Source organism: Salvelinus namaycush, chromosome 12, assembly GCF_016432855.1.
Source record: "Salvelinus namaycush isolate Seneca chromosome 12, SaNama_1.0, whole genome shotgun sequence".
In the NCBI taxonomy this organism is placed as follows: Eukaryota; Metazoa; Chordata; class Actinopteri; order Salmoniformes; family Salmonidae; genus Salvelinus; species Salvelinus namaycush.
The window spans coordinates 17,629,000-17,701,088 of NC_052318.1; the positions used below are offsets into that span (position 1 = coordinate 17,629,000).

Below are 72,089 nucleotides of genomic sequence, written 5' to 3' on the forward strand. Positions count from 1 at the left end.
GAGCCGTCAGAGCTGCCCGTCTGTCCCGAGCCGTCAGAGCTGCCCGTCTGTCCCGAGCCGTCAGAGCTGCCCGTCTGTCCCGAGCCGTCAGAGCTGCCCGTCTGTCCCGAGCCGCTAGAGCCGTCCGCCAGACAGGATCAGCCAGAGCCGTCCGCCAGACAGGATCAGCCAGAGCCGTCCGCCAGACAGGATCAGCCAGAGCCGTCCGCCAGACAGGATCAGCCAGAGCCGTCCGCCAGACAGGATCAGCCAGAGCCGTCCGCCAGACAGGATCAGCCAGAGCCGTTCGCCAGACAGGATCAGCCAGAGCCGTCCGCCAGACAGGATCAGCCAGAGCCGTTCGCCAGACAGGATCAGCCAGAGCCGTCCGCCAGTCATGAGCTGCCCCTCAGTCATGAGCTGCCCCTCAGTCTGGAGCTGCCCCTCAGTCTGGAGCTGCCCCTCAGTCCGGAGCTGCCCCTCCGTCCAGTGGCGCCCTATGGGATGGAAATCAGTCCGGGACTCGCCGTTCCAGAGGCGCCACCAAAGCGGGTAGTGACTATGGTGGAGGGGGGTCCACGTCCCGCACCCGAGCCGCCACCATAGGAAGGCCCACCCGGACCCTCCCCTTCTGTGTCAGGTTTTGCGGCCGGAGTCCGCACCTTTGGGGGGGGGGGGGGTACTGTCACACCCTGGCCTTTGTTATATTGATTTTCTTTATTAGTTTAGTTAGGTCAGGGTGTGACATGGGGGATGTTTGTGTGTTTTGTCTAGTTTAGGGTGTGTGTATTGTTTAGGGGGTTTTGTAGTATGTATGGGGTTGTGTTCAGTGTAGGTGTTTAGGAAAGTCTATGGTTGCCTGATTTGGTTCTCAATCAGAGACAGCTGTTTATTGTTGTCTCTGATTGGGAGCCATATTTAAGGCAGCCATAGGCTTTAGGTGTTTGTGGGTAATTGTCTATGTTGAACGTTAGTAGCTTGTGTGTGCACTTTCGTTTATAGCTTCACGGTCGTTTATTGTTTTTGTTAGTGTGTCAAAGTGTTTCGTTTCGTGTTTCATCTTCATTATTAAAAAGATGTAATCATATCACGCTGCGTATTGGTCAGATCCATGCACCTCCTCAGACGAGGAGGAGAACGACCGTGACACATACAGTGCATTTGGAAAGTATTTAGACCCCTTGACATTTTCCACGTTTTGGAACATTACAGCCTTATTCTAAAATTGAATTTAAAAAATGTTCCTCAACAATCTACACACAATACCTCATAATGACTAAGCGAAAACAGGTAAAAAAAAAAAAAAACGGACTGTCGCTGCACAGCTATTTTCAGGTCTCTTCAGAGATGGTCAATCAAGTTCAGGCTCGGCCTCTAGCTGGGCCACTCAAGGACATTCAGAGACTTGTCCCAAAGCCACTCCTGCGTTGTCTTGGCTGTGTGCTTAGGGTCATTGTTCTGTTGGAAGGTGAACCTTCGCCCCAGTCTGAGGTCCTGAGTGCTCTGGAGCAGGTTTTCATTAAGGATCCCTCTGTACTTTCTCCATTCATCTTTCCCTCGATCCTGATTAGTCTCCCAGTCCCTGCCACTGAAAACCTCCCCACAGCATGATGCTGCCACCACCATGCTCACCTTAGGGATGGTGCCAGGTTTCCTCCAGACGTGATGCTTGGCATTCAGGCCAAAGAGTTCAATCTTGGTTTCATCAGACCAGAGAATCTTGTTTCTCATGGTTTAATCAATTTTAGAAAACTTTTTCCGTTGCAAGAGGAACTGCAATTTTGATAAATAGACACAACTCCTTTTTTTATTCAGCAACACCATATCTGATCCCTCAGGCAGGTTTGTTTGTTGGTGCAGGGGCATATGTATTCGGAGTCTTGGACCGTATTGAATATGTATGCTCCTAACTTCGATGTCCATACAGTATGTTTATTCATAATATCTTCCTTCAGGTTGCTCAAGCACCACCAGGATGGCTATTGGCTGTTTAGATACAGTTCTTGATAGGTTCTCTGATAACCCCTCTCCTCTTACCAAAGCCGCCAAGCTCACCCTGTCATTCATGAAGGATCTCAATTTACTAGACGTCTGGAAACAGATGCACTCACAGGATAGGGACTATTCTTTTTATTCACACCCACACAACACACACACATAGATAACTTTTTGTTATCAACCCAACTGTTTCATAGAGTGTTAGATACCGATTATCTCCCCAGATTGCTTAGTGACCATTCTCCTCTGGTATTATCCCTACCAAGGTAAATGGAGCGTACAGACGGAGACTAAATTCTACTCTCCTGAAGCAACCTGCATTTGTACTTTTACTACTTACTTTGACAAACAAACACTCTGCTCCTGACAGTTTCATTACATTTACATTTAAGTCATTTAGCAGACGCTCTTATCCAGAGCGACTTACAAACTGGAAAGTTCATACATATTCATCCTGGTCCCCCCGTGGGAATTGAACCGTGGTCCCCCCGTGGGAATTGAACCCACAACCCTGGCGTTGCAAGCGCCATGCTCTACCAACTGAGCCACACGGGACCGACATCTCATTCATTGAGATGCATTGAAAGCCTATCTGAATCATTAGGCTTTTCAATCATGAAATCATTTCCTATATTAAAAAGTTGAAGAGAAAACACAGTGCTGAACTGAATGTCCTTGAATCTGAAATCTTTGAGCTAGAGAACTTACCAGAGGTAAGTCTTTCTATCAAGCTGAGAGGGCCATTACTAGATAAAAACAGTGTTACTACAAACTTGGAGAGAAAGCACACAAAGTATTGGCATGGCAACTGAAAGCAGAGGAAAATAAGAGGACACTTAATGCTATGGAAACTCTTACTTATGAGATATCTTTCAACCCTACTGAAATGAATGATACTTTTAAGAAATACTATGAGCACCTCTATACTTCCCAATCAAGCGATGATCTATCGGGGATTGACTATTTTCTCTCCTCTCTCAACCTCCCATGCCTGTCAGAGGAGGACAGAGAACGCCTGAGTGAACAGTTCTCAGTCCCTGAATTGTTGGAGGCCTTTAAATCTTTACCTTTTAATACATCTCCTGGGGAGGATGCCTTCCCCCCCAGAGTTCTATAAAGAATTTAAAGGACCTCTTGGTACCCTACCTTATGGAAGTACTTTAAAAAAGCTGGGGAGGACAACTGCTTTACAGAGTCTCTCTCAAAAGCTGTGATTACAGTAATTCACAAGAAAGGGGAAAACCTGCTAAAGTGCGTCTCCTATAGACCACTCTCTCTCCTTAATACAGACTGTAAACTGGTCACCACGATGCTATCTTAAAGACTGGAGTCATTGCTCCCTCTGCTGGCCAACCCAGATCAGACTGGCTTCATAATTAATAGATTGTCCTCCAATAATCTTAAAAGGTTCTTTGATATAATTCACCTTGTTAACAAAAATAAATTACCTAGTATCACAGTCTCCCTTGATACTGAAAAGGCCTTTGATAGGGTCGATTGGCCATATCTCTTTCAAGTTTTGGAAAAGTTTGATTAAGGCACCGTATTTGTAAACTTGACAAAATCACTCTACAAATGTCCTAAAGCTAGGATTGCTACCAATGGGATTACTTACTCCTCTTTCCCTCTCTATAGGGGGAATAGACCGCATTGCCATATTAGCCCCCACCTCTTAGCCCTCGTCATCAAACCGTTGGCTGAGGCCATTAGAACGTGCCCTGACATACATGGCTTTCAGGTGGGCCCCCATACTCCTAAATTATCACTTTTTGCCGATGACCTTATCTTATTTCTAATAAACCCAGAACATTCCCTCTCTCACTTACAGAACCTATTACAGCATTATAGTTATTTCTCTTGATATAAGGTCAATTTTGATAAAAGCGGGATCTTATCATTGTCTGTCTTTGACCATCATACCATCAAGTATAAGTTTCCTTTTAGATGGTTGCCTATGGGCTTCACAGATTTGGGCATAATGGTGGATGGTAACCTGAAGAACCTTTATAAAGTCAATCTGTCCGGTTTGTTGCAAAAGGTAGAGGGTGACCTGTGTAAATGGATGGATTTGCCTGTCACTCTACTGGGTAGAGTTAATGTTATTAAAATGAATGTCCTTCCCAGATTTCTATATTGTTTCAATGTCTCCCTATCCCTGTTCCCGCAGCATTCTTTTCCTCTCTCGACAAGCTGACCAGACGGTTTATCTGGCACGGCAAAACTCCTAGGGTTAGTGTGGACAAACTGGTCAAGGGGGCCTAAACCTCCCCAATTTGAGAATGTATTACTGGGCTGCGCAGTCTAGATTTCTGGTTCAGAGGTTTGACAATGGTCCTTCCCCCTCATGGTTGAACATTGAATGGTTTGAGGTACATGAGGAAACTGGGGCAGATTTGTTATACAAATGGGACATCTATAAAATCTATAAGAACTATCACAGACAACCATTTAACTATACATTCAGTCCTGACATGGTGCAAACTGCATGAGCTGTTCAGATGAGAGGGATTTATTTTCCGTAAAACCCCTCTATGGAACAATAGATTGATTCCTATGTTTTTCCAGAATAGTAACTTTAGACCATGGTCTGATAAGGGTATCACTCTTCTGGAACAATTGATTTGAGGAGGGAATGCTGATGTCCGTTGAACAGCTGAAAGAGAAATACCACTTGTCTAACAAGGACTTCCTTAGTTACCTTCAACTACGACATTTTATTAGGGTGAATCTGAAGGGCCAATAGAACCTTCCTAAGATGTCACCTATTGAACAACTCTGTCATGTAGACCAACCACTAATCAAGACCATTTCCCATGTTTATGATGCTCTTATGTCAGGATTACCACTGCCTGAGTTAGATGGGGAATAGATTTTGGTATTAATCTTGATGAGGAACTATGGAGTGACCCACAGTATATATTTTTTTACCTTTATTTAACTAGGCAGGTCAGTTAAGAACAAATTCTTATTTATAATGACAGGCTAGGAACTGCTCCTTGTTCAGGACCAGAACAACAGATTCTTACCTTGTCAGCTCGGGGATTTGAGCTAGCAACCTTTCAGTTACTGGCCCAAAACTCTAACCACTAGGCTACCTGCCATATGCAAGGATGGTGTTACTTCCACATGGCAGAAGCTACTCTTCCTGGGGTCCAGCAAAATTAAGGCAGTTTATACCAATTTAAAAACATTACAATATATTCACAGATTTCACAACACACTGTGTGCCCTTAGGCCCATACTCCACCACTACCACATATCTACAGTACAAAATCCATGTGTACGTGTGTGTATAGTGCGTATGTTATCGTGTGTGTGCGTGTGTGTATGCATGTGTCTGTGCCTATGTTTGTGTTGCTTCACAGTCCCCGCTGTTCCATAAGGTGTTTTTTTATCTGTTTTTTAAATAAAATTTTATTTTCAATGACAGCCTAGGAACAGTGGGTTAACTGCCTTGTTCAGGGGCAGAACAACAGATTTGCTGTTTACCAAATAGTGATTCCTACAGCCTTTCGACAAAATGTGTTATCCCTTGCTCATGATCACCAGTGGTCTGGTCATCTAGGAATCACAAAGACTTATGATCGGATCCTTCGACATTTCTTTTGGCCAGGTTTAAAACAAGATGTGGCTCAGTTCTGTCGGACATGCCACACGTGTCAGATAACAGGAAAACCAAATCAGGTTATTCCTCCCGCTCCTCTTTGTCCAATAGCTGTCATAGGTGAACCATTCGAACATGTGGTGGTTGATTGTGTTGGACCGTTACCGAAGACAAAATCGGGTAACCAGTTTCTGTTAACCATTATATGTATGGCAACAAGATACCCCGAGGCCATTCCTCTGCGAAGGATTACAGCCCCGGTAGTGAGTAAAGCCTTAATTAAATTCTTCACGACATTCGGGTTACCTAAGGTGGTACAAAGTGATCAAGGTACCAATTTCCTATCCAAGCTCTTCAAGCAGGTGTTAAAATCCTTATCAATTACGCACTGTGTGTCAAGCGCCTATCACCCAGAGTCTCAGGGAGCGCTTGAACGTTGGCATCAGATATTGAAGTCTATGCTACGTAAATATTGTTTGGAATCTGAGAAAGATTGGGATGAGGGAGTTCCTCTAGTTTTGTTTGCTGCTCGTGAAACTGTGCAGGAGTCCCTAGGTTTCAGCCCGGCTGAACTAGTGTTTGGTCATACAGTGAGAGGACCAATGAAAGTTCTTAAAGAACAGTTTTTGTCCCAAGAGTTGTGTACAGGAGATGAGAATGTGTTGAGCGCCTACACCAAGCCTGTGCTCTTGCAAAGGAAGCTCTGTCTTCCTCACAGATGAGTATGAAAAGACACTATGATAAAGAGGCTGTTTCTCGTCCACTACAGCCGGGTGACCAAGTACTGGTGTTATTGCCTGTTCCAGGATCTTCACTATCAGCTCGTTTCTCTGGTCCTTGTTTAATTGAAAAGAAATTAAGTGAAACTGATTGTGCTTCAAACTCCTGATATATTTGTTGGAGAATGACCTGGCTACGCCAAGTTCCAGCCCTTGGAGTTCTCCTTGCATTCTGGTTCCTAAACCTGATGGTACGTCCAGGTTATGTACGGATTATCGAAAGGTAAATTCTGTCACAATGCCAGATTCGTTCCCGTTACCCAAGACTGGACGACTGTATCGACACTGTTGGTGCTGCTAAGTATGTAACTAAGTTGGACCTCTTAAAAGGTTACTGGCAGGTTCCGTTAACCTCACGTGCTTCTGAGATTTCTGCCTTTGTGACCCCAGACAACTTCCTACAGTACTCAGTCATGGCTTTTGGGATGTGAAATGCACCAGCCACTTTCCAACGACTGGTTAACTCTGTATTAGCTGGAGTTCCCAATTGTAGTGCATATCTTGATGATCTAGTGATTTATTCGTCTGAGTGGTCAAATCATGTTGACTCTCTAAGGGTAGTATGTGAACGGTTGGCAGCTGCTTCTCTAACCCTGAACTTGGCAAAGTGCGAGTTTGGGAAGGCTACTGTTACCTATCTCGACAAGGAGGTCGGCCATGGACAGGTGTGCCCTGTTGATGCCAAGGTCTTGGCTATAACTGCATTTCCCTCTCTGCGTAGTTGCTCCATTAACCGATTTGCTCAGTCCGACTAGAGCGTATGAGTGGTCCCATGATTGTAAGATAGCTTTTGAATCTGCTAAAGCACTCTTATGTAAAACCCCTGTACTTGCTGCTCCGGATTTTGAACAACCGTTTAAACTGGAGGTAGATGCTAGTGCCAGAGGTGCTGGTGCTGTTCTACTGCAGCAGGACAAGAGTGGAGTGGATCATCCCGTTTGTTATTTTTCACGTAAATGTAATAAATGTCAAACAAACTATGCCACAATAGAACAAGAAGCTCTTGCTTTGTTGTTGGCTCTGCAATACTTTGAGGTATATATTGGTTTCAGTGCCCTGCCAGTGATTGTATATACTGACAACAACCCCTTAGTGTTTCTCCACCGGATGTACAACCAGAACCAGCGCCTTATGCGTTGGGCGCTCATTGTACAGAATTATAATTTGGAGATCCGCCACAAAAAGGGTTCTGATAATGTGTTAGCAGATGCTTTGTCTCATGTTTAAAAGAAAAATGATGATTTTTATATTTTGTAAATACTGTGGTCGCAATCCCTAGGGTTGCTCTTTTAAGGGTGGGAGTGTTACGGATATAGGTATCCTGTGTGTGTCTGTGTGTATCCTGTGTATTTATTTTCTCTCCTTCTCCCCTCACAGGTGAAAATCATCATTCCCCAATCAGTCGCTAATCAGAAGACACCTCCGGTTTCCATTACCCTATCACAACCCCTTTCCCTTGCTTTAAAAACCCTGTCAGTTGTTCTCTCTGGAGCTCAATCTCTCTGTCAATGCCATCTGTCTGTACATCTCTTGTTTGGTTTTTGCAACTACATGTCACTTTGTCCCCACCTGTGAGTATTGTTTTTGTTATGGTGTTTGAGTGTTTGTTTGATGGTGGGAAAAGGGGGTAACCAGACAGATCGCCCATGGGCATACACTACCGTAGGTAAACTTTGTCTAAATACACTAGTTAGAACTGGGTGGACCACCCTCTGTATTTTTGGTTAGTTAGTTAGTTAACTGTTGTTTAAGTAGGCTAGTCTAGCTTAGGGGTGTTTTGGGATATGTTTCTTTCCTTGGGTCCAGTTCAGCCCCCCCCCCCCCCCCCCCCCCCCCCCCACTGTTACAGTGTGTTTGCTAATAAACCAAGAGTGTTTGACGGTAATTTAGTTTTCTGTGGTTATTTTGTTCTCATTCTTACTTTTTCACTACTATAATTTGCATGAGTTATGTTATGGGTTTCGTTACCATCCCCCCTAGACTGTCGGGCCAAAGGGATTCGTAACAATAGTCATCCACATACATAGACACTCTGGCTTTACTCAAAGCCAGTGGCATGTCATTAGTAAAGATGGACAGGTTGTTTTACAAGTAACTCTTTATCCATAATATAGCAGGGGGTGTAAAGCCATAACACAACTTTTTCCAGCAGCAGACTATGATCGATAATGTCAAAAGCCACACTGAAGTCTAACAAAACAGCCCTCACAATCTTATCATACATTTCTCTCAGCCAATCATCAGTCATTTGTGTAAATGCTGTGCTTGTTGATGTCCTTCCCTATAAGCATGCTGAAAGTTTGTTGTCAAACTGTTTACTGTAAAATAGCGTCGTATCTGGTCAAACACAATTTTTTTCCAAAAGTTTGCTAAGGGTTGGTAATAACAGGCTGATTGGTTGGCTATTTGAGCCAGTAAAGGGGACTTTTGCTTCCCTCCAAGCCTGGGGGCACACATTCTAGTAGGCTTAAATTGAAAATATGGCAAATAAGAGTGGCAATATCATTTGCAATTATCCTCAGTAATTTTCCATCCAAGTTGTCAGACCCCGTTGGCTTGTCATTGTTGATAGACAACAATCATTTTTTTCTTTCACACTCACTTTATGGAATTCAAAATTACAATGCTTGTCTTTCATAATTTGGTCAAATATACTTGGATGTGTAGTGTCAGCGTTTGTTGCTGGCATGCCTAAATTTGCTAATCTTGCCAATGAAAAAATCATTAAAGTAGTTGGAAATATCAGTTGGTTTTGTGATGAATGAGCCATCTGATGTGGCTCAGATGAAGGAACATTCCTACATTCCACTTGGCAGTGTTCAAAACCGTTTCTACACCGTTTCTGGCGAGGAGTATGCAATACCATATCCTCAACTCTTGGGGCTGCATTCCCTGTAGACCCGGAGGTCTGTCTACTGGGTAACTTCACTAATTCCAATCTTAGGCAAAGACACACTATAAAGTTAACAGAAATGTTGCTAGCTAGTGATTTTAAAGAAATGTATGGCCTTGAAATGGAAATCAGATAGCCACATGGCAATTGAAGTTAATAGTTGTATCCCACTGGAGAAAATGACTTACTGCTTGAGGAATAAGTGAGAGACATTTTACAGAATTTGGCAACCCTTTATTGATTATATGGGGAATCTCCCCTTACATTGATTGCATCTCTGTATAATCCTCATGTAATGTTTCTCACTTAATGTATAATATGTAGCCTACTGCAGGTGATCATATTATCCAATGTCTCATTTTTTTTTTTTTGGCCGCCATACACCACACCATACAATACTCAGTCAATAAACACATCTGTTGGATTCTGTTAATGGTTTGGGTTGGTGGGAAGAGAGCTCATGAGTGCAGGTGGGAGGCATTTAAAGGGATAGCCCTGCCTTTTTCTAGGTGGTTCTGATTTGGTTGATGATGGTGTGTGGTTACCAATAAGGGACAAGCTGGTCCATGGTGGGGAGGAAGTGTGGAATTTGAACAAGCTGTTATAATTATAAATGATTACACTTGGCCATGGCCTAGCTAGCTTGCTAGCAGTAGCCTTGGTAGCAGATTTAATGGAGAAATCAAGATTACAATGTGCATAAGTAATTGTCAGCTACAGAGAAATTTATAACAAACACTGAACAAAGCGGACTATTTTAAAGGTCACCATATCCTCCTCCCTGAGTGTAACATGCTTGCTGCCTTTGAAAACTGTATGAAGGTCCATTGCATTAGCCTCGCGAGCCAGCCTGATCTTGTGTGCTAACATGAATGGTTTGTGGTAGTGAACCATTTATGTAAGTTCGCAAGATCATGCTGGCTCGCGAGGCTACACTGTACAGGCTTACAGTATACAGGTATGGCAAAATGACACAATGGACCTAAATGTCCTGTTTCTCGTCTTTCGTTTTATCACCCAGAGACGGATAACCAATGATAATAATTCTACCTGAAAACACCAGAAATGAAGACAACTGAGACTTAGCTGCTTTTGAATGGCTTCTTTGTTTGAGGAAGATAGTTCACAACCCCTTTTGTTGTAGCGCTGTGAATGTCTCCCCCTAGTGGTAGAGGTAAATATACAGTGCATTCGGAAAGTATTCAGATGTCACCTATGGACGCTACTAGCCCACACACAGCTAATTAGCTAGCTCTTCCACATTGGCTACACAAAGACTTTAATTCAAGAGAAGTAGACCAGTCTACAACACATGAAAATATATAAATATTTCTAGTAGCCTATATGGCTGTGTGCAGGGTTGGGGAGTAACAGATTACATGTAATCCCTTACATGTAAGGGATTACAAAAACGTTAACTGTAATCCATTACATTACCAGCTAAAGTATTGTATTCAGATTACAGATACTTTTGAAAAACTAGATGATTACTTTGAGGATTACATTTAAATTCAGAAAGGATGTTTGCAAAAGAAATCTTTGACACTTCTCCGTTTTCTCAATGACATTCAAATGATCACTATGACACACCAAATGTGTTTGATGGATCACTGGAAAATAGCAGGAATAGGCTTTTGTAGGTTACAGTCCAAACTATGTCTTCCAATGGTGCGACTGCTGTCAGCATCCAAAGATTATCCAACTTGAATAAACGCTTGAGGTCAGGATGACAGCAGTGGTGTAGTCTATGGCGATACGAATATAACTTATTATTGATACAGTGGGGCAAAAAAGTATTTAGTCAGCCACCAATTGTGCAAGTTCTCCCACTTAAAAAGATGAGGCCTGTAATTTTCATAGTAGGTACATTTCAACAATGACAGACAAAATGAGGAAAAAAAATCCAGAAAATCACATTGTAGGATTTTTTATGAATTTATTTGCAAATTATGGTGGAAAATAAGTATTTGGTCACCTATAAAAAAGCAAGATTTCTGGCTCTCACAGACCTGTAACTTCTTCTTTAAGAGGCTCCTCTGTCCTCCACTCGTTACCTGTATTAATGGCACCTGTTTGAACTTGTTATCAGTATAAAAGACACCTGTCCACAACCTCAAACAGTCACACTCCAAACTCCACTATGGCCAAGACCAAAGAGCTGTCAAAGGACACCAGAAACAAAATTGTAGACCTGCACCAGGCTGGGAAGACTGAATCTGCAATAGGTAAGCAGCTTGGTTTGAAGAAATCAACTGTGGGAGCAATTATTAGGAAATGGAATACATACAAGACCACTGATAATCTCTCTCGATCTGAGGCTCCACGCAAGATCTCACCCCGTGGGGTCAAAATGATCACAAGAACGGTGAGCAAAAATCCCAGAACCACAGGGGGGACCTAGTGAATGACCTGCAGAGAGCTGGGACCAAAGTAACAAAGCCTACCATCAGTAACACACTACGCCGCCAGGGACTCAAATCCTGCAGTGCCAGACGTGTCCCCCTGCTTAAGCCAGTACATGTCCAGGCCCGTCTGAAGTTTGCTAGAGAGCATTTGGATGATCCAGAAGAAGATTGGGAGAATGTCATATGGTCAGATGAAACTAAAATATAACTTTTTAGTAAAAACTCAACTCGTTGTGTTTGGAGGACAAAGAATGCTGAGTTGCATCCAAAGAACACCATACCTACTGTGAAGCATGGGGGTGGAAACATCATGCTTTGGGGCTGTTTTTCTGCAAAGGGACCAGGACGACTGATCCGTGTAAAGGAAAGAATGAATGGGGCCATGTGTCGTGAGATTTTGAGTGAAAACCTCCTTCCATCAGCAAGGACATTGAAGATGAAACGTGGCTGGGTCTTTCAGCATGACAATGATCCCAAACACACCGCCCGGGCAACGAAGGAGTGGCTTCGTAAGAAGCATTTCAAGGTCCTGGAGTGGCCTAGCCAGTCTCCAGATCTCAACCCCATAGAAAATCTTTGGAGGGAGTTGAAAGTCCGTGTTGCCCAGCAACAGCCCCAAAACATCACTGCTCTAGAGGAGATCTGCATGGAGGAATGGGCCAAAATACCAGCAACAGTGTGTGAAAACCTTGTGAAGACTTACAGAAAACGTTTGACCTCTGTCATTGCCAACAAAGGGTATATAACAAAGTATTGAGATAAACTTTTGTTATTGACCAAATACTTATTTTCCACCATAATTTCCAAATAAATTCATTAAAAATCCTACAATGTGATTTTCTGGATTTTTTTTTCTCTGTCATAGTTGAACTTTGTCTGTCATAGTTGAAGTGTACCTATGATGAAAATTACAGGCCTCATCTTTTTAAGTGGGAGAACTTGCACAATTGGTGGCTGACTAAATACTTTTTTGCCCCACTGTATCTACATAGCGCATTGATGTGAATCACACTGCTGCTCTCTCATTTAGTTATTTGCACCTTACGGATACTGGTTGTTGTGGATGGCTGCTCACAAATCTAAATGTGTATTTGAACCCAATAATGGTTGAATTCAAAAAGTTTAAGCTGCCTATCAATCATTGTTTTTGAAACCTGTGAACATACAGTGAAGAATGCGCTCTTGCAATAGCTGCATAGTGCGGATCCAAGACTATGGAATAAAAGTGGAGCTTTAATTGCTCAATCTAATTCATGCTGCTAAAAGAAATCCATAGGCCAATGGACACGTGCTCAAACTTGCACACTTTTGATAGACTTAAAAGGTGCAATCTCCAGTTGCTACATCCGTTTTTGGACTTATAAATGATATATATACTGTATATTGATTCTAGTTCAACTGTCACACTCCATGAGAACCCAAAATATAAACTTGTTTTACTCCAATGTTTGTAAACATTGTAAATGTAAACAAATACAGCCTCATGACATGGTTAAAACAATAATTTTTATATCATGGATGGTCAGTCCTTGCATCCATTGCTCTGTCTATTAATCTGAGAGTGGTTACATTTCTTCAGGCCCATCCCACAGCTTTTTACCAAAACAGAGGCAGGGTGTCCATTGTGTTATTGTTTCATCTGTGGATTTGACCTTTAAACGGCTGCATATTGTCAAGATATCAAAGTGTCACCAACAAAAAAGGTCAATAATAGGCCTATAGCAAATGCAGCATATGGCATTCATTTTTCACTTGTAAATAGGACTTTTCAGTAGTGCTCAAAGCATGCCATTCCATGAGAGCAGCATTTATTTTTCAACTCGAATCAATGAGCCCAGTCAGTTTTCCATGACAACAAAATCATAAATAACAGTGTAGGGCTGGCTAATAAGTCCTTAGTTTTGTGGTCATGCTCAGGTAAAACAATTTGGCTAATCTCTACTTCCATATTTCCAAGCCCTATTCTTGAAGACAAAGGGCTATAACATTTATTGGAATGTCTGGAATTCTGATAGACTTTGGTTTATAATGTAAAGATAGAATTTAATCATATTATTCAAAATCAAATCAAATTGTATTGGTCACATACACATGGTTAGCAGAAGTTAATGCGAGTGTAGCAAAATGCTTGTGCTTCTAGTTCCGACGGTGCAGTAATATCTAACAAGTATTCTAACAATTCCGTCAACGTCTACCTAATACACACAAATCTAAAGGGATGGAATAAGAATATATACATATAAATATATGGATGAGTGATGACCGAGCGGCATAGGCAAGATGCAATAGATAGTATAAAATATAGTATAGACATATGAGATGAGTATAAAATATAGTATAGACATATGAGATGAGTATGTAAGATATGTAAACATTATTAAAGTGGCATTATTAAAGTGACTAGTGATCCATTTATTAAAGTGGCCAATGATTTTGAGTCTGTATGTAGTCAGCAGCCTCTCTGTGTTAGTGATGGCTGTTTGATGGCCTTGAGATAGAAGTTGTTTTTCAGTCTCTCGGTCCCAGCTTTGATGCACCTGTACTGACCTCGCCTTCTGGATTGTAGCGGGGTGAACAGGCAATGGCTTGGTTGATTTTTGTCCTTGATTATCTTTTTGTCCTTCCTGTGACATCGGGTGCTGTAGATGTCCTGGAGGTCAGGTAGTTTGCCCCCGGTGATGCATTGTGCAGACCGCACCACCCTCTGGAGAGCCTTGTGGTTGTGGGCAGTGCAGTTGCCATACCAGGCGGTGATACAGTCCGACAGGATGCTCTCAATTGTGCATCTGTAAAAGTTTGTGAGGGTTTTAGGTGACAAGACAAATCTCTTCAGCCTCCTGAGGTTGAAGAGGTGCTGTTGCGCCTTCTTCACCACACTGTCTGTTTGGGTGGACCATTTCAGTTTGTCCGTGATGTGTACGCAGAGGAACTTAAAACTTTCCACCTTCTCCACTGCTGTCCCTAATATTAGATAAAGGGAACCTGAGTGAACAAATAACACAACATATTGATACTTATTTCATTTATATAATTAACAATGTTATGCAACACCGAATGCCCCTGTGTGAAAAAGTTATTGCCCCCTTACACTCAATAACTGGTTTTGTATTTGTATTGGTGGTGGTTGCATCATGTATGCTTGTCATCGGCATGGACTAGGGATTTTGGGGGGGATAAAAAGAAACAGAATAGAGCAAAGCAAAGGCAAAATCCTAGAGGAAAACCTGTTTCAGTATGCTTTCCAAAAGACACTGAGAGAAAAATTCACCTTTTAGCAGGACAATAACTTAAAACACAAGGCCAAATAAACACTGGAGTTGCTTACCAAGACAAAATGGAATGTTCCGAGTGGCCTTAGTTACAGTTTTGAAAATCAAGACTTGAAAATGGCTGTCTAGCAATGATCAACAACCAACTTGACAGAGCTTGAAGACTTTTAAAAGAATAATTTGAAAATATCGTACAATCCAGGTGTGTAAAGCTCAGAGACTTTCCCAGAAAGACTCACAGTGGTAATCGCTGCCAAAGGTCATTCTAACATTTAATCAAGATATAGTGTTATATTTTTCATTACTTTTTTACAAATTATAGAATTTTTCATCCACTTAGACATTACAGAGTATTTTGTGTAGATCGTTGACAAAAAAATTATAATTGAATCCATGTTAATACCATCTTGTAACACAAAAAAATGTGTAAAAAGTAAATGGGTGTGAATTCTTTCTGAAAGCACTGCATGGAGAATTCATGTCAAAAAAGGAAACTTTGATATGTTTCATTAAATTAATGATTGTAATTAAACATGTGACTTGAAAGGCTTATTCCATGAAACATAATAGCTGCCTGTACTGTCAATTTGTATGTGCCGTTATTCATGCTTATACGGTGTACATTTAATTTACAATCTGATTACATCTGCATTTAAAAGTATGGCCTTCTGTGCATTTTTTTTTATCGCTCTACAGTACCTGGTTATGCAGTGTAACTGTACATGTCCTGAACATTATGAAGACGTTATATTACTCTTGCTGTCTCAGAACAATACACAACTGTAATGTTCTCTCTGTGTGGTTGTTTCGGCGGTCGTTCAAACTGTCGTCCAATCACGACCAGCCTTACATGGTAAGGATATTTTCACTCTGCATGTACAGTACTGTGTGTTGCAAAAACTGTTCTGATCAAAGAAGCACACTAAGAGAGGGTGAATGAGGTGGACAACGGCTCAGTTGGAGCACCACCATTTACTTATTTAGCTTGCTTTACATTCTGGGTGGCCTGTTGCGGGTGAGTGCTGGCATACTTTTACTGTTACACTTTATTTTCCCAACACTCCGATCCCTACAGTAACGCAACACACAGGAAGCTAATTATTAAGTAGTCACACACGACTGAGACACAGGCATGGCTTTCTGCTTAAACAGTCATCAGTTTCTCTCCAGTCACATCTTTTAAGTGACCTGTTTCAAAAATGTTGCAATAACAAAGTTTGTTTAAAATATGTGTGCTGTAAGGCCAGAATCTGAATAGTTTATGATGAAATGGCTAGGCCAGTCAGTACTGGCTATGAACATCATAGCCTACTGCACAAGGCTTCGCAAGAATACTTTGCGAACAGGGAGGGTAGATTAGACACGAGTATAAATTTGTCCGAGGAAAACGAAAGTACTGCGACCTAATGAAAATGATAATTTATCTTATTTAGATAGAATTCTAGAATTGTCATTGTTAGTTTGGTGATTTCGGAATGTTGTGTTGAGCCTCGCGCTGACTGTAGCGTTCATCCGGTGAAGTGTTCCTATTTGTGTTATTGTACAGCCAGTGCCGAACTGTTATGTGTCAATAAGTTTTAAGAAGGACGCTGATGGGGATGAGAGGGCCCTTGTATTCAAGCTGGGTATCAGAGGTATGTTTTAATATTTATATGCCGTCATGACAGAGAACGTGTTGGTATTTTATCCCTTATAAATATCCCTGTCGTTTTCCCCAAAATGACTCAGTCATCCAGTGTGAGATCTGTGCTGGTTATCGCGGCTCTGGAAGTGGTCAGCGTGGTGCTTTTTTGTTTTTCGTGAATTATTGTATGTCTAATAGGGGCTTTCATTTATAAAGTTGTTGTTTTAATCGTGAATTCCATTCATCGAAGGCGTTTGGTGTACATTTTAAGTCACTGTTCTGTAAAAAAAAAACGACTATGCAAAAGCCTGAGACAATATGTACGACATGGCTAAGCTGGAGCACTTCCCCCATGAAATGCACGGCTACATTGTTACTAAGCGAATGATGGCAGTGTTCGAATACGTGAAAACCATCAACTGAGTGAAGTTTGCTTACAATTCCATGGATGCTTGTCACTTAGTGGCTCGTGGGCTTTTGGACCCATTGCATGTTTTGCATAATGACACGTTCAGCGGACGGACTGGAGCAATTCGCGTTTGAGAGCTAGCAAGCTAACAAGCTACTTTTATTCATAGTAACTGGTAGGAAATGGAGACCATGCACATCAAACGGTTTGCCGCAATTTTCTGGACGGAAAATCCCTAGTTTAAGTAATGGAAGGTGACGATTTGTACATGGAATACCTTTTTCAATTAATGCATATGAGTTTGACAGGAGTGATATTTTCATTTTCACCAAAGCAAGATGGACTCTCATTCGCTTGTCTGTCATGTCAGACCCTATATCGACATTTTGCACGAATATGCACATTTGAGCTTAATATAAAGAACGTTGGGCTCGATCAACAAAATATGATTAATCAATTAGTATAAACTGATGTTCATAGAATGTTTACCGTGGGTACACTTTTATTGATTCCGTGACAGCCTAATCGGGTTTGCAGGCAGCACCGGTTTTACCTGAAAACAAACGCTGCAATACTGTAGTATATAATCTATACTGATCTATATCTACCAGATATTGCGTATTTTATTGTGTACTGAACGTTAATTACTCCATAGTTGTCAACGTTGCTGGAAGTGCATTTATGTCCGATAGGCTGCACGAATTTAGGATGGACACTACTTCATCAACAACAAATAATGTCCCACCATAGTTTGAAGCTTTATCACATATCGAAGACTTGACTATACACACGTTTTAAGTTATTGTCACAGGGATAATTAATAAGCATGTTTACTATGCCTGCTGAAGAATAAAACTAGAACGCTAGCCTCTGTGGTGGTTTGGTGCATTAACCAAGCATTGCAAATGAATCGCTTGACTGAGAGAAGTGTCTTGTATTTTATAGGTCATCATCATCGCATGAAAAAGCCTGACTGACAGATTCATCTTCATCTTTCAGATACAGCATTTCCATAGTCTGTACCTAAGTAAGTATGCCTGCAATCCATCCCATATTTTCAAAGTCAAGGATTATTGTATTTTGTTGACCAGTTTTTGTTATTAATGACCCATGGTATCCACTCATTGATATGCCATGAAGCCCCATGATATTATATCCTTACATTAACAAGCCTAGCTCTCATGATACATACATTACATCATTGATTGCCATCCCTGATTTGATAGCATCGAGCAAAAGCACAATAACCATTTCTATGGTTTTATGTAGATATTTGTATCAGTGACTGAGATATACCCTTATAATTAAAATGATTAGGATACGTTTCAAAATGAATTAATTACTTTATTTGAGTGATTCTTAGTTGCATAACATGTGCACACTAGCTAGCTGTTTCACCAATGGAGAAACTGTGACTCGGTGTCAGGTGTGTATGCACGCTATGCATGCCTTCCCCATAGCACACCCCCCACACCCCTCTGAGTTTTTCTTGACAAAGTTAAAGATGGTACATGTCATATTTCCGCCTGATAATATTGCACATTAAGACAATTTTGTCTGTCTGACTTACTAGCGCTCTATAAATAATTTTTGTTAATGGCAAATGTCATTTATTTGTTTATTTTATCACCTTGTTACACCACTCGCATCACGGTTCATGATGTCCGAGAAATTAATCAAGGTGCTATCAAAGACCTGAGGGGTATACTACGACGCTAGCTAAATCTATGCAGGATTTTCTAAAGCTAGCCAGCTTTAGTTAGCTTCACATTCCAACTCAGGCTTCATCCATTTTAGGGAGGTGAATATTGACCCTGTACCTGCTGTTAACTCAAGCCAGGCTTGTAACTGTGTGCATGTCACAGGTGGATATCCCAGCGAACAACGAACTCTTCATTGAGTCTGCTGAAACACCAATCCATTACATTTTTTGTCGAAATCAATGTGAAAGAAAGGTTATCCTGCAATTTCAGACTATGGTGTGAATTAGATTATTAGAAGTGCTTTCTTTTTCATTACTAGTATTGTTGTTGTTTTTTGTGTGTTTTTTTCCACTCAAATCGCTTTGTTTAACAGAAGAACATGTGATTAATAAAATATGTAAGGGCGGTGAGAAAATACAGTATAAAAAAAGGAGTTGCATGTACAGTGCATTGAGAAAGTATTCAGACCACTTCACTTTCTCCACATTTTGTTACGTTAGACCTATTCTAAAATGTATTAAATAAAACATTTCTCATCAATCTACACACAATACCCCATAATTGCAAGGCGAAAACATGTTTTTAGAAATGTTTGCAAACGTATTAAAGAGAAAAAAACTATTCAGACCCTTTGCTATGAGACTTGAAATTGAGCTCAGTTGCATCCTGTTTCCATTGATCATCCTTGATGTTTCTACAACTTGATTGGAGTCCACCTGTGGTAAATTCAATTGATTGAACATGCTTTGGAAAGTCACACACCTGTCTATATAAGGTCCCACAGTTGACCGTGCATATCAGAGCAAAAACTAAGCCGTGAGGTCGAAGGAATTGTCCATAGAGCTCCAAGACAGGATTGTGTCGGGCACAGATCTGGGGAAGGGTACCAAAAATGTCTGCAGCATTGAAGGTCCCCGAGAACACAGTGGCCTCCATCATTCTTAAATGGAAGAAGTTTGGAACCCCCAAGACATTTCCTAGAGCTGGCCGCCTGGCCAAACTGAGCAATCGGGGGAGAAGGGCCTTGGTCAGGGAGGTGACCAAAAACCCGATGGTCACTCCGACGTAGCACCTGAGTTCCTCTGTGAAGATAGAACTTTCCAGAAGGACAACCATCTCTGCAGCACTCCATCAATCAGGACTTTGTGGCCAGATGAAAGCCACTCCTCAGTAAAAGGAACATGACAGCCCGCTTGAAGTTTGCAAAAGGCACCTAAAGGACTCTGACCATGAGAATCAAGATTCTCTGGTCTGATGAAACCAAGATTGAACACCTTAGGCCTGAATGTCAAGCGTCATGTCTGGAGGAAACCTGGCACCATCCATATTGTGAAGCATGGTGGTGGCAGCATCATGCTGTGGGGATGTTTCTCAGTGGCAGGGACTGGGAGACTAATCAGGATCGAGGGAAAGATGAATGGAGAAAAGTACAGAGATCCTTGATGGTAACCTGCTCCAGAGCGCTCAGGACCTCAGACTGGGGCAAGATAATGCAGTAGTGGCTTCGGAACAAGTCTCTGAATGTCCTTGAGTGGCCCAGCCAGAGCCCGGACCTGAACCTGAACATCTCTGGAGAGACCTGTAAATAGCTGTGCAGCGACCCTCCCCATCCAACCTGACAGAGCTTGAGAGGATCTGCAGAGAAGAATAGGAGAAGCCTGTAGTGTCATACCCAAGAAGAATCTAGGCTGTAATCGCTGCAAAAGGTGCTTCAACAAAGTACTGAGCGAAGGGTCTGAATACTTATGTTAATGTGATATTTCTGTTTTATATTCAATACATTTGCAAACTAAAAAAAACAACTATTTGCTTCATCATTATGGTGGTATTGTGTGTAGATTGAGGGGGGGTAAAAAAACAATTAAATCAATTTTAGAATAAATTCAATTGATTGAACATGCTTTGGAAAGTCACACACCTGTCTATATAAGGTCCCACAGTTGACCGTGCATATCAGAGCAAAAACCAAGCCATGAGGTCGAAGGAATGGCTGTAACATAACACAATGTGGGAAAAGTGAAGGGGTCTGAATACTTTCCGAAAGCACTTTACCTTTCAAATGTTGGAATTTTCTCAAACCATTACTGGCCATGATATCGACAATTGGGGGTTGCAAAAAGCCACCCTCCAGTTCGTAAGGCATGCCATTTTGATTCCCAGTTAAATTGTTTTTCAATTCTGTGCCAAATAGAAATTATGTGAGCAATAATAGAACCAAAGCATAGTTTACATTGTTTAAGGAATATAGTGAAGACTTTGGCTGCATTCCAAACACTTAACAGCCACACCCTCTCCCCACAGCCCTCAAATTAAGTGGACACTTCTGATGACGTATCATGACGTCTGACGAGTATACACTTGCAGGGCGAGGGAGGAAGGAATGATTTTTAAATGGACTGCCCTTGGCTGGAAATTCGTCATCCCTCGATGATTGTGTTTTCACTCACCGTTTGTGGGTGCTTTATATGCTCTACAGTCAATTATGATTGTATGTCTACTTATATTAACTATTAATATACGCCTACTGTATGATAGCTAGACAATTAATTAGCTAACTAATGTTAGCCTGCCTAGCTGGAACTTCTGAAGAAGGAACGTGTTTTATTTCTTAGGAAAAAAGTAGGGGAGTGGATCAGAAAACCAGACAGTATTTGGTGTGACCACAATTTGCGTCAAGCAGTGCAAAACATTTCCTTCACAGAGTTGATCAGGCTGTTGATTGTGGCCTGTGGAATGCTGACCCACTCTTTTTCAATGGCTGTGCAAAGTTGCGGGAACTGGAACACGCTGTTGTATACGTCAATCCAGAGCATCCCAAACATGCACAATGTCTAGTGAGTATGCAGGCCACAGAAGAATTGGGACATTTTCAGCTTCCAGGAATTATGTACAGATCCTTGTGACAAAGGGGCGTGCATTATTTTGCTGAAACATAAAGTGATGGTGGCGGATGAATGGCACGACAATGGGCCTCAGCATCTCGTCACAGTATCTCTGTGCATTTAAATTGCCATTGATAAAATGCAATTGTGTTCGTTGTCTGTAGCTTATGCCTGCCCATACCATAACCCCACCGCCACCATTGCACACTCTGTTCACAACGTTGACATCAGCAAGCCGCTCGCCCACACGAAGCCATACATGCTGTTTGCCATCTGCCCGGTACAGTTGAAACCGGGATTCATCTGTGATGAGCACACTTCTCCAGCGTGCCAGTGGCCATCGAAGGTGAGCATTTGTCCACTGAAGTCAGTTACGACGCCGAACTGCAGTCAGGTCAAGATCCTGGTTAGGATGACGAGCACGCAAATGAGCTTCCCTGAGACTGTCTGACAGTTTGTGCAGAAATTCTTCAGTTGTGCAAACCCACAGTTTCATCAGCTGTCTAGGTGGCTGGTCTCAGACGATCCCGCAGGTGAAGAAGCCGGATTTTGAGGTCCTGGGCTGGCGTGGTTACACATGGTCTGCGGTTGTGATCTGGACATTCCTGCAGTCAGCATGACAATTGCACGCTACCTCAACTTGAGACATCTTTGGCATTGTATTGTGTGACAACTGCACATTTGAGTGGACTTGTGTTGTCCCCAGCAGAAGATGCGCCTGTGTAATTGATCATGCAGTTTCTTTTATATACTTTTTCACTTTTTTTCCTAAACCAAAAAATATACATTAGACAACAATATAACAAAGTGACATTAACCTTATAAGACAACAGACAAATTAAAATGAATTAAAAAATATGAGACATTAGATCATATGATCACATGCAGTAGGCTACATATTATACATTAAGTGTGAAACATTACATGAGGATTATACAGAGATGCAATCAATATGATGTGAGGGGAGATTCCCCATATAATCAATAAAGGGTTGCCAAATTCTGTAAAATGTCTCCTAAAGCAGTAAGTCATTTTCTCCAGTGGGATACGACTATTAACTTCAGCTATCCCCCTGCTAAATGCAATGTGGCGATCTGATTTCAATTTCAAGGCAATACTTTTCTCGGCAATCGCTAGTAAGATTTCTGTTAGCTTTATAGCATTGATTTTGCCTAAGATTGGAATTAGTAAAGTTACCCAGTAGACAGACCTCCGGGGTCTATAGGGAATGCAGCCCCATGAATTGAAGATATGATATCGGATACCCCTTCCCAGAAACTGTGTAGCTTTGAACACTGCCAAGTGGAAAGGAGGGAGGTTCCTTCATCTGAGCCACATCTAAAACATAGGGAAGAGATACCAGGGTTGAACTTGTGTTCTAATGGCTTCAGGCAACGGTTCGATGGCGAGGGTCGAAGAGGTGGGGGCTAACAGGGCACCCCTGTCTGTTCCCCCTATAGAGAGGAGGATGTAATCCTGTTGGTAGCAATCCTAGCTTCAGGACATTTTGCAGAGTGATTTTTATCAAATTTACAAACATGGTTCCTAAACTGAACTTTTCCAAAATGCGAAAGCGATATGGACATTTAACCCTATCAAAGGCCTTTTCAGCGTTGAGGGAGATGGCGACACTAGGTATTTTGTTTTTGTTAGCAAGGTGAATTATATCAAAGAACCTTCTGAGATTAATTATGAAGCCAGCCTGATCTGGGTTGGCCAGCAGAGGGAGCAATGACTCCAGTCTTTAAGATAGCATCGTGGTGACCAGTTTACAGTCTGTATTAAGGAGAGAGAGTGGTCTATAGGAGACGCACTTTAGCAGGTTTTCCCCTTTCTTGTGAATTACTGTAATCACAGCTTTTGAGAGAGACTCTGTAAAGCAGTTGTCCTCCCCAGCTTTTTTAAAGTACTTCCATAAGGTAGGGTACCAAGAGGTCCTTTAAATTCTTTATAGAACTCTGGGGGGGAAGGCATCCTCCCCAGGAGATGTATTAAAAGGTAAAGATTTAAAGGCCTCCAACAATTCAGGGACTGAGAACTGTTCACTCAGGCGTTCTCTGTCCTCCTCTGACAGGCATGGGAGGTTGAGAGAGGAGAGAAAATAGTCAAACCCCGATAGATCATCGCTTGATTGGGAAGTATAGAGGTGCTCGTAGTATTTCTTAAAAGTATCATTCATTTCAGTAGGGTTGAAAGAATTAGAGTTCAGTAAGAGTTTCCATAGCATTAATTGTCCTCTTACTTTCCTCTGCTTTCAGTTGCTATGCCAATACTTTGTGTGCTTTCTCTCCAAGTTCATAGCAACGCTGTTTTGATTTAGTAATGACCCTCTCAGCTTTATACGTGTTCCAGGTATTATGTTTGTTTTTTATTTACCAAGAGCCTGTGTGAAAAAATATTTTAAAAATGTATAGCATTTTAAGATTCAAGGACATTTTAGTTCGGCCCCTTATTTTCTCTTCAACCCTTTAGTATAGGCAATGATTTATCCCCTCAGATAGTTTCATTCTTTGAGATGCATTGAAAGCCTGTCAGGAGCGGAGGGTTTGTTTGTCAAAGTAAAAATATTGATCTGCTCTTTGAATGTACAAAATGCAGGTTGCTTCAGGAGAGAAGCATTTAGTTTCCATCTATATGCTCCATTTACCTTGGTAGGGATGGAGATTGATAATACCAGAGGAGAATGGTTACTAAGCAATCTGGGGAGATAATCGGTATCTAATCGGTATCTTTATGAAAAAGTTTTTGATTGCAAAAAAGTTTCTATGCATGTGTGGGTGTTAATGAAAAGAGGCGTCCCTATCCTGTGGATGCATCTGTCTCCAGACGTCTAGTGAATTGAGATCCTTTATGAATGACAGGGTGAGCTTGGCGGCTTTGGTAAGAGGAGAGGGGTTATCAGAGTACCTATCAAGAACTGTATCTAAACAAACATTTACATCTCCTCCAGCCAGTAGCCAGCCTGGTGGTGCTTGAGCAATCTGAAGGAATACATTCTGAATAAACATATGGTCATCGAAGTTAGGAGCATAAATATTCAATTGGGTCCAAGACTCCAAATATATATGCTCCTGCACCAAAACAAACCTGCTGATACAAAAGGATGTCTATTCATCAAAATTGAGAGGATGCAAAAAGTTGTGCCACCCATTTCCTCTTTAATTTCTAATGTTTACTTGCTGTAAGTTGTGTTTCTTGTAAGAACACAATGGCAGCCTTTAATTTCTTAAGGTATGTATAGACTATTTTCCTCTTAACCAGGCTGTTAAGACCTTTTTAAATTGAATGTGTCATATTTTAGTGGATTAAGCGTGGGTTGGGTTTCAAATGTAATAACAGAATGGTAATCGTTCATTTGAAAAAAATCTGGTAATGTTTCAACTAGTGATGCACCGATATGACATTTTTGGCCGATACCGATATCCAATATTTTCCTTGTTAATTATTATTATTTTTTTAATGATAACCGATATTTTAAATTTTAACAGCCTTTTAAGCATTCTAGTGCAGTTAAATAGTTAACACACACACATGGACGCAACGGTCTAAGGCACTGCATCTCAGTGCAAGATGTCACTACAGTCCCTGGTTCGAATCCAGGCTGTATCACATCCGGCCATGATTGGGTGTCGCTTAGGGCGGCGCACAATTGGCCCAGCATTGTCCGGGGTAGGCCGTCATTGTAAATAAGAATTTGTTCTTAACTGACTTGCCTAGTTAAATAAAGGTTACACACATACCACACTGACCAAAAAGTTATTTTGTTGGCATTCACGCATGTTCACATTACCAGTAAAACATAATCAAAACCTATTTCTTTCACTTACTGTGCTGTTTTGTCGTTCAGTCGTTTCATTCTCAACCAGGATTTCTCATACTATGGAACACCGTTTGGGTCTTTGCGGTCAAATAACACTATTTGACGTGTCAAATAAGCTTGTTGACCAATCAGGACCTGAATATGACTGCACGTCACATAATTGAACATGTTCATAGTTTTTCTACGTAGTTATTAGACATTGATTACACTATCACTCGTATTTCATATGTCACAACGATTCATTGAGACGTCTGCTATGATGCTGGTAAAGTTGTCTCGCGCACCTACGGTGCTGGTCATTAAAAAAAAAAGCAAGCTAGCTCATGGTTGCAAACAATGTTCTTCCCCAAAAACATAGCAGAATGACATAATCTGTTTCAGTAGCTATAGTTAGCTAGCTATATAGCTAGGTCTCATCTAAAATGACCCTCATTTATAAGACGTTCTTATTTGATTAATGGTGGTCGGACCCATCTATGTGAAGCTAGCCACAATAAGGATTAGTCAGAATAGTGGACTTTGCGGTTAGCCTTCAAAATAAAAGTTTGTCATTGACAGTATGCAAATTAATACAAATAGTAGAATTATGCCATAATTGCATAGATCATGCTAAACGAGGTTGGAATGTTGTTATATAAAATCAGCAAAATACAATTTTGTTAACTTCTTATGGCTGGGGGCAGTATTGAGTAGCTTGGATGAATAAGGTGCCCAGAGTAAACTGCCTGCTATTCAGGCCCAGAAGCTAAGATATGCATATTATTATTAGATTTGGATAGAAAACATTGAAGTTTCTAAAACTGTTTGAATGATGTCTGTGAGTATAGCAGAACTCATATGGCAGGCAAAAACCTGAGAAAAATCCAACCAGGAAGTGGGAAATCTGAGGTTTGTAGGTTTTCAAGTCTTTGCCTATCCAATATACAGTGTCTATGGGGTCACACTTCCTAAGGCTTCCACTAGATGTCAACAGTCTTTAGAACATTGTTTCAGGCTTCTACTGTGAATGGGGAGAGAATAAGAGCTGTTTGACTAAGGGGTCTGGCAGAAGGCTATGAGCTCTGTCAGGCGTGCGCCCGTGAGAGGTAGCTGCGTTCCTTTTCATTTCTAAAGACAAAGGAATTGTCCGGTTGGAATATTATTGAAGATTTATGATAAATACATCCTAAAGATTGATTCTATACATCATTTGACATGTTTCTACGAACTGTAATGGAACCTTTTGACTTTTCGTCTGGCCTGCGCCTCATGAATTTGGATTTGTGAACTAAACGCGCAAACAAAAAGGAGGTATTTGGACATAAATGATGGACTTTATCGAACAAAACAAACATTTATTGTGGAACTGGGATTCCTGGGAGTGCATTCTAATGAAGATCATCAAAGGTAAGTGAATATTTATAATGCTATTTCTGACTTCTGACTCCACAACATGGTGGGTATGGCTTGTTTTGGTCTCTGAGCGCTGTACTCAGATTATTGCATGGTGTGCTTTTTCCGTAAAGCTTTTTTGAAATCTGACACAGTGGTTGCATTAAGGAGAAGTTTATCTATAATTCCATGCATAACACTTGTATCTTTTATCAATGTTTATTATGAGTATTTCTGTAAATTGGCTCTCTGCAAAATCACCGGAGGTTTTGGAAGCAAAACATTACTGAACATAACGCGCCAATGTAAACTAAGATTTTTGGATATAAATATGAACTTTATCGAACAAAACATACATGTATTGTGTAACATGAAGTCCTATGAGTGTCATCTGATGAAGATCATCAAAGGTTAGTGATTCATTTTATCTCTATTTCTGCTTTTTGTGACTCTCTTTGGCTGGAAAAATGGCTGTGTTTTTCTGTGACTAGGTGCTGACCTAACATAATCGCATGTTATGCTTTCGTCGTAAAGCCTTTTTGAAATCGGACACTGTGGTGGGATTAACAACAAGTTTATCTTTAAAATGGTGTATAATACTTGTATGTTTGAGGAATTTTAATTATGAGATTTCTGTTGTTTGAATTTGGTGCCCTGCACTTTCACTGGCTGTTGTCATATCGATCCCGTTAACGGGATTTCAGCCGTAAGAAGTTACTTTTCCAAAGATCTGTTGAAATCACACTGGATGTATTATACTTTAGAATTGCATTGGGGGCATAATTATTTCACTGTCCAGCCTTACCTATGGATTGTGGATCAATGGCATGGGTTATCAGTCTATTCAGTGACACCCAGAGAACATTAGCGTCGTAGCTCTTATTGTGAGACTCTGAAACAACTGAATTGAGCCACATTTATTGGCAACCTATGTTTATTGAACACTATTCCCAAGGAAAAACAATACTACGTAGATGTTTTCGAGTCTGATAACTCTGAGGAGGACATTGGGGGAAAAATATCTTGGGTATTGAGTAAACTGATACCACATTTTATTGATCCCCAATCCTTAGGTAAAGCTGTACAGTGCAATATGAATGTCAAGACACACAATAGGCTGACTGGGGAGGTCATTTCCCACCATCACAGTCCCGCGATAAGAGCTACAATGCTAATATTTGCATAAACTCTAAACATTTGTGTTCTGTGTGTGTCACCGGGGAGACTGATACCCCATTTTACTTCACATTCCAACCTTGTTTAACATTATCGAGTCTAAATATGGCATGATTCCACCAATTGTAACCTTCTGCATCACTTTCAAAGAGGTACTTTTATTTTGAAGGCAAACCACAAATTCCACTATTGTGGCTAGCTTCACAACACAACTCGGTCCGGTCGAGCCTCACTAGCCAGATGAAGCTAGCTGGCTGCGTATAACGTTAGCTTTAGCCAACAGGGTTAAGTAGCTGGCTAGCTATTTATTTTCATGAACTGAAGTTCAATTTCAATAGGCGAATAACAAGTAGCTACCTAGCTAATACTTACAAGGATTCCTAAATCATTGCTAAGAATAGGGAAAATGACTGCAGTTTATACTTGTCATTTTTTTCAGGCTGGATGTATTGGTGCTAGCTAGGTACCAAGATAAAGCTAGCTAGCTACCCCAGAAGTTGCGGTCGAACAAATAATGCTTTATTACCATCGCGGCATTATATACACATCATTTGTGGCCGGTGTTTGCAGACTTTTTTTGTAGAGCTTTGACAGTGTTACTAATAGTAGTGGTGGCGCTTGGCTTGCACGTGCAAATTCAGAACACACAACATTCTATAATAGAACTGTGTTATTTAACGTGTCAAATAGTGTTATTGTGAAAGTGTTATTTGACGTGTATCTTTTTTGACACGCAAAGACCCAAACGGCGTTCCATAGTATGTTGTGAGCTAATAGCAGTTATGCTATTACTGTGTAACTCCGGTAGGGCAACATCTGAACAATAGCGCACTTGGTAACGTTAGTGTGTACCGGTGTTCGAACAGTCGCGAAAGCCAACATCACCCACGACAGAGAACGGTTGATTGTCATGGGCAATGAATTCGATTATCCTGGCGTTAATGGATTTCGCCTTTGAGTTGTCACGCTGAAATGTTCTTACTCTTTCAAATGACTGCTCAACTTGTTGACTGCTCGATCTTCACAGCAGACATTGTGGGCTCTAGGTTAGGAATGCTGTGTTGCACGTGTAGTGCAAAATTTTACGTGGCGTCATTACGTTATATACCTACGTTTATATAGGTATGCACGTCAGCTTTGACATCGGTTTTTCACATCAGTGTTAAACTAGACATCGGCCGATACCAATGCTGGCATTTTTAGCTAATATGGTCCGATTCCGATATGTTCACTGATATATCGTGCATCCCTAGTTTCAACTTTCACTTGAACACTGAAGTGACCTTTGTCTCTTTAGGACGGAAACGACATATAACATTGAAAAATTAACATAAGCCCCTTGCATCCCGATTGTCGGACTAAAACAACAATCCCAACAATCAAACATGAAAACACTTGTAGAGCTACATTGATGCAAGCTTTCCATATTGCTCTTGCTAGCTAAACTGTGGATTCAACTAAAACCAAAATCTATGAGTTCTCTGTTGAAAACAAACGTTGTGAATACACATTTATGGCTGGAATTTGGACATGTTAAAATCACCTCTGGCAGGGATGATTACAGCCAAGGGCGTCGTTAAGGGGTAAAACATGAAAGATTCATGGGGCCCTAGCCTGGTAGCGGCCCCTAAATGTTTAGAAAATGATTTATCATTTAAAAAAAATGATAGACAAAAAAATCTGTGATGAAAATTAAAACATATAACCATAATCGGATCAGGCATCTCTACCCAACCATCCCGTTTGTCTCCACCCCCCCCCCATAAAGTACATGTTTGGTCCATTCTCCACAAGGAGAAAAAATATACAGCTGATCAGACAGTTGCTCCGGCATGTAGCCTAAGCATTCACGAGAGATGACCACTATGCCCCCCTCAAAAAAAAATTGGGTTTCCAGAAAAGGAAAGATGCAGCTGTCTTTCAGGGGAAAAAACGAGAACGATTCGAGTGGTAAGTCAGTGCAGATGGCCTGCCGAACTGAGTAGCCTAGCTAGCCAATATAGCTAGCTTGATAGCGTGCAAGCTACAGGTAGCTGCCCCCCGTGGACTCACTCGGCTCGGTCAGAGCAGTAATTATTAACATGATGATGAGCTACCACTACCAGCTATGGCTAGCATGTAGCCTACCTATCCATACTGTAGATGCTGCTGCTACTACTACTGCTGTAGACAAAGATCCCAGCGTGTGTCTACTACATGAAGTTGAAACAGCGGACCTTGGAGATGAGGCAGTTGTTTTGTAGCAGCAGCATAACTAGACCATTTTTAAATTGTAAAGTTAGACACATGATGACATAGACACACTTAAATACGTATTCTCTTTTATATAAATTACACACACTATAAAAACGTTTTTTCCTTCAGTAATAGATTTTTTAGTATGGTAACCTTTTGTAGGAGCAAACATTAAACCTGAAATTCCCTTTGTTTACTCACTTCCTAGTGCCTAGAGAGCCCCAGGTAGGCGGAATCTCAGCAGAAAGCTGTCAGACAGACTCAGATGCAGAGGAGAGGAGGAAGAGGAGTTAGAGTAGCAGCAGTGCCAGCGAAGGAGTGACCGAAGAGATTGAACAAGCAAGTAATAAGGGAAAGGAAGAGGGGACAAATTCAAAGTGATGAAGATGAGGTTTTAGAATATCCAGCACTGTGGCCAGAGAAAGTACAAGACCATGAAAGAGAAGCTATTGTTCGCAGACTAGCCAAGAGGTGTGGTGAGGAGACAGAACTGTATAAAACCATACCCCCAGACTCTGAAGGCAAGCCATTCCCCAACTATTTACAGTATAGTAAGTCAGAAAACGGAAGAGATGTTGCAGAGAGACTGCCTTATTTATAGTAAGAGTGTAAAGGCATATTTAATTTCATGTGTTCTTTTTTCTAATGAGCAAAGTAAACCATCACCCAGATCTCTGAATATTAAGGATGGCTATCAGATATAATCAGTGAAATGGAGGAGAATGTATGGCAAACTACCAGAGCATGAACTGTTACTAGAAATTGAAAAATCTGCAGCATACCATAACAACAGCTAGAGGTATAGACAGTCAGCTGCAGAAACAAATCTAGTCAGAAATGTATAAAAACAGAGACTTCTAGAAATTATTTTGAATGTGATACTGTTCTTAGCATCTAGGAATCTGCCATTACGGGGGAAATCACTCAATCTTGATGTGCATAATGGACATTACCTAGGCTTACTTGAACTGTTGTCAAATTATGACACGCTATTACCTTAGCACTTACAGAAAGTCAGGGACAAAAAGAAAGGAGCACGACTGACTCATTACCTCAGCCCTGAGAGACAAAACGAGAGGAATATGTGGTCAAAGGGTTTTGAAAACAAAACTTTATGAAAGAGAAGATGCAAACTATTACTCGGTTATATGTGATGCAACTCCAGACATTTCCCATACTGAGCAAAATGTATTATTGGTGAGACATGTACACAAAGATAAAGTTCAGGGAACAGGTAAATGGGAAATAATTGAGCGTTTTCTTGAATTTGAAGACTTTGCTAGAAAGACAGGCAGTGAAATTTCTGAAATGATTTTGAGTGCATTGGAAGGGCATGGCATTGACAGCCTTGACCACGGCAATCTGCTATGATTATGGTGCAAATATGTCAGGGAAAGTGACGGGAGTTCAAGCACACATACTGCAAAAGAATCCACTGGCCACATACTCACCTTGTGCCTCGCATACTCTTAATCTTGTGGGTGTACATGCAGCTCAGTCGTGCCCAGAAGTATCAACTTTTTTTGGCTGTGTGAATCATCTTCACAATCTGTTCAGTGCCAGCCCAGAGCGATGGGCCATTCTCAAGGAAAATACTGGCTGCTGTCTTAACCGCCTTTCAGACACACAATGGAGTGTGCGTATTGCTGTGGTCCAACTAGTGGCAACTCATTTACTGTCAATCATCAAGGCCCTAGACATGCTTCTTGCTACCTGCAGCCTGACAAACGAAGCAAAAGGTCTGAAAAGCTACTTCGTCTTTCAAGGCAATCTTCCTGCTCACTTTCTGGGTAAAAGTTTTGCAACATATTGAGAATAGAAGCCTAATTCTTCTGTCAGGAAATATTTCTCTGGACACTGAAGCAGCTCACATTATGGCACTACAGGAAGAAATACAGGCTCTGCGTAATCAATGGGACACTGTTCTGGCAGAAGCCTCCATGGTGGCAAATGAAATGGGTGTAACTACTCAGTTTCACAGTGAACAGAGGAACCACCAGAAAAAAATAAAACGTTTCCCTGATGAGACTGAAGATGACATAGCAAATGAACAGATGTCAGACACTGGATTTCGTAACATACTGTTTTATGTGGCTCTGGATAGTATAATCAGACATTTGGACATGCGGTTCCACACGATTGCAGCTACATGCGAGGAGTTTTCACCAATACTTATTTAGGAAAATGACTGAAAACCAAATTTGTATCTTGCCACAAATTGAGAAACAAGTACTCCAAATATCTCACAGATGGATTTGAAAATGAAGTGTAACATCTAAAGACATTATATGGTGCCACTTTTTCAGATGGTCTTCCTCCTGTAGAGCTCCTAAATGCCATCCACAAGATGCAGCTACAGATAATTTTTGGAGAGGTGTGCATTGCACTGCGAATCTTCTGTACAATGCCTGTAACAGTTGCTGGAGGTGAACATGCCTTCAGTAAGCTGAAACTTATAAAGAACTATCTAAGATCTACAATGTGCCAAGACAGGTTGAACAGCCTTACCATCCTTTCAATTGAAAACCAGTTAGCTAGAAAATTAATCTCTAAAGACATTATAAATGAGTTTGCTCACAAGAAGGCTTGACGCTGGGCTCTTGGTGCAGTGCAACCTCTAAATTTTTTGTTTACAGGGAACAAACACAAGGACAAATGCCTGTTCTACCCAAGCCTGCCCGGGGATGGGCAAAATTCTGTTTCAGAGTATTATCTTCTATGGTTTATCTGCTGTTGAACTTACTCAGGAATGCCCACGTAATGTCTTGACACTACAGTTGCAGTTTCACAGATGCTTGTTCTCTGTAGGTATCACATTTATTCCTGCAGTCCACATAGTTCAGGATTTATTTTTATTTTGGTTATGTTATTTAGGCATATATTTAGGAATTATGCATAGGGAAGAAGAGCCTTGTTTATAAGAATTGGTAATAAATTATTTAATCTGAAATATCGATCATTGGTAATTTCTAAATTAAAACTGACCACAATACCAAATATAAAAAAATAAGTCACCAATTGTGTAGTTATTTATAATAAAGCATCATAAAAATCTCATGACACAGACAGATTTTGTTAACATTAGGAACCAATACTGTTAGTATAGGCAAAGGATGAAGGTGGAAACTAGAATCTGCACAATTGTAGTATAGTGCAGCAGAAGCTTATAGTTAGTACATTTAATAACACATATTGTTCAGTATGTTATTTTAAATCTGAAACATTCTGATTTCTATGTTTCTGGGTAAATCTCTAAGAGCTTTGCACACCTGGATTGTACAATATTTGCTCATTTATTCTTTAAAAAAATCTTCCAGCTCTGTCAAGGTGGTTGTTGATCATCGCTAGACAAACATTTTCAAATCTTGCCATCGATTTTTCAAGCTTAATTAGGTCAAAACTGTAACTAGGCCACTGAGGAACATTCAGTGTCATCTTGGTAAGCAACTCCAGTGTATATTTGGCCTTGTGTTTTAGGTTATTGTCCTGCTGAAAGGGGAATTTGTCTTCCAGTGTCTTTTGGAAAGCAGACTGAACCAGGTTTTCCTCTAGGATTTTCAGTTTATTTTTATCCCTAAAAAACTCCCCAGTTCTTGCTGATGACAAGCATATCCAAATTGCATGATACAGCTACCACCATGCTTGAAAATATGAAGTGATACTTAGTGATGTTTTATTTGCCACACACACAATGCTTTGTATGCTTTTTGCAGTTTTACCTTAGTGCCTTATTGCAAACAGGATGCATGTTTTGGAATATGTTTTATTCTGTATAGGCTTCCTTCTTTTCACTCTGTCATTAAGGTTAGTATTGTGGAGTAACTACAATGTTGTTGATCCATCCTCAGTTATCTCCCATCACAGCCATTAAACTCTAACTGTTTTAGTCACCATTGGCCTCATGGTGAAATCCATGAGCGGTTTCCTTCATCTCCGGCAAGTGAGTTAGGAAGGACGCCTGTATCTTTGTAGTGAATGGGTGTATTGATATAAAATGTAATTAATGATAACTTTACCATGCTCAAAAGGATATTCAATGTATGCTTGCTTTTTTTTTTTTACCCATGTGCCTTTCTTGGTGAGGCATTGGTAAACTTCCCTGATCTTTGTGGTTGAATCTGTGTTTGAAATTCACTGCTCGACTCCGGTACCTTACAGATAATTGTGTGTGGGGTACAGAGATGAATGAGGTAGTCATTCAAAAATCATGTTAAACACTATTATTGCACACAGAGTGAGACCATGCAACCTATTATTTCACTTGTTAAGCACCTTTTTACTCATGAACTAATTTAGGCTTGTCATAACAAAGGGGTTAAATATTTATTGACATTTCGGTTTTTAATTTTTAATTAATTCCCCCCAAAATCTGAAAACATAATTCCACTTTGACATTAGGGGTATTGTGTGTACAAAAAATATCTATTTGCTCATGTTTAAGTTCAGGCTGTAACACAACAAAATGTGGAAAAAGTCAAGGGGTGGGAATACTTTCTGAAGACACTGCACATGTAACAATTTAATAAACATTTTGATTTCCTCTTGTTTTTTTTAAGATTATGACTTACAAATACCTGCAATAGTTTAGTAAGATAAAGTATCAAACCCCCCCCAAAATTATTTTGTTGCAAGTTAATTAGGTAGTATTATATAATTCATGTTTTCAACCTCTGAGAATGTAAACCAATCATTCAAAAACGCTACTTGTTTTACTTATGAAGTTTGATCCATCTACTACTACAGCCCTGCAGGAGGAATTGTTAAATATAGCACCTTCTAGTGAATACATTTTCATGCTTAGGTGAAGTTTTTTTGCTACAGAATGTGAACCAAAATGAGATTCCCATGAGAGTTTACATACGGTAGCATTCTTTCATATTTGATGTCATTGGATTGATGTCTGAAATGGGTGTTTCAGGTAATTGTTTGCCCTCAACCAAGCAGATGCACAAACTGCTGTCTTAGTTCTCACAGTGCCACTTGGCAATGAAGTGCGTGTGTGTGTGCGTTAGTGGTGGTTCGGTCAGCTGTTTGTTCACCCGGTACCCGCCCGCAATTGCTATTAACCCATCCGCAACCACCCGACTATATGTGATAAAGTGATCTGAGTCCAGCACTTGACCCTAACCTGCAAATATAGACCATGCACTGTAGGCTACAGTCAGAGATGGGGGAACAATATTTTGACAGGTGGTACAGGATTTTTTTGTTGCCTGATTTAGATACAGTACCAGTCAAAAGTTTGGACACATACTCATTTCAGGGTTTGTCTTTATTTGACTATTTTCTACATTGTAGAAAAATAGTGAAAATAAACTGAAATAACACATGGAATCATGTAGTAACCAAAAAAGTGTTTAACAAAACAACATATTTTAGATTCTTCAAGGTAGCCACCCTTCGCCTTGATGACAGCTTTGCACACTCTTGGCATTCTCTCAACCAGCTTCATGAGGTAGTCACCTGGAATGCTTTTCCAGCAGTCTTGAAGGACTTCCCACATATTCTGAGCACTTGCTGGCTGCTTTTCCTTCACTCTGTGGTCCAACTCATCCCAAACCATCTCAATTGGGTTGAGGTTGGGTGATTGTGGAGGCCAGGTAATCTGATGCAGCACCCCATCGCTCTCCTTCTTGGTCAAATAGCCCCTACACAGCCTGGAGGTATGTTTTAGGTCTTTGTCCTGTTGAAAAACAATTGATAGTCCCACTAACCGCAAACCAGATGGGATGGCTCATCGCTGCAGAATGCTGTGGTAGCCATGCTGGTTGTGTGCCTTGAATTCTAAATAAATCACAGACAGTGTCACCAGCAAAGCACCATCACACCACCTCCTTCATTCTTCACGGTGGAAACAACAGATGCGGAGATCATCCTTTCACCTACTTTGCGTCACAAAGACGGTGGTTGGAACCAAACTTCTCAAATTTGGACTCATCAGACCGAAGGACAGATTTCCAACAGACTAATATCCATTGCTCATGTTTCTTGGCCCAAGTAAGTCTCTTTATTCTTATTGGTGTCCTTTAGTAGTGGTTTCTTTGCAGCAATTCGACCATGAAGGCCTGATTCACGCAGTCTCCTCTGAACAGTTGATGTTGATGTGTCTGTTACTTGAACTTTGTTAAGCATTTATTTGGGCTGCAATATGAGGTGCAAATTTCTGAGGCTGGTAATTCTAATGAACTTATCCTCTGCAGCAGAGAACTCTTGAGTCTTCCTTTCCTGTGGCGGTCCTCATGAGAGCCAGTTTCGTCATAACGCTTGATGGTTTTTGCGACTACATTTGAGAAACTCAAAGTTCTTGAAATGTTCCGGATTGACTGACCTTCATGTCTTAAAGTAATGATGGACTTTCGTTTCTCTTTGCTTATTTGAACACATTTAATGAAAGAAATAACACAAATGATATTTTAACAAGGCACACCTGTTAATTGAAATGCATTCCAGGTGACTACCTTATGAAGCTGGTTGAGAGAATGCAAAGCTGTCATCAAGGCAAAGGGTGGCTACTATGAAGAATCTCAAATATAAAATATATTTCAAGTTGTTGGTTACTACATGATTCCATATGTGTTATTTCATAGTTTTGATGTCTTCACTATTATTCTACAATGGAAAAATAAAGAACAATTAGTAGGTGTGTCCTAACTTTCGACCGGTCCTGTATGTTTCTGCTTATTTCTGACATTTTGGTAGGATATTTGTTTATCAATTTCCTATAATTAGATACATGCAGCTTCTCTTCTGTCATATGATGCTCTAGAAGAAGTCCCGTGTGGCTAAGTTGGTAGAGCATTTTAGTCATTTAGCAGACACTCTTATCCAGAGTGACTTGCAGTAGAGAGTGCATACATTTTCATACATTTTCCAAATGACATCATTTGACCGGTTGTAAAGAAATAGAAAGCTGTGACCCAACATTCTGATAAGATATCAGTTCGGCTTGCATGCATTGATGATGTGGAAATAGGCTACTATCAGCTTTTATGATGCTGGTAAAGATAGCACCTCTACAGACAGTATCTAACTGCGCATTCACATTATCTCAAGATCCTGAAAGAAAACTCAAATCTCCACTCCTCTAGTCAAAATGTACATTTTGGTGTCGAATTTTACTGCAAGAAATGCTTAATTCTGCAGGAGTTAATATTAAGACTGTGTGAGAGGTTATAGACCTACAGTCAGTGTCCAGATTTCAGTTTCTATTTAACCCATCTGAACAGTAGGCTACAGTACCCTTGATGTGCCATAGGCTTATTTGAAGTCATCGCCTGGTGACTGTCGAATTTGTATAGCCCCTCACAATCACACATAACATATGCACTGCCATCATCCTCTTTTGCCACCACCAAATCTTTCCCAAACATGACTTTTCTGGCTCTTTATTTTCAACTATCCATTTTGCAGCTATTTTCTTATTGAATTAAACTCTGACATCGTAATTTTTCCCGTTCCCAAAAGCGTTTAGGCTATTTGGCGCGCGTAAAGTTTAGGCTTTACAGAAGGCTTTCGCACTAATGCCAGACAGCCTAAAAATAATGAAAGAGAAACCTCAATGTTAGCCTATCAATATAAATTGCACAAGAATTTGTTTAAATTGTTTTCCTCTTTTATTTAACCTGCCCAACCCGTGTATATAACCACGGGGACTGTGGGTTATGGGTGTGCATCACTAGTGTGTTTGTGTGTAACAACTAGTAATTCTTAGGTTATTGCTGAAACGATATTTTCTTAGTAATTACCTTGTCATTTAAAAATAGTGCTACTGAGTTTTCAGTGCTACTATGTATGCAACACTTCAGTGAGTCATCTGCTTCTGTAGAAGTACTTGAGGTTAGCTTCTGTCTTGTATTCTAATCACTTTTCATGACCTTTAACCTTTACTCTCCGCTACCGCCATCCCTACCACCAGCAGTTGCTCAAGACACTAAAGAATTCAGTCAGTAATCAATCCAATGTATTTGTATAGTGCTGCTGGGGGAAAAGCAAAAAAGATCAGCGTCTAGATGTTTCTGAGTGAACTCCCTTTCTCCCTCTCCAGGCTTGGCAGCGCCATGAAAGGTGGAGGAAGAGGTAAGGAGCCTCCGGTGGAGGTGAGCTGCAAGCGGCCCAAGCGCAAGTGTCTACAATGGCACCCGCTACTCTCCAAGAAGGCCCTGGACTTTTCAGAGGAGGAAGAGGAGGACGAAGAAGAACTAGAGAAGGTGACTGTCCTCTTTTGCAGGTGTCACGTTCAGTATGTACGTTTTGAAATGAAAGAACATTTCTTATTGGGCAAGTTCAGATGGATTGTTTCGGACCTACTGAACATAACTCTGGACATCTCTTGCCGCATTCCCACTTGCCTATTGCCCCATGATACATTTACGACAGTCTATTGTTAGTTCACTGTATATTATGCAGTGACCTCTCACTCCAGTATAGAACCACCAGCCAAGGGCACTTTACCCCCTCTATGTAGTATCTCTCCCTGGCTGGCTGTGGGGGCAGAAATACCATGTCTAAAATATGATTGAAACATTTGAATTTCTAAAACACACATCATTTTGATAACGAAGCATGTAGTGTAGAAGTATTCACTTTCATTTTCTATGATATAAAAAAAATAAACTGAACAAAAATATAAACGCAACATGTAAAGTGTTGGTCCCATGTTTCATGAGCTGAACTAAAACCTCCAAGAAATGTTCCATATGCACAAAAAATTGTTTTTCTCAAATGGTGTGCACAAATGTGTTTACATCCCTGTGACAGGTATGGCATATCAAGAAGCTGATTAAACCGCATGCTTATTACACAAGTGCACCTTGTGGTGGGGACAATGCACTTTAAAATGTGGAGTATGCCACACAACACAATGCCACAGATGTCTCAAGATTTGAGGGAGCGTGCAATTGGCATGCTGACTGCAGAAATGTCCACCAGAGCTGTTGCCAGAGAATTTAATGTTAATTTCTCTACCATAAGCTGCCTCCAATGTGGTTTTAGAGTATTTGGCAGTACACCTAACCGGCCTTGCAACCGCAGACCACATGTAACCATGCCAGCCCAGGACCTCCACATCCGGCTTGTTCACCTGTGGGATCGTCTGAGGGGGGGTTTGGGGGGATGCTGAGGAGTATTTCTGTCTGTAATGATGCCCTTTTGAGGGGAAAAAACGAATTCCGATTGGCTGGGCCTGGCTCCCCAGTGGGTGGGCCTATGCCCAGCTATGGCTGCACCCCTGCCCAGTCATGTGAAATCCATAGATTAAGGCCTAATGCCTTAATCTAATTGACTGATTTACTTATATGAACTGTAGCTCAGTAAAATTATTTTTTTATTTTTATATTTTTGTTCAGTATAAAACACATTTCTGAATTATTTCCAGAGATATCAACTGAATCCGCACCATAAAATAGAGCCTAACCATTGTTATGATAATAGTGGTGGTGGGGGTAGTGATGATGAAGATTAAAACATCTATCACTGATGCGTCTGTCCACAGGAGCCATTGTTGGTCAGGGAGACCCGGGGGCCGAAGGTGCCATGCGGGGGGCCCATGGAGGGGGAAGAGGACTCTTCAGAGCAGCGGGCCCGCCGGCCCATGAATGCCTTCCTGCTTTTCTGCAAGCGCCACCGATCGCTGGTGAGGCAGGAACACCCTCGACTGGACAACCGTGGTGCCACCAAGATCTTGGCTGACTGGTGGGCCGTGCTGGAGCCCAAAGAGAAACAGAAGTACACCGACATGGCCAAGGAGGTGAGCATCACCAAAATCCCGTTCTGGAATTGTCAAACTTCTCTTAGGGGCGAATTCTAACATCCAATTAAGTAAAATGTTCACTTAGTCTCCCAGTGACATCAATGCATGATGACAAAAGTGAACATTTTCAGACCAGACCGCTCGCGCACCATTGCGCATATGTTGATTTTGTCCACCCACACCAGATGCGATCAGGACACACAACTATATTAATGTTGGAGACAAGTCGAAAAGCATTAAACATTTATGGCGATTTAGCTAGCTAGCTTGCTGTTGCTAGCTAGTTTGTCCTGGGATTTAAACAGTGGGTTGTTATTTTACATGAAATGCACAAGGTCCTCTACTCTGACAATTAATCCACAGATAAAAGGGTAAACCGAGTTTGTTTCTAGTAATCTTTCCTTCTTCAGGCTTCTTCTTCTTTGGACTTTATATGGCGGTTGGCAACCCAGATTTCTTTTGTTTGTATTTTTGTTGTATTTTTCACACCTTTTTTTTCTCCCCAATTTCGTGGTATCCAATTGGTAGTAGTTACAGTCTTGTCTCATTGCTGCAACTCCCGTACGGACTCAGGAGAGGTGAAGGTCGAGAGCCATGCGTCCTCCGAAACACAACCCAACCAAGCCACACTGCTTCTTGACACAATTCCCATCCAACCCGGAATCCAGCCGCACCAATGTGTCGGAGGAAACACATACACCTGGCGACCGTGTCAGCGTGCACTGCGCCCGGCCCGCCACAGGAGTCGCTAGTGCGCGATGAGACAAGGATATCCCTGCCGGCCAAACCCTCCCTAACCCGGACGACGCTGGGCCAATTGTGCGCCGCCCCATGGGCCTCCCGGTCGCGGACGGCTGCGACAGAGCCTGGACTCAAACCCAGAATCTCTAGTGGCACAGCTAGCGCTGCGATGCAGTGCCTTAGACCACTGCGCCACTCGGGAGGCCCTGCAATCATGACACGAGCGGTGTGGTCAGCATGCTAGGGTTCACCCCTTACTGTTTCTTTAAGCCAACAATATCATTTGATTTAGAATTCAGATAGAATGAACCCTGAAGCTGATCAAGAGTTACAACACAGGATCACAATCAAACTCATTTGAAACTGGAGTGTCGTAGCCATACTAAGACATGTAAGACATGCATTATCTATCTTTCTAGTACCTTTATAGGCCATGAAACTATCTAAAGCGACAATGTATGCACACTACTGAATGAGTCTACCGTAGCTTGTTTTGGATTGTCTCTATGCAAATGAAGTCCAGCAAAATATGAAAGTTCTGTTATGTAACACTTCTTCAGCAGTGGCGGTCGGTGACTTTTTTAAGATTAGGGAGGACGATTGTTTGTTTTTTTATGAGCATGATCTTATTTCTATTACAGCATATTGGACGACTTGCATTTATATTCCATTCACCCAGCTCAATGTAACATCGATAGGTTTAGGCTACTACATGATACTCAAGTTTGCCCTATACCCATCATGAGGTTGCTACAAGCTAGCCTACAAAGGAACATTTATAACAGGTACACAGGTCGAGAGACAAATTGGAGTAATTAAGGTGACAGACAGTGACACATTTAATACCGACTTTCACACTCTTGGCTGTTCTGGGGTGTAATCGTTAGTCCAACCAGTTACGTTTTGGAACTAAAACAAATTCAGGTAGGTCCCTCCACGTTTCATTCCATTTGCTTCCATATTTTCCAACAGAATCGTTAGAATGAATACATCCCTGATCACCTCCACACACAGTTCACTTTCATAGCAGCCACATACAGCATCATCACTTAGCTCATTGCATAGATGCGAAAAGGAATTATACACTCTTCTCCTCTTACCTTTTCCCATCACTTGTGGACTTCAGTGCACAACACAACAACTGTCTGTGACCAGTCACAAAAACTTCCCCAAGCCAAACCTTCATACCATAACCGCTACACAGCCTACATTTTTGTCACCATAACGTTATAGTCAACAAAGTTTAACTATCGTGTTCGTAAACATCCAATCCATGTGCACAATCACACAGTACAGTGAGTGTACATTTAGTAGTTACACCGGTGGGCCCGGTGGCAATAAATGTACAAAACCAAAGCTGTTGGACAGTCTAAGCCAACTAGCTAACATAAATATAATTTCTCTCTGTGTGAGTCAGGTTGTTGAGTAACATTAGGCTAAATTAGCTGCATTAACTCAGTAAATGAAAGGTAAAATATGAAGAAGAAAAATACAATGAAATATAGCTAGCTCTCTCTCAGCTGCTTCAACATTTTTTGAAGGAAGGGATAAATTCAAAACTGTTCAACTATTGTCTTTCTCTCTCTTTGAGTCAACTACCGAACCACCACATTTAATCACGGCAATATGACTGGGAACATGGACGTGTACAGACCAGCTATGACCTCTGTAAGTCAATCAAAGAGGCAAAACGACAGTACAGGGCTAAAAATTGAGTTGCTATTCAACAGCTCAGACAAGAGACATATGTGGCAGGGACTCCAGATAATCACAGATTATAAAGGGAGAGCCAGCCTTGTCGCGGACACCGACGCCTCGCTCCTGGACAAGCTAAACACCTTCTACGCCCACTTTGAGGAAAACATAGAGCTGCCAGACTGTGCGTTCTCATTCTCCGTGGCCACCGTCAGTAAGACATTTAAGTGTGTTAACCCTCTCGTATGGCTGCCGGCATCCCAAGCCGTGTCCTCAGAGCATGTTCAGACCAGCTGGCTGGAGTGTTTATGGACATATAAAATGTCTCCTTATCCCAGTCTGTTGTCCCCATTTGCTTCAATATGTCCACCATTGTTCCTGTACCCAAGAAAGTGAAGGTAACTGAACTATACTGAACAAAAATAGAACGATTAACGATTTTACTGAGTTACAGTTCCTATCAGGAAATCAGTCAATTGTAATAAATTCCTTAGGCCCTAATCTATGTATTTCACATGACTGGGAATACAGATATGCATCTGTTGGTCAGATACCTTAATAAATAAAGTAGGGGCGTGGATCAGAAAACCAGTCCAGTATCTGGTGTGCCCACCATTTGCCTCATGCAGTGCGACACATCTCCTTCACATAGAGTTGATCAGGCTGTTGATTGTGGCCTGTGGAATGTTGTCCCACTCCTCTTCAATTGCTGTGCGAAGTTGGCGGAACCTGGATTCAGAGCATCCCAAACATGCACAATGGGTGATATGTCTGGTGAGTATGCAGGCCTTGGAAGAACTGTAACATTTTAAGCTTCCAGGAATTGTTTACAGATCCTTACGACATTGGGCCATGCAGTATCATGCTGAAACATGAGGTGATGGCGGCAGATGAATAGCATGACAATGGGCCTCAGGATAACGTCAAATTCTCTAAAACAAAGTTTTAGGACTCACTTCTGTCATCATGAAGTGCTTTGAAAGGCCAATTAAGGATCATAAAATCACTCCACCTCTTACCTGACACCCTAGACCCACAACAATTTTTATTATTATTTGACCCTGCTGGTCATCTATGAACATTTGAACATCTTGGCCATGTTCTGTTATAATCTCCACCTGGCACAGCCAGAAGAGGACTGGCCACCCCTCATAGCCTGGTTCCTCTCTAGGTTTCTTCCTAGGTTCTGGCCTTTCTAGGGAGTTTTTCCTAGCCACTGTGCTTCTACACTACACCTGCATTGCTTGCTGTTTGGGGTTTTAGGCTGAGTTTCTGTACAGCACTTTGTGACATCAGCTGATGTAAGAAGGGCTTTATAAATACATTTTAAATAAATTTGATTGAATTTGCATACCGCCCCAACAGATCCACGGACAACGCAACCGCCATTTCACTGCACACTGCCCTATCCCACCTGGATAAGAGAATGACCTATGTAAGAATGCTGTTCCTCGACTACAGCTCAGCCTTTAACACCATAGTGCACTACAAGCTCATCACCAAGCTCGGGGCACTGGGTCTGAACCCCGCCCTGTGCAATTCAAATCAAATTATATTTGTAACATGCGCCGAATATAACAGGTGTAGTAGACCTTACGGTGAAATGCTTACTTACGAGCCCTTAACCAGCAATGCAGTTCAAGAAATAGAGTTAAGAAAATATTTACTAAATAAAGTAAAAAATAAAATAAATAGTAACACAATACAATGAGGTTATATACAGGGGGTACAGGTACTGAGTCAATGTGCGAGGCTACAGGTTAGTCAAGGTAATTTGTAAAGACTATGCATAGATTTAAAAAAAAATAGCGAGTAGTAGCAGTGTAAGTCCAGACTTCCTGACGGGCCGACCCCAGGTGGTAAAAGTAGGCAACAACTCCTCTGCCACACTGATCCTCAACACAGGGGCCCCACAGGGGTGCCTGCTCAGCCCCCTCTTGTACTCCCCGTTCACCTATGACTGTGTGGCCATGCACTTCTCCAACTCAATCATCAAGTTTGCTGACACGACTGTTATGGGTCTGATTACCAACGATGAGACAGGGAGGAGGTGAGAGCCCTGGCTGAGTGGTGCCAGGAAAATAACCTCTCCCTCAACGTCAACAAAACAAAGGAGCTGATCGTGGAATACAGGAGGCAGCAGAGAGCCCACCCCCATCCACATCGACAGGGCCACAGTGGTAAGGGTAAAAAGCTTACACACCGACAGCGTGGTGAAGAAGGTGCAACAACGTGTCTTCAACCTCAGGAGGCTGAAAAATTCAGCTTGGCCCCTAAGACCTTCATGAACTTTCTGTCTGGTTGTATCACCGCTTTGTACGGCAACTGCACCGCCTGCAACCGCAGGGCTCTCCAGACGGTGGTGTAGTCAGCCCAACACATCACCGGGGGCACATTGCCTGCCCTCCAGGACATCTACAGCACCCGGTGTCACAGGATGGCCATGAAGATCATCAAGAACCTCAGCCACCCGAGCCACGGCCTGTTCATCCAGGTACCATCTGGAAGGCGGAGGCGGTACAGGTGTATCAAAGCTGGGGCCAAGAGACTGAAAAACAGCTTTTATCTCCTGGACATCAGACTGTTAAACAGTTATCAATAGCCAGCCTCCGCCCAGTACCCTGCCCTGAACCTTAGTTACTGTTAATAGCCGGCTACCACCCGGTAATCTACCCTTCCCAATGTATATACTCATTGAACACTGGTCCTCCACCCAAAGGACATTCAGCCAACTTGACACAACTTTGGGAAGCATTTGCCTCAACATGGACCATCATCCCTGTGGAACGCTTTCGACCCCTTGTAGAGTCCATGCCCTGACAAATTGAGGCTGTTCTGAGGTCAAAAGTGGATGCAACTCAATATTAGTAAGGTGTTCCTAATGTTCTGTACAGTCAGTGTGTATATAGGACCAGTCAAAAGTTTGGACACACCTACTCATTCAAGGGTTTTTCTTTATTTTTACTATTTTCTACATTGTAGAATAATAGTGAAGACATCAAAACTATGAAATAACACATGGAATCATGTAGCAACCAAAAAAGTGTTCTTCGAAGTAGTCACCCTTTTCCTTGATGACAGCTTTGCACACTCTTGGCATTCTCTCAACCAGCTTCATGAGGAATGTAAGTCTATGGAAGGGGGTGAGAACCATGAGCCTCCTAGGTTTTGTATTGGATTCAATGTACCCAGATGAGGTTGGAAAATTGCTCCCCTCCGGCTACCCTAGAAGGTGCTGTTAAGGCTAATGTAGACCTTTATTGCAAAACAGTGTTTTTTTAATTGATTATTTGGTGACGTGTATATATGTATGTGTGACATATAATATTATTGCATATTTTATTATTATAGTTTAATCTATGTATCACTATTTTTATCAAATTCACTGTGTAGGAAGGTCCTCCCCATCCTCCTCTGAGCCTCCACTGTGTTTTTCAGTATATGCTGCATTTTGCTATAGTATGTATTTCCTGTGTGCTTTTGCTGATAACCTTTCTGGCATTGTCGTTTTCCAGTACAAAGATGCCTTCATGAAGGCTAACCCGGGCTACAAGTGGTGCCCTGCCACCAACAAGCCAGTCAAGAGCCCCTGCCACACTGTCAGCAACACCCGCAATAAAGTGTGGTCCTTCCCTTCCAACTCCCCTAAGGGTTGTGCCACTGCCAAGAAAGTGCCCAAGACTGACAGCACACCACAGCTTAACTTCGCCATGGCAGGTGCGTCAAGTTTCCATTTCTGGGAAAAGGGCTAATAAAATACGTGTCATGTCTCGGCATAGCTGCCACTAAATGAATGTCAAATTTGTAAAATTATATTTTGTTCCTTCCCAGATCCCACGAAGATGGGTGGCCTAAGCATGCTACTGTTGGCTGGGGAGCATGCCCTTACTGCCAGAGAGGTATGCCATGTCATATCCACTAAATCATGGACTGTAGTGCTAAAATTAACCACCGGAGGACTTCAGAGGGTTATCTAAGGGTCTTTGAGACAATTTATGAAAAGGCCCAGTCTAGTGTTATCTTCAACTCGTCGAACTGAGTTTATTCTTGTTGTTGTTGCACAATTTTAATCTAGAAATCATAGTTTTAGTGGAAATATATCTGAGGCACTTAAGTCATTCTCACATTTGTTGGAAAAGCACTGTGAGATACAAATTTGAAGATCACATTATTCAAATGTTTATGCTGAATGTGTGAATTGAACCTCCACAGATTTCCTCCAGCTCATCACAATCTGGAGCCACAGATGTCACTAAGTACCCTGATAAATCCTCCCTATTCCAACTTGCTGAGGTAAAACCACCTGAAATGGGAAGGTTTTCTCTTTAACTTGTAACTATTACATAGGGCTTCCACGGCAAATACGCTCTGACACAACAGTTTATAGATTTGCCAATATGTGCACGTGTATCGAAAATAGCCTACATTAGATGGATTGTCTATTTGCATATACATGGTTTGGTTTGCTCTTACAGTACCCAACACATCACATAAAATTATACCATTCCCTAAAATGGTGGCACAAGGAAGTGAGGCTCATTCCTGTTTAACTGGGTCAGCCAACCCTCAATTGTGTCCCTTTTCAGATCTCTTCCAGCACGCGTCAGCCCAGTTTAATGGACACCGCTGGCAAAGGGAAGCCCTTGAGTTGGGGGGACCAGGCTGAAGTGGGTATTCTCAGGAAAAGGCTTGTCTACACATGATTTGGCTCAATGATATTGGCCTGTAACATTTTTATAGGCGATCTGCCAACTGCTAAGCATACTTGCATATGTATGGACTTTAATAATTCTACATGCTATTGTAATGCACTCTTAAGTAGTTTGTTTTTAAACTGAGTGGGATATCTTCCTGCTTACTGAAATCCACAACAAAATTAAAATACTGCCATTATTGGTGCGGGTATGCCTTAATGGTGCGGGTATGCCTTCTCAGTGCGGGTATGCCTTAAGGGAGGGCACAAATGATAGCATTTACTCTCTATTAACCATACTATACTGTTTAGTACAAATATACACAAGTTACAAATATGAACATGCATAAGCCCAGGTTCTTATCAATTTTCTCATTCACCTTTTTCCTCAGATGTGGTCTGGAACCTCACAGCTGGGAAAGCCTGACGTACCCACTGCCAATGTCAAGTCCCCTCTTTTTCAACTGGGAGAGGTACAGTCATTACACTGTCTCAAGTCTGCCACTCCACACTACTACATACTCTATAATGCTGTTGTATTGTCTTTATGATGTATTGTCTAATTCTCCTTTGTTGTGTATCAAAGCAGATCTCCTCTGATTCGAGCCAGTCGACTGCACCAGAGGGAAAGCAGTGTGGCCAGTCCGCTCTCTTCCAGCTTGCTGAGGTACTGCAGGCCCTCCCTCATTAAGGGTCTATTTAAGTCCATTTTGATATTTTTGAACTCTTGAAATACCCTACAGTGAAAATTATTCATAGTTAGCTCCAGCACTTTCACATCGATGTGACTACTGAAATGTTAGTTTCATATCAAATTTTATTAGTCACATGCGCCAAATACGACAGGTGTAGACCTTACAGTGAAATGCTTACTTACGAGCCCCTAACCAACAATAAGAAATAAAAGTAACAAGTAATTAAAAAGCAGCAGTAAAATAACAATAGCAATACTATATACAGGGGGGTACTGATACAAAGTCAATGTGCGAGGGCACCGGTTATTTGAGGTATTATGTACATGTAGGTAGAGTTATTAAAGTGACTATGCATAGATGACAACAGAGTAGTAGTGGTGTAAAGGGGAGGGGGGGGGGGCACTGCAAATAGTCTGGGTAGCCATTTGACTAGATGTTCAGGAGTCTTATGGCTTGGGGGTAGAAGCTTTTTAGAAGCCTCTTGTTATTTTCCCTCTGGTTGCACATTTAACATGCTGATAGAAATGTGGTAAAACGGATTTAAGTTTCCCTGTATTAAAGTCCCTCGCTACTAGGAGCACCGCCTCTGGGTGAGCGTTTTTATTATTTGCTTATGGAGGAATACAGCTCATTCAAATCTGTCTTAGTGCCAGCCTCTGACTGTGGTGGTATGTAAACAGCTACAAAGAATACAGATAAACTCTCTCGGTAGGTAGTGTCGTCTACAGCTTATCATGAGATACTCTACCTCAGGCGAGCAATAGCTCGAGACTTCCTTAGTTATCGTGCACCAGCTGTTGTATACAAAAATACATAGACTGCCGCCCCTTGTCTTACCAGACGCCACTGTTCTATCCTGCCGGTACATCATATAACCAGCCAGCTGTATGCTGTTGTCGTTCAGCCACGACTCCGTGAAGCATAAGATGTTCGTTTTTAATGTCCCGTTGGTAGTTTAATGTTCCGCGCAACTCGTCGATTTTATTGTCCAAAGATTGCATGTGAACTGTTTTCTTTTGTGTAGATGTGCTTGGCCTCCGAGGCAGGGAAGATGGAGACACAGGACGATACCTGCACCCCACACATCAAAACTGAGACGGTGGTCGAGGAGGCTAGGGACAACACCCCTGATCTTCCTCTCTCCTTTCCCCCGTCTTCCTCCTCCATGCCGACCGATGCTAGTCTCCTGCTGCTCAGCGGCCAAGCGGCCATAATCAAAAAGAAAAAAGACGCCAGCACCAGAGAGCCGGCCAAAGTGGTGGACAAAGACAAGAGCCCTGGTCCCGGCTCGCCCAAAAAGACCCTCAAGAAGCGACCGTCATCCGAGTCGGAGTTGGAGAGCCTCTTCTACACTATCGAAGCCGTGGCTAAAGGGGCCTGGGGCGACGCCGAGGAGGATATGCCCAAGAAGAAGGCTCGCACCGCCGCCGTTACCATTCTGGTAGAGTCCAGCTCACCCAAAAAGAGGGCCAAGCCCAAAGCCAAGAGGCCCCTGAAGGCTAAGGAAGATGAGAGAAATGTGAAGGACAAAGAGGACGACGGATGCATAGAGCTTCCATTGACAGTGGAGACGGTGGTGAATCCAGCAAGCCCCAAGACAGAGGCTAAGGAGGCCAATATTAGCAGCAGCACGGAGGAGCCCACCTCCCCTCCCAGCCCCCCGCGCATCAAGCACAAAGTCGGGGAGAGGGAACTGGAGGCCAACGCAGAGGGGTGTGGCTCCAGAAAGTCTGAGAGAAGCTGCAAGGGGGCGCTGTACAAGACCCTGGTTTCGGAAGGGATGCTGACCTCACTGAGGGCCAACGTGGACAGAGGTACGCATTAGTAACCCCCCTTACCCTGTCTCCACAATTACTATCTTAATATGCTGCTGATTTACGCCCATTCCGAGCAAGACCCAGGGTTTTAACTTAATTTTACTGGTGGCTACTCTAAAGTGTGTGTGTGTGTGTGTGTGTGTGTGTGTGTGTGTGTGTGTGTGTGTGTGTGTGTGTGTGTGTGTGTGTGTGTGTGTTAGGCAAAAGAGGTTCTTTTCGAAGTGCATCTGATGAAGGAGGCTGGACTGACGAGACCTGGGCTTTCTCACAGATGGGACCCAGTAATTTCAAGAAGCTTAAGAAGTCCAAATCTAAAGACGAGACCGCGCCAGGGTGAGTTGTCTGTCCAAGACCAATTTACCCCAAAAGTCCTCGGTTTTATCACTGAAAGATCACTAGTGGGAGCAGAATATAGTGAACAGACAATAATCCCATTTCTCAAGGGGCACATTCGTCATGCAAGGATTCACGTTTGTTGTTATTGAAGTGAGTGACGGAAGATTGGCTTTGTGCGCTCGGGGCTTGTTGCTCATTGAAGTTACGCTGCAAGTCTGTTCTATTAGTGAATTATTGGATGATGACAAATACTGAAATAATAATGTGTCTTTCATCACTAGCTCCACTTTCTTTGTGGTGTGATGGGGTCCTCTGTGTCGAAGTTAACATCTTCCTGTGAGGAACCCCTGAAGAGAGAGCAAATAGCCGCCCAGGTTAAGTTATGGGCACCCCATAACTGTTTGATATTTTTCATTTTGGCACATCTATAAGCATTAAGAATATTAAGATTGGTTCAGCGCATTAATAGTTTTAGGGGTTCCCAAAAGTCATTTTTTAATTTAAGCCCTTCTTAGATAATGAGCCACTTTTTAGGCTGATGAACCAATCTTCGGTTTTTGTTTCCTCTTCGGTTTAAGAAAAGTAGACAAACAAAAAAAAAAGTTGCCACCACTCAGTAATTGAGAAACATAGCAACAGTGGAGCTTACTTATCTGATCAAAGCACTCTTGAAACACGCAAGAGGAAACTTGGAAAAAAGCTATTATTGTGTTGGCATTTCTATAGAAATATAAAAATCAACAGGGACAAACAAATGAAATGTGTTTCCGCATGATGAAGGCCTGGAAAATGGCTGTGGGCATGTTCCACCTGTATCTAATCAACAACATGTATCAACTTTGCAGTTTGGGGAAACTAGAGGAGGAGTTTGAGAAGAAGTTCAACAGCCTGCCGCAGTACAGCCCTCTGACATTCGACAAAAAGAGCACTGTCGTCACCAAGAAGAAAACTGACATTAACACCGCCCTGGAGGAACAACCTCCAAAACCTGCCAAGGGTGAGCAGAAAATGTCACCGGAATGTTCACCAAAAGTTTCAATATGTTTTAACAGAAGCCGTCACTCCCCATTCCCATCCATACCCCATACCGCTCATGTTGCTCCTCACTTTCAGAAACTTGACCACTCTCTCATGACAAAAAAAATACCTTGTTACCATTTAACATTGCATGTCATTCTCTGGTCTCTTTTTGTTTCTTTTTTGTTATATCAGGTCCATCTCCATCTCAGAAAAATACTTTATTCCACAAGATTGTTAGCAAATACAAGGAGAAAAAGGAGAAGCCCAATACTTTGGACAAAGGTGAATTAGAGCGTAATGTAATATGTGTGTGCACTATTTAATCCAGTTGTGAATGTTCTTGGCATGATATTTACATATAGTTGGAGACAATGGATACATTACTCAATGTAAAAATGGACCATGTAAGTACCATACGCTTATATTGCATTATGACCCCTGCTACCATATGCTTACCTGATACCAAAAGCCATTATTTTAAAAAGACCCCTTGACACAGTAAATCTAGACACTTTGATTTTAGACACATTTAAAACATTCTTTCTTTAGTTGTTAGCGTAAATGAAAAAGTAATATCCTATGCATGCCATCTAGCAGAACCATTTTTTCAGTCAATTCATGATTTACTTTGATGTTTGGTGCCCAGATCTCAAGTTAGAATTTGAGTGGAAGAATTCTAAAATCCTTCTTGAAAAAGAATGGCTCTTTAAAAAAAAAATGTGCCCCATGTTTCCCCTCTCTTCTCAGACATAGCGATGCGTAGTGACTCCCCCATGTTAGACTCGGCTGCCAAGGCCACAAAGGCAAAGCCGAGCCCAGCCCCCTGTACCACCGCCACGCTGAACCCAGAAGCCATGGGAACTAGCCCTAGCGTGCCAGTGGGCAGCCAGAAAAGGAAGGCCAGGAAGAGCAAGATCACACACCTGGTGCGCTCGGCCGATGGCAGGGTGTCCCCAGCCGAAGGTGAGTGGTCTTTCCTAATAGTTTATTCTGCACATTATTAAATACATTGGATTTAAGTAAATATGTGAGCTGGAAAATGCCAAATGTTTTTTTTTAACCATTACAAATGACAGAAACGAGGTAGCAACGAGGGTTGTTCTGTCCATACCATTTTGAGAGGCCATTTTGAATTACCGGCAATAGCTTCATGGCGTCTTCTTTGGTCCATTTTAACACAGAGGACAAAGCCAGGGACCTGACCCCGGAGCAGGATGACAAGCCATTATCCCAAGATACTTTATGCAATGAAACAGGGTGTTACAGCGCATCCAAGCAAGAGGAGGCGGACAGGAGCAGTGCACCTGAAGACCTGCCTGCCTTCTTTAGCCTGGCTGCCCTTGCAGAGGTGGCAGCCATGGAGAACATTCACAGGTAGGCAGACAGAAATATATGACATGGGATGCACCTTTGCTTCAAGGTAGCTTATGCTTTTAAACTTTTTGAAACCCCCTGTGTTTAAAATGTTCTTTGTACACTGTGAAATGTTTTATTAGGGCTCCCAAGTAGCGCAGCATCTCAGTGCTAGAGGCATCACTACAGACGCTGATTCGATTCCAGGCTGTATCACAACCGGCCGTGATTGGGAGTCCCATAGGGCTGCGCACAATTGCCCAGCGTCGTCCGGGTTAGGGTTTGGCCGGGGTAGGCCGTCATTGTAAATAAGAATTTGTTCTTAACTGATTTGCCTAGTTAAATAAAGGTTAAATAAATAGAATTATTACCTTTCAATTTGTGTGCAATTATAACCAAGATAATCAGGTGCAGAGTTCCGAACTAATCAATTACCTTAATTTACCAATCAAGTACAACGGAGGAGCCAAAGCCTGAAGACACACGGGCCTCCAGGAATTGAGTTTGACACGTCTTCACTAACCAGACCACAAACCATTGGCCCAACACAAATGCCACACCACAAGTCTTTGCCAAGAACAAAAAGTACATACCTTGATTTGTTAACCTTTACCTTATTCTCTTCCTCCTATCTCAGAGGCCAGCATGTGATTGGTGACAGCCAGAAGAAGGACATGGCCAAGACCCCTGTGCTCATCTCCTGCGCTGACCAATGAAGTGGAGGAGCCTCTTGCCTCCGGCAAAACAGAATAGATGCTCGCTTGTTCGTTTAAATTTTTTAACCTCCAACTCCTCATCCTGTCCTGGAAGGAAGGAAAGAGACGGAACGTGACTCGTGGATGGACCCCTCTGTGGTGAATTAGCTCTAGAGCTCTGGTCTGAGGGGGAAAGAGTGGGTGAACTCACCTTCTCAGTGTTCTCCTGAACCCTTCCCTTGGCAGTAGGAGATCACATCGCCCCTCTTCCCAGACACTCCTGCCTAGAGGACCCTGTGGAAGAGGAAGACCAGTCCCTGAGAGCATGGCTTCCTTCTCCGTTAGAGGTAGTTGTGTTAACGTGTAACCTTTGTCTGATATTACGCCATTTTAAAGGTCAAGTTTTGCTAACAAAAATTGCATTTAAAAAAAGAAAGGAAACCTACGATAACATTTTCCCATTTCAACCACAGTTTCGCAAAGACTCCACCTAGCATACCTCGACGTAGGATGAGTCAGATATTGTGGTTTCCCGCACGACTTCATGCTTGAACTTAAACTAACACAGCCTGAGTAGATAGTCCTCGTGACTGAAAGGGTTCCAAGATACACAGACCTTACTTGTGTACCTTAATTTTAATTTGCCTATTTAGTGTGGTCTATAGATACAACAGACCTCTTAACCTTCCAGGCCATTAGCTTTTAAGCCATTTAGCATACACTCTTATCCAGAGCAACTTACAGGAGCAATTGGGATTAAGTGCCTTGCTCAAGGGCCCATCCATTTTTCACCTAGTCAGCTTGGGGATTTGAACCAGCAACCTTGCGGTTACTGGCCCAAAGCTCTTAACCGCTAGGCTACATGCCGCCCATGCACGTTGTAACCACTGTCAACCATTAAGATGCCATTGTCATGTATTCAATACTGATCTATCCCAAGCCTTCACGCCAGCTTAGCAACTGCTACTACGGTGGTCAGTTTGAACTCAACACATTGAGGCTCTTGCATTTAAACTTAAGCTTGCGTTTAAGTTTAGATGGGAGGCCTTTGGTTAGCATATTTTCAGTCTTTATCTGCCTGTTTACCTGGTGTTCAGCCCTATGTGATGACAAGCAAAGTTACTAACAGAATGGATGGTTCTCCATGGCCTTAACTCTCTCATCACGACCCTAACCGTACCACAACCACAACCTCTGCTCCTTATTTCTGACTACCATCCCATCCACCACGCAACCATTCACACAATTCTTACATCCGTTTGAATATACTTGAATGATGAAAATGCATTTTGTGTCAATACTTGATCTTATTGCAGTCTGCGTAGCATCTTCAAGGCTAATCCAAATGTGTGCTACTAGTTTCGTAAGAGTTTTTTAACAGACGCTGCACAAATTTTGAGCTTAACGTAGGAGACTCTTTTAAGATGTAACTTTTTCTTAGTAGGGCGATGTGTTTTCCCTCGTTTTGTTTTTCCTATTGGCCTTTTGAGATTTTCTTATGCCAAGTAATGGTCCACTCTTAGGCAATCAGAATAATCAAGGTTTTGCTTTTGAACGTATTTCAATAACAAGACAATGGTCGTTGCTTTTAACGCATTGTTTAAAAAAAAAAATGTTTTTATTGCATGTTCTAACCAAGGTAGAACAGGCTAGCATCCATTCCATATCCAGATAGCAGATCCTTGTGTCCATTCTTCTGTTTACAGTGTGTGAGCTGTAGTGGGGGACTCTTGACATATGCTCTGGGTGTAAGCTAATCAGATGGAGAAAGCTGTGTCAAGCTTATATAAGTAGTGTATGACGAACTCACATTGCAAGTCCCCACCGATATGTCCTCCATGAAGTTACCATCATACTATATTATTATTACTCTTTTGTTTCCAAGTTGACCAATGCTCTTTTTCTTAGTTTGTGCAGTAAATCACACTTCTCTCCTTGTCTTTTTCTCTTCGAGTTTCTCTTATTACATTGGAGCCTTCTCCTTCACTTAAGAGTTGTGTGCATTATGATGCTGTTGAACTAGATTTTGTATTTCTCCTTTATCTTGTGTTCCCAACCTCAGCGGTCTTTCCTGGGGCCTAGTTAACTGGATTAAGACTGTTGTGAAAAATCTCATACACAAAGTGATGCATATATGCCTACTGTACCTGTTAAACAAATGTGTACTGAGATGAGGTGCACTACTTCTAGAAAGGTAGTTTTCAACTATTCTTAAAGCAACTGCATTGCCATTTCTGGGCTATGTCTGAATGATGTGTGCTGTCGGCACAGCATGAACTTTAGAGGCTATTGGCTCTACCTTCTTATTGTCAATGGAGGTATTTAGTCTTCGCTAAGAGATTATAATGCCACAAAGTAGAATAAATTGAAAATATATTGAATAAATCCCTCCAGGATTGGGCTGACTTGTAGAGGGATATGCGCAATGCTGACTCTCTTCGCTGTATTTGTTAATTCATCCCTAAAAGCTGACAAAAGGACTGTGAACGAGCAGACCTAAAACATGACTTTCGAACTCAAAGGAAACTTCAACAAAGCTTTGAAACAAAAATGTAAGACTTTCCAGTTTTGAGAGAATAAATTCAAGGCTGACTAAAATCGTCCAAGCAGTAAACTACACATAGTTATTCCACTGATGGACATCAGTGTTGTTATTTCACAGAAATTAAGACATTGCCTTCCCCAAAAAGAGCAGAGATGTACATGCTTATAACAAGTGGTTTTCAGACATTTGCCAAAGAAAGGGGAAAGTTGTCTTTAAATGACAATTCTATTGAAAACGAAGGTTAGCATTGCAGTTGCACTGCATTTTCATGGTGTATAGATTTTCAGGTAACAAATGTATTATATCAGCACAACTAATCCTATATATCTGATGGGTTTCCTAAGACTTAAACCCCACGTGGGAATGGTGTACACTGTACTGATACCTTTCAATGCCTCTTTTAATAGACAATATTTGCACCTTATGACCCAAACCAAAATGATATCATGATGATTTTAATTTATCCCCCATTTCACATAACTCTCCTTTCAAGAGTGTTTAGCCTTCCTCCATATCATGAGGTAAATGTAAACGATTACACAGGTATTCATGTCTATCTTATGAAATTATGCAGTGAAGTATTCTTTAACTAATTTGACCATTTTAGAATCAAGTTGAAAACAAACCCCTTCAAAATCAGCCATTATGTATCACCCTCAGCCTTTTCTAACTAGTATTTTATTAGGATTCCCATTAGCTACTGCTAAAACAGCACCTACTCTTCCTGGGGTCCACATCTAGAAGATGCCTCAATAAATTTCCTATATGATTAGTTATCAAAATAAATATAGACGATACCCCTTTGTGCTGGTACTGTGTCCTGAATGTAATCGATTTTGTACCTATATTTTTATAATTATAAAGTCTTGACTCTACTGTGTATGTATGCGATGGTGGACTGTTTTCACAGGTGAATAGTTTGTTACAACCTATGGGCCTCATGATGAGTCAGCTGCTGTGCTGGGAACTCTGTGGAGGTGTAATCAACCATATATATAAACCCTGGATTGTTGATGCTATGGATTGGCCAATGAGAGGTTTTGAAGCCACCGGTCAGCCATATTGGCACTCCTCAGAAAAGCAGTACTCCATAGGAATGAATGGAATTCTACAATATTTAAAGGACAAAATTACATGGCCTTTTGTTGTAGTGGGAACAGTAACATTAATACTTTCAAAGAATTGTACTTTAAGGATGTTTCTCACAATTTAATTTAAAAGTATGCATTCATGTGTCTGAATAGAATAAACGTGTCAAACGAATGTAGACATTAATAAATGCATTTCATTAGCTTCCAAAATATTTTTTACAATGGTGAGGGAGTGCCATGGAGGCGCAGTGGCTTCAAAACAGTTCCCCGTGTCAGTCATCTAGATTATATATAAATCATTGGTTGTAAGTAATTATGACTTACCTGCAAATGTCTGTTAGTGATATGAGAGAGTTTGTTTTTATAATTGTGAGGGACAGTGTCACCCCAGATGGTTTTATGTTCTCTGCAGTTCAATTAGGCTCTCACTTCAGGAAAGGGTGAAACCAGGGACACTCACGCAATTACAAAGAACAATTGCCAAATCCTCTGTATTCAAGTTTATTTATTACAATTTCCTTTTTATAGTTGTTCCTTTAGTTACAAAAATAGAAAAACTGAATATGCACCCAGATTTTAAAAAAAAGACTATATAAACGTTCTCCCTTTACAGGAATGTAGATTACAGCTTCCCTTTTGTTCTTGTGAAGAGGTGACACCAGATCTTAAGTATGTTTCCTCTGATAGTTTGTACAATGTGTGCTCGATCTTATTTATGTCAATAGTACTGTATCATGACATGTATGGACTTGATTGTTACAGCCCAGTTGTTCAATGCAGCCTTGCCTTACTGGAGCACCTGCTTAGTGAGGGATCCCTTAGCCATCGCCCGCAGCCCCTTTCACTGAGTCGTATGTCATAACACTGTCTTCTGACGCAACTATTATTCCTTGAACACCTATTAAAGTAACCTATATTAAACCTTTTGTACGTCAGCAAAGTCTCTTCAACATCAAAATGTGATTTCTGGATTCGGTTGAACAATTCCTAATGTAACCATAAGCATTCTATTGCAGCACGGCATCATCTATTTGAAAATGCTTTGGACCGCAATCTGGCCAAATTGGAGAACCCTAAAGCACAGGCAACCCTGGTTCTGTAGTACCCGTGGCACTCCAGGAACAGGGTTGCCTACCGCTGCTATAGCGTAATCTCCAACATCAGTGCCATAAGTATTTGCCCCCTTTCTGATTCTCTATTTTTGCATATTTCTGACACTGAATGTTCTCAGATCAAAACCTAATATTAGATAAAGGGAACATAACACAATGTTGATAATTCTTTAATTTAATTAACAAAGTTATACAACACCCAATGCCCCTGTGTGAAAAAGTTATTTCCCCCTTACACTCAATGACTATAACCAAACACTTCCTGTAGTTGTTAGTCTCTCACATCCCTGTGGAGGAATTTTGGCCCACTTCCATGTAGAACTGCTTTAACTCAGCGATCACCATGCTTGACCGTTGGTATGAGGTTCTTACTGTGGAATGAAGTGTTTGGTTTTCGCCAGACATATCGGGACCCAATTCATCCAAAAAGTTGACTCAATTTTGCCAAAAAGCACCTGGATGATCATCAAGACTCTTGGAAGAATGTTCTATGGACAGATGAGTCAAAAGGGGAACTTTTTGGAAGACATGGGTCATATTAGTTCTGATGAAAACCAAACTCTGCATTCCACAGTAAGAACCTCAAACCAACAGTCAAGCATGTTGGTGGTAGTGTAATGGTTTGGGGATACTTTGCTGCCTCAAGACTTGAACCACTTGCCATCATTGAAGGAACCATGAATAATTCTCTGTTTTAGATCATTCTAAAGGAGAATGTCAGGTCATCTTTCTGTGAGCTGAAGCACAGCTAGGTCATTCAGCAAGACAAAGATCCAAAACACACACGAATGGCTGAAAGGCAACAAATGTAAAGTTCTGGAATGGCCTAGTCACAGTTCAGGCCTAAACCCAGGACCTGAAAGACCACAAATGCCGCCGAGTTAAAGCCAGTTCCCAAAATGTCTCCACAGGGATATGACTCATCCACAACTACATGAAGTGTTTTGTTGCAGTCATTGCAGCTAAAGGTGGCACAACCAGTTATTGAACGTAAAAGGGCAATTATACTGAAAAAATATATAAATACAACAATTTGAAAGATTTTACTGAATTACAGTTCATATGAGAATCAGTCAATTGAAATACCTTTATTTGTCCCTATTCTGGATTTCACATGACTGGGAAAACAGATATGCATCTGTTGGTCACAGATACCTTAAAAAGAAGGGCCTCACAATGGGCATCAGGATCTCGTCTCTGTATTTTTGTGCATTCAAATTGCCATCAATAAAATGCAATTGTGTTCGTTGTCCGGAGCTTATGCCTGCCCATACCATAACCCCACCGCCACCATGGAGCACTCTGTTCACAACGTTGACATCAGCAAACTGCACGCTCACACAACGCCATACACATGGTCTGTTGTTGCGAGGCCGGTGGGATAATACTGCCAAATTCTCTAAAATGGCATTGGAGGCAGCTTATGGTAGAGAAATTAACATTAAATTCTCTGGCAACAGCTCTGGTGGACATTCCTGCAGTCAGCATGCCAATTGCACGCTCCCTCAACTTGAGACATCTGTGGCATTGTATGACAAAACTGCAGATTTTAGAGTGACCTTTTGTCCCCAACACAAGGTGCACCTGTGTAATGATCATGCTGTTTAATCAGCTTCTTGGATGTATTATCTTGGCAAAGGAGAAATGCTCACGAACAGGGATATAAACAAATTTGGCACAAAATGTTAGAGAATTAAGCTTTTTGTGCGTATTGGAACATTTCTGGGAAATTTTCTTTCAGCTCATGAAACATGGGACCAACACTTTACATGTTGCGTTTATTTTTGTTCATTGTACTTTTTCACACAGTGACATTTGGTATTGCTTAACTTTGTTTGAAAAAAGTATGAATATGTTGTGTTACTTGTTCACTCCGGTTCCCTTTATCTAATATTAGGTTTTGGTTGAAGAGCTGATAACATTCAGTGTCTAAAATATGCAAAAATAGAGAAAATCAGAAAGGTGGCAAATACTTCACATCACTGTCTGGCAAATCTGACTCCTGATTAAAAGCAAAAATACTAACAAAGTAGTGTGCAATATGGAAGTGGTCCGATGAATTCTAAGCTACAGGACTGATCCGCTAGCACAGACTGGAATATGTTCCTGGATTCATCCGATGGCATTGAGGAGTTTACCACATCAGTCACTGGCTTCATTAATAAGAGCATCGATGACGTCGTCCCCACAGTGACCATACGTACATATCCCAAAGACATGGATCATTTGGGACATACATATCCCAAAGACCCAACCCAAAGACATGGATTATAGGTAACATCCTCACTGAGCTAAAGGCCTGCGCTGCCACTTTCAAGGAGCGGGACACTAATCCAGACGCTTATAAAATACCCCGCTACGCCCTCCGACGAACCATCAAGCAGGCAAAGCGTCAATACAGGACAAAGATTGAATCCTACTACACCGGCTGACTGTCGTCGGATGTGGCAGGGCTTGCAAACCCAGCCGTGAGCTGCCCAGTGACACAAGCCTACCAGACAAGCTAAATGCCTTCTATACTCGCTTTGGGGCTAGCAACACTGAACCATGCATGAGAGCGCCAACTGTTCTGGACGACTGCTCTTCTTAGCCAATGTGAGTCAGACCTTTAAAACATGTTAATATTCACAAGGCTGCAGGGCCAGACGGATTACCAGGACGCGTACTCAAAGCATGCGCTGACCAGCTGGCAAGTGTCTTCACTGACATTTTCAACCTCTCCCTGACCCAGTCTGTAATACCTACATAGCAGATCATCATAGTCCTGGTGCCCAAGAATGCCAAGGTAACCTGTCTAAACGACTATCGCCTCGTAGCACTCACATCTGTAGCCATGAAATACTTTGAAAAGCTGGTCATAGCTCACATCAACACCATCATCCCAGACACCCTGGAGCCACTCCAATTCGCATACCGCCCCAACAGATCCACAGATGACGCAATCTCTATTGCACTCCACACTGCCTTTTCCATGTATAAGTTATATTCTTCAAGAATCAATGGATATATAATTTATAATCCAAAAATGGATGTAGCAACTACAGATAGACTTAAAGGGGCAATCAAAAGTGTGCGAGTTTGAGCATGTGTCCATTAGGGGTGGCAGGTAGCCTAGTGGTTAGAGCGTTGGGCCAGTAACCGAAAGGTTGCTAGATCGAATCCCCGAGCTGACAAAGTAAAAATCTGTCGTTCTGCCCCTGAACAAGGCAGTTAAACCCACTGTTCCTAGGCCGTCATTGTAAATAAGAATTTGTAATTAACTGACTTGCCTAGTTAAAAAAAAAATAGGCCTATGGATTTATTTATTTTATCAGCATGAATTAGATTTAGCAATAAAAGCCTCACTTTTATTCCATAGGCTGTGATCCGCACTATGCAGCTGTTGCAAGAGCACTTTTTCCACTGGCTGTCCACTGGTTTCAAAAACAATGATTGATAGGCAGCTTAAACTTCTTGAATTCAACCATTATTGGTTTGAAATACACATTTAGATTTGTGAACAGCCATCCACAACAACCACAATCCGTAAGGCGCAAATTGCTAAATGAGAGAGCAGCAGTGTGATTCACATCAATGCACTATGTAGATTTCAATAATAAGTGATATCCTATATCTTTTATCTCAAACACATTTGGTGTGTCATCATAGTGGTCTCTGACTTGTGGTCAGACTCGCTCAGGTGGAACAAACTTAAACTTGCACCTTTTTTCAGTGCTGATTTGAATGTCATTGAGAAAACAGAAGTGTCAATGATTTTATTGCGCAAACATCCTTTCTGAATTTGAAAGTAATCCTCTAGTTCTTAAAAATGATCTGTAATCTGATTACAATATATTTGCTGGTAACGGATTATAGGTTTATTTATAATCCGTTACTCCCCAAACCTGTACAGAGAGTAGTGCATATTGCCCAGTACATCACTGGGGCCAAGCTCCCTGCCACCCAGGACCTCTATACCAGGCAGTGTCAGAAGGAGGCCCTAAAAATTGTCAAAAACTCCAGCCACCCAAATCATAGACTGGGAACATGGCAAGCAGTACCGGAGCACCAAGTCTGGGACCAAAAGGCTTCCTGAACAGACACTCTTTCACAGTCTTCACATACGCTGCTACTACTCTGTGTATTATCTATCCTGATTGCCTAGTCACTTTTACCTCTACCTACATGTACATATTAACTCAAATACCTCTACCTCATACCCTTGCACATTGACTTGGTACCGGTTGTCCTTGTATATAGTCTTTATTTTGTTACTATTTACTTTTTTTAGCAGATTTGTCTTACTTTTTAACTCTGCATTGTTGGGAAAGGGCTCGTAACTAAGCATCCCATGGTAAAGTCTACACCTATTGTATTTGGCGCATGTGACAAATACAATTTTATTAGATATTTTTAGTATGCTACGCTGTCTCCACTAGGAACCTACATTCAAGACCTTGTTCGCTTGCCTCGATCACTGTGACTCCGCTTAGGCTAGCTGGCCCGATGGTGGAGTACCCAAAGTCCTTTAGGGGATCTGCTTGTTTTCTGTTTGGAAGGAAGTCTGTGTAGACGTATGGCAATGGCATCACCACCTCTTGTTCAAGCTGCTCCTAGAGGTGACACACATACGCAAGAATGCACTGAGCTAAGGCATTTTAACAATGGTCCACACTGCTTCATTGAGTGACCAAATAATAACCCTTTGTTAATGTCATTGTATTTTTTTACCTGTTCATCTCCAATCTCATCATACACATGATTTTTGGACACGGGGGTGTCTCTTCTCCTTCCTAAAAACAATTTATCGGTTTTAATCTAACATTAGGCCCTTCATTAATTATGCATTTTTTATTTCAGCATTATTACAATAGTAGTATAATATAGTGATGATATTTGATCATTCCTAAAACAGATGCTTTCTTTAAGTTATGCTGTTTGTACCTCTCCTGTTTCTGAAAGGATGCTGCTCCTTGTTGCAAAGTCCTGTCCAAATACAATATGACAGGAAAATGAAATAACAGAAAGGATGGTCTTTTATCCATAGATGTGTGTATAGAAGTATAAAAACAATGGATAACACTTTTCAGGTATAATACATTGTAGAACTTGTCATAAAATGCATGACCCTGATTAATAAACAGCCATTTGAGACAGATACATAGACATCACATTATAAGCCTATTTGTATGACATAATGGCTCATATTACATATTATAAAAGCATTATACGTGCAGGCTTTAGTAAAGTGTTACCAAACGATCTTGAGAAAGGGGCTAAAACCATACCTGCCAGATGCTTCTGTATTTCTACCTTGCCAAAAAACAGAAATATTGTTTTTAATTTCATGAAACCACCATAACAGCCATTACTAAACAGACTTTTAATTACTGCGGTAAATGACACTATTTACCCTGGTGATATCTCCTGATGCAGGCAATGATGATGAGCAGGCCAAATATGCAGATGCCCAATATTACCATGATTAGAACTTCTCTCTGGCCTATCGGCAGTGTGGCTCGGACAATTCCATCATTACACACAGAGGATTGGTTATCTGCCCACAAATACAAATAGAACAGATCATGTTAGAACAAACTGGCATTTGGATACTGATCATCCACAATTAGTAATGGCAATATGAATTATTATTATGTGTCATTTTGTTCCTTTGCTGGACAGAGGTTTGGTTTCAGTTTAGGGTTAGGTTTAGGTTACGTTCCAGACCGACTATATTGCAGTTGGGTTGCACGTATCAACCAATGGCTGCGTGCACCGCCATCGACTTCGCAGTCAGGCATCAGATTGCTATATCATATAATGTGGTTGGCTGACATGTGTAACACCTATCTGGGCATTGTAAGATCTGGCAGGCGACTGCAACGTGGTCAGCTTGGAACACTGCCCGTATGTTCCTATGATGGACATAGGCAAAGGTTAAGTTTAGGGAATAGTTTTATGTTGCTCTCACCTGTGAGTTGGAAGTGGCCCCGTGACTGGCCTGCCTTGTTGGCCACCAAGCAGGTGTATTTCCCACAGTCAGCCTTGGTCAGGTTGTTCACCTGTAAGGTTTGGTTTCTCTCACCCAATAACCATCTGGAATCCGTGAGGAAGGGCTGGTCATCCTTCAGCCACCAATAGGAGAGGTTTGACCCCTTGACCTCACAGGTCATTGTTAGCAGCGTGTGGGAGAAGTTTACGCTGATGTGCAGGGTGGAGGGAGGAGCTAAAGAGACCAAAACATTCATCAGTTGTGAATCTCTGAATTTGAATCCAATAGGTAATGTGTCTGACTTTTTTTATTCTGGTAAACTTTTGTGACTTCCATTATATGGACATGTGCTCTCCATGAATACAATCTTGGATTTATCTATTAGTGATTTCCATATCTATGTATGGATTTCCACTGAATCTGAAGCACAGTTGGCATTACTGTGTAGAAAGACAGACAGATAAAAATGGGTTAGCGTAATATGCTGTACTTACAAATGATTGACAGTGATATATTTAATGTGATCATAGTGTTATTCTTATAAATCACTCTTTCTTCATAGACACCTTCATCCTCTGCCCTCACTGAGTATAGAACAAAGGTTTTATTGTGGGAAAGGAAGCGTGCAGTGCCATTGCATGCAGGGGATATGTTGGTGATGTTCCCATCCATTTTATGGAGAAGACAGAATGTCTGTGAGTTTCCACTTTTGTGACGCCATTCCACTGTTTTGATTAGTTTCAAAGGTATACTGGATCCAGAAAACTGTATGGGTTTGTTTAATATAGCCCATATACTTTCTCCTGGGACTTTGGGCCCACCTGTAAGAGAGAGGAAGAGTGAGAGACTTACATCATGGCCATGTTAGCACAGCCTAGCTATAGAGCAATACAAAATCTACTTTACATATTTCTGAGCACCTCCAAGAAGTATGATACCTACAAATGGTCTAGTTACTTGAGACAGAAACAACCTTAGGGAGGTTTGTCGGAAAGGATGGGTGTGCGTAATCCGCTATAGTCTAGCAATCCAAAATGTGCATGTTCTGGTCATGTCGGGGACAACTGTAGCATTTTTGCAAACTCTAACCCTTGTACTAAACTTAACTCAATTCACCTAACCTTTGTCTTTTTTTATTTTATTTTTTTAGGGGTGGATCAGCTTAAATATTGAGGAAAGATTGTTGCTTCCATCAATGTAATTGTCTGCATCAATTCCAATCCCCCATATTTTTGGGGTAAATATATATATACCCATATACATACATATATCCATATACACTGCTCAAAAAAATAAAGGGAACACTTAAACAACACAATGTAACTCCAAGTCAATCACACTTCTGTGAAATCAAACTGTCCACTTAGGAAGCAACACTGATTGACAATAAATTTAACATGCTGTTGTGCAAATGGAATAGACAAAAGGTGGAAATTATAGGCAATTAGCAAGACACCCCCAATAAAGGAGTGGTTCTGCAGGTGGTGACCACAGACCACTTCTCAGTTCCTATGCTTCCTGGCTGATGTTTTGGTCACTTTTGAATGCTGGCGGTGCTTTCACTCTAGTGGTAGCATGAGACGGAGTCTACAACCCACACAAGTGGCTCAGGTAGTGCAGCTCATCCAGGATGGCACATCAATGTGAGCTGTGGCAAGAAGGTTTGCTGTGTCTGTCAGCGTAGTGTCCAGAGCATGGAGGCGCTACCAGGAGACAGGCCAGTACATCAGGAGACGTGGAGGAGGCCGTAGGAGGGCAACAACCCAGCAGCAGGACCGCTACCTCCGCCTTTGTGCAAGGAGGAGCAGGAGGAGCACTGCCAGAGCCCTGCAAAATGACCTCCAGCAGGCCACAAATGTGCATGTGTCTGCTCAAACGGTCAGAAACAGACTCCATGAGGGTGGTATGAGGGCCCGACGTCCACAGGTGGGGGTTGTGCTTACAGCCCAACACCGTGCAGGACGTTTGGCATTTGCCAGAGAACACCAAGATTGGCAAATTCGCCACTGGCGCCCTGTGCTCTTCACAGATGAAAGCAGGTTCACACTGAGCACATGTGACAGACTTGACAGAGTCTGGAGACGCCGTGGAGAACGTTCTGCTGCCTGCAACATCCTCCAGCATGACCGGTTTGGCGGTGGGTCAGTCATGGTGTGGGGTGGCATTTCTTTGTGGGGCCGCACAGCCCTCCATGTGCTCGCCAGAGGTAGCCTGACTGCCATTAGGTACCAAGATGAGATCCTCAGACCCCTTGTGAGACCATATGCTGACACATGCACATTTGTGGCCTGCTGGAGGTCATTTTGCAGGGCTCTGGCAGTGCTCCTCCTTGCACAAAGGCAGAGGTAGCGGTCCTGCTGCTGGGTTGTTGCCCTCCTACGGCCTCCTCCACGTCTTCTGATGTACTGGCCTGTCTCCTGGTAGCGCCTCCATGCTCTGGACACTACGCTGACAGACACAGCAAACCTTCTTGCCACAGCTCGCATTGATGTACCATCCTGGATGAGCTGCACTACCTGAGCCACTTGTGTGGGTTGTAGACTCCATCTCATGCTACCACTAGAGTGAAAGCACCGCCAGCATTCAAAAGTGACCAAAACATCAGCCAGGAAGCATAGGAACTGAGAAGTGGTCTGTGGTCACCACCTGCAGAACCACTCCTTTATTGGGGGTGTCTTGCTAATTGCCTATAATTTCCACCTTTTGTCTATTCCATTTGCACAACAGCATGTGAAATTTATTGTCAATCAGTGTTGCTTCCTAAGTGGACAGTTTGATTTCACAGAAGTGTGATTGACTTGGAGTTACATTGTGTTGTTCCCTTTATTTTTTTGAGCAGTGTATATATATGTATACATAAACATTAATACAAATACACATACATACACATTAGAGGGTGACCGATTAATTGGAATGGCCGATTAATTAGGGCCGATTTCAAGTTTTCATAACAATCGGAAATCGGTATTTTTGGACACCGATTTGGCAGTTTTTTTGTTGTTTTTTTTACACCTTTATTTAACTAGGCAAGTCAGTTAAGAACACATTCTTATTTTCAATGATGGCCTAGGAACGGTGGGTTAACTGCCTTGTTGTCACGTTCGTCGTAGTGAGGAGACCAAAGCGCAGCGTGATGTGAATACATATTTTAATAGAAGACGATTGAACACGATGAACACTAACAAACTATACAAAATAACAAACGAACGTGAACGCTATAAACACGGAGTGCAGACATGCAACATCAATATAGACAATAACCCACAAACCAAAACTGGAAAATGGCAACCTAAATAGGAACCCCAATCAGAGACAACGATAAACAGCTGCCTCTGATTGGGAACCAATCCAGGCCACCATAGACCTACATATGTCTAGACTAGACACACACCTAGACATACAAAACCCTAGACAAGACAAAAACAACACATACCACCCTCGTCACACCCTGACCTAACCAAAATAATAAAGAAAACAAAGAATACTAAGGTCAGGGCGTTACACTTGTTCAGGGGCAGAACGGTTAACTAGTCCAACGCTCTAACCACCTGCTTTACATTGCACTCCACAAGGAGCCTGCCTGTTACGCGAATGCAGTAAGAAGCCAAGGTAAGTTGCTAGCTAGCATTAAACTTATCTAAAAAAAAATCAATCAATCATAATCACTAGTTAACTCCACATGGTTGATGATATTACTAGTTTATCTAGCATGTCCTGCGTTGCATATAATCGATGCGGTGCGCATTCGTGAAAATGCTGTCGTTGCTCCAACGTGTACCTAACCATAAACATCAATGCCTTTCTTAAAATCAATACACAAGTATATATATATATATATTTTATTTTATCCCCTTTTCTCCCCAATTTTCGTGGTATCCAATCGCTAGTAATTACTATCTTGTCTCATCGCTACAACTCCCGTACGGGCTCGGGAGAGACGAAGGTCGAAAGCCATGCGTCCTCCGAAGCACAACCCAACCAAGCCGCACTGCTTCTTTAACACAGCGCGCTTCCAACCCGGAAGCCAGCCGCACCAATGTGTCGGAGGAAACACCGTGCACCTGGCCCCCTTGGCTAGCGCGCACTGCGCCCGGCCCGCCACAGGAGTCGCTGGAGCGCGATGAGACAAGGATATCCCTACCGGCCAAACCCTCCCTAACCCGGACGACGCTAGCCCAATTGTGCGTCGCCCCACGGACCTCCCGGTCGCGGCCGGCTGCGACAGAGCCTGGGCGCGAACCCAGAGACTCTGGTGGCGCAGTTAGCACTGCGATGCAGTGCCCTAGACCACTGCGCCACCCGGGAGGCCCATCAATGCCTTTCTTAAAATCAATACACAGAAGTATATATTTTTAAACCTGCATATTTAGCTAAAAGAAATCCAGGTTAGCAGGCAATATTAATCAGGTGAAATTGTGTCACTTCTCTTGCGTTCATTGCACGCAGAGTCAGGGTATATGCAACAGTTTGGGCCGCCTGGCTCGTTGCGAACTAATTTGCCAGAATTGTACATAATTATGACATAACATTGAAGGTTGTGCAATGTAACAGGAATATTTAGACTTATGGATGCCACCCGATAAAATACAGAACGGTTCCGTACTTCACTGAAAGAGTAAACGTTTTGTTTTCGAGATGATAGTTTCCGGATTCGACCATAATAATGACCTAAGGCTCGTATTTCTGTGTGTTATGTTATAATTAAGTCTATGATTTGATAGAGCAGTCTGACTGAGCGATGGTAGGCACTAGCAGGCTCGTAAGCATTCATTCAAACAGCACTTTCGTGCGTTTTGCCAGCAGCTCTTCGCAATGCTTCAAGCATTGCGCTGTTTATGACTTCAAGCCTATCAACTCCCAAGATCAGGCTGGTGTAACCGATGTGAAATGGCTAGCTAGTTAGCGGGGTGCGCGCTAATAGCGTTTCAAACGTCACTCGCTCTGAGACATGGAGTAGTTGTTCCCCTTGCTCTGCAAGGAGCGATGGGTAACGCTGCTTCGAGGGTGGCTGTTGTCGATGTGTTCCTGGTTCGAGCCCAGGTAGGAGCAAGGAGAGGGACGGAAGCTATACTGTTATACTGGCAATACTAAAGTGCCTATAAGAACATCCAATAGTCAAAGGTATATGAAATACAAATCGTATAGAGAGAAATAGTCCTATAATTCCTATAATAACTACAACCTAAAACATCTTACCTGGGAATATTGAAGACTCATGTTAAAAGGAACCACCAGCTTTCATATGTTCTCATGTTCTGAGCAAGGAACTTAATAAACGTTAGCTTTCTTACATGGCACATATTGCACTTTTACTTTCTTCTCCAACACTTTGTTTTTTTATTTTTTTTTATTTTTTTTTGTATCATTTTTTAAATACATTTTATCCCCTTTTCTCCCCAATTTGTGGTATCCAATCGCTAGTAATTACTATCTTGTCTCATCGCTACAACTCCCGTAAGGGCTCGGGAGAGACGAAAGTCGAAAGCCATGCGTCCTCCGAAGCACAACCCAACCAAGCCGCACTGCTTCTTAACACAGCGCGTCTCCAACCCGGAAGCCAGCCGCACCAATGTGTCGGAGGAAACACTGTGCACCCGCCCCCCTCGGTTAGCGCGAACTGCGCCCGGCCGGCCACAGGAGTCGCTGGAGCGCGATGAGACAAGGATATCCCTACCGGCCAAACCCTCCCTAACCCGGACGACGCTAGGCCAATTGTGCGTCGCCCCACGGACCTCCCACTGCGATGCAGTGCTCTAGACCACTGCGCCACCCGGGAGGCAGTTTTTGCATTATTTAAACATGTTTCATTATTTATTTGAGGCTAAATTGATTTTATTGATGTATTATATTAAGTTAAAATAAGTGTTCATTCAGTACTGTTGTAATTGTCATTATTACAAATATATTTTTCAAAATCGTCCGATTAATCGGTATCGGCTTTTTTGGTCCTCCAATAATCGGTATCGGCGTTGAAAAATCATAATCGGTCGACTTCTAATACACATATATACTGTTTTTAGAATATACCTTTTGTAATGGCTTTTGTCTGGTGAAGGAGAAGAGGACCAAGGTGCAGCGTGGAAAGTGTTCATTTTAATAAACAAAATAAACTGAACACTAAAATGACAAAAATAATAAAGAGCGAAAACAAAACAGTTCTGTAAGGAATACGCACAAAACAGAAAACAATCACCCACAACCAAAATGGGGAAAACAGGCTACCTAAGTATCATTTTACAGACAATCTATTTTACAATAGTTATATTTTGTTTGTTTTTAGTCCTTCCTCTATTTCTGATGTCCATCCAGTTTGATTTCTATTTGTAACTGTGCCATTTCACAAAACTGCTGAACCTATATACATTTTACAGACCCCGTATGTTTTACATTTGTTATCTTGTTATTAGTCCCACCCTTCAGCCCCATTCAACCCCTCCCACCTATCTCTTAACACCATCCATTTTGGATTTCTATTTGACATATTTTTCAACTGTGCTGTGATGCTTCACAAAAGTACTGAACCTTTCTATTCTCATAGCTTCTACAGATTGTAAATTAAAGATACAAATTTTTGCTAAAATAATTATAAAATTGATTGATTATGACTTTTCAAATCACCCAGTATTGCTATCTGCAGCGTTAGTTCTAGGTAAATGTTGCAATTCTTCAGCCATTCCTGGATCTGTGACCAAAAACAAGCTACCTATGGACAGTACCAAAATAAATTATCTAATGACTCTGCCTCCTCACAGCAAAATCTGCAGATCTGGGAAGATTGTATCCCCATATATATTACATTCTATTGGTTGCAAGAATTTAGTATAATAATTTAAATTGAAAAATTTGAAGTTTTGAATCGGGCGTTGTTTTCCGTGTCAATTCATAAACCATGTGTCATGGAATGGGTACATCGAAAATCTCTTCCCAACTATTTAGCAATTTATATGGCACAGCTGTCAATTTTTTGGTCCTGAAATGAAATTGGTATATGTTTTTATTTATCACAATTTTCTTCAACCATTTATGGTCTTTAATGCAGGGCCGACAGACAAGTTCCTTACATTTTCCCCCTTCTACTTGCCTCTTCCATTTTTGTGGTAATGCTGCAATTAGTTGCAATTGTACTTTTGGGTAGAGCAGTAATTTCCATATGTCTGTGTTAGTTGCATGTGTGACATAACTCCACCAGTCCTATTTATGATATAATTTACAAAAATTATACCTTTTTTTATGATGTTATCAAAAAGTTTTTTTTAATCAATTAGTATATTTGAGTTTAACCACAATATTTGTTGTATTATTTGTTCTGTCTTTTCAGGTGGATTAAACTGAAATTGCAACCAACTTTCTAAAGCTTGTTAAAAAAATGAATGATATTTTGGAGATTATTTCGTTTTCAAACAACCGAAAGTGAGCAGTTGTAATCTGAATAAAGGGAAAAAGGCCATTCTTGAACATGGGGTGAGACATTCCTACCAATTTACTAGAGATCCATTTCGGATTTAAGTATAACTTTTGTATGACTGATGCCTTTAGTGAGAGGTCTAATGTTTTAATATTTAATCATTTCTGCCCTCTGAATTCATATTCATTATATAATTAAGCCCTTTTAATTTTGTCTGACTTGCCATTCCAAATAAAATTGAATATTTTTTGTTCATATAATTTAAAAAGCAGGTCACTAGGTTTAAGCAAAACCATAAGCAAATAGGTAAACTGTGATATGACTAAAGATCAGGGAGATTTTTCCACAAATAGACAGGTATTTTCCTTTCCATGGTAGCAAGATCTATTTTTGCTAACTTTCTATAAAAATGTATTGGCGTAAGATCATTTCTTTCTTTCGGGATTTGTATACAGAGTATGTCCACATCCCCGTCAAATTTTATTGGCAAACTACACAGTAATGTAAGTGTCATTTTTTGTGATCCAATACGTAATATACTACACTTATCATAATTTGGTTTTAATCCAGAGAGGTTAGCAAAAGTATCTAGATCCTCTATGAGGCTGTGGAGGGATTCTAATTGTGGTTTTAAAAGAAAACATGAATCAGCGTACAATGACACCTTAGTTTTTAAGCCACGGATTTCTAATCCCTTAATATGATGGTTGGATCTAATTTTAACAGCTAACATTTCGATGGCAATAATAAATAGATATGCCAATAGTGAACAACCTTGTTTTACTCCTCTTGACAGTTTAAAACTTTCTGAGATGTAGCCATTATTTACTATTTTACACCTAGGGTGACTATACATAACTTGAACCCATTTTATCAGAGATTCTCCAAAATTTAAATATTCTAGGCATTTATATATAAACTCCAGTCGTACTTTATCAAAAGCCTTTTCAAAATCAGCTATGAAAACCAGGCCTGGTGTCCCTGATATTTCATAGTATTCTATTGTTTCCAGTACTTGTCTTATA

At 41.5% G+C, this 72,089-nt stretch overlaps 1 protein-coding gene across 1 annotated transcript; it reads left to right on the top strand.

The window, feature by feature from the left end:
• The first annotated feature begins 15,860 nt into the window (after positions 1–15,860).
• Positions 15,861–54,880, top strand: LOC120056973 (HMG box transcription factor BBX-like). The gene is made up of 17 exons (XM_039005302.1): positions 15,861–15,942; positions 17,906–17,987; positions 38,192–38,354; positions 39,638–39,892; positions 45,847–46,048; positions 46,163–46,230; positions 46,544–46,624; positions 46,918–46,998; positions 47,417–47,497; positions 47,611–47,691; positions 48,744–49,533; positions 49,737–49,869; positions 50,718–50,869; positions 51,085–51,174; positions 51,640–51,855; positions 52,074–52,266; positions 52,883–54,880. Exons 3-17 carry the CDS (start codon positions 38,205–38,207, stop codon positions 52,959–52,961), a joined length of 2,652 nt encoding a protein of 883 aa, XP_038861230.1. The 5' UTR covers positions 15,861–15,942; positions 17,906–17,987; positions 38,192–38,204; the 3' UTR covers positions 52,962–54,880.
• The last annotated feature ends 17,209 nt before the right edge of the window (positions 54,881–72,089 follow it).

Coding starts and splice junctions, on each gene's coding strand:
- LOC120056973 (XM_039005302.1), top strand. CDS start 38,205: ATGAAAGGTGGAGGAAGAGGTAAGGAGCCTCCGGTGGAGGTGAGCTGC. Junction 38,355..39,637: donor ACGAAGAAGAACTAGAGAAG/GTGACTGTCCTC, acceptor GTCTGTCCACAG/GAGCCATTGTTGGTCAGGGA. Junction 46,625..46,917: donor CCCTATTCCAACTTGCTGAG/GTAAAACCACCT, acceptor GTCCCTTTTCAG/ATCTCTTCCAGCACGCGTCA.